General features: G+C 46.4%; 1 protein-coding gene and 1 long non-coding RNA gene across 4 annotated transcripts; one reads left to right on the forward strand and one right to left on the reverse strand.

Annotated features, from left to right (window-relative positions):
* Positions 1-26,003: 26,003 nt before the first annotated feature.
* CBX7 (chromobox 7) lies at positions 26,004-44,987 on the reverse strand. Of its 3 annotated transcripts, none has more exons than XM_077168864.1 (6): positions 44,876-44,987; positions 42,736-42,779; positions 36,200-36,265; positions 32,553-32,619; positions 29,635-29,707; positions 26,004-29,263 (listed from the first exon to the last, which is right to left on the reverse strand). In XM_077168864.1, the coding sequence occupies exons 1-6, from the start codon at positions 44,942-44,944 to the stop codon at positions 29,106-29,108; spliced, it is 477 nt and encodes a 158-aa protein (XP_077024979.1). In that variant the 5' UTR covers positions 44,945-44,987; the 3' UTR covers positions 26,004-29,105. The 3 variants fall into 3 exon arrangements, with proteins under 3 accessions (XP_077024979.1, XP_077024978.1, XP_077024977.1); XM_077168863.1 differs by having other exon boundaries at positions 26,004-29,260; positions 29,635-29,986; XM_077168862.1 differs by having other exon boundaries at positions 29,635-29,986.
* Positions 28,465-35,564, forward strand: LOC143690998 (uncharacterized). The gene is made up of 4 exons (XR_013179307.1): positions 28,465-29,788; positions 31,339-31,530; positions 33,525-33,724; positions 35,271-35,564. It is a non-coding gene; the product is annotated as an uncharacterized LOC143690998 (long non-coding RNA).
* Positions 44,988-71,931: the final 26,944 nt, after the last annotated feature.

Below are 71,931 nucleotides of genomic sequence, written 5' to 3' on the forward strand. Positions count from 1 at the left end.
CTTCTCTACCCCCATGCTCTCACAAATGTCTGGTAGAATTTTCTAGAAGCTACATGCCATGGGATGTTGCAACAGATTTAGTGCAAAAGCAAATATAAGAATGTAGCTGTCATATGTTGCCAGGTGTTAAAGAGATTTGGGGGAAAAGTTGAAAACTGCCACTTTCTCACTAAATTTTTTTGTTATGGAAAACACATTTTTTCATTGAAAATATGTTATCCATCTGAACATGTAACGGGTTTGTCATTTTTAAATGAACTAATAAATAAAAATTATGTAATTTCTCAGTTTTAATTGCTAACACAGTAAATATTGAGAGAGACAACCCACAGGAACAAACGCTGTTTGTGGTTCTCAATGACTTTAAAGAAAATAAATGGGTCCTGAGACCAAAAAATTTGAGAACTGCTGTATAAGAGATTAGTAGTGAGGTTTCTGGTGTCAAATCCCTGCTGCACTATGTCCTGGCTGTGTGGCCTTAGACACCTCACCATCACCTTGCTAACCATGTGTTCCCGCTCCTGGTGCAATAAGAGGACCTAGCTCAGAAACCTCAGTGCATACACGTGACTCTCCAGCCTGAACCTGATACACATGCGAACTTGCACCAGGTTGCTTATGGGGACCAAGAATTGGGGTCAGGACTCAAAGCTGAGCACAAAATATGCCAAATACTTCACTTTCTAAAAGGAGTTGTCGAGATGCTGTTCATGATTAGGGCTGGACTCCACCCCAACCCAGGGAGTTAAGAGGCAGCAGAATCAACCAACCCTTCCACACCAGCCATCCCCTTCACCCCACATTGCCTTCCTCTATCTTCTAGACCTTCTCCCTGGACACCTCCCACCACTCCTGTGGCTGTGATGCCACATAAGGCATGTAACTGCATCTTTAGCAAGTATGGGAATGCATTGCTGATTACCAAATTTGGATGAAAGTGTCTGGGTTCTTTACTCTGTTGCCTTGACTTGTGTGTGTGTTTGAAACTTTTCAAAATGAAAGTTGAAAAAATAAGAAACTATATCCAACATTTTTCTCCCCTAAGATTAAGAACCATACATGAACTGCCAGTGTGACTGCTCTATCTGAATACTCCCACAAGCACCTTAAACTCAGAATGTTAAAAACTGACATTATCATCTTCCTTTCTCTTGCAGATACTTTTGATTACCCAACTCACAGCCTCTTATCCTCATCTCTGAGTTTAGCCCTGACTAGGGAGGAGGATTCCAACTTCCCATTCTCTCCTGGGGGCTCCTCCAATCCAGTTAACCAATGGGAGCTCCCTAGGCCTCTGCAGTGCACAGCTGAGAACTGAGAGTGGGTAATGCCCCCAGACAACCCATGACCATGAAGGCTGGCAGCTTGTGGGGTTGAGTCCAGTAAGATAAAGCACTGGGATTGCAATAGCTCTAACCCTTTGTGGTGGATTGAATTAGTACCCCAATTTAGCCATGTTCTTAATCTTAATTAAGTGAATATGAACCCATTGTAAATAGCATTTTGGGCATGTTAATTTTAGTTAGGATATAGCCCAACAGGCTGAAAGTGGGTCTCAATTATTGAAGGCCTTTTTGAGAACAGGGAAGTCAAAGAAACTGGAAAGGAGAAGATATTGCCATGTGTCAAGAGGAAAAAATATACGCCAAGGAACTTCAAGGAATGCCAGAAGCTACCAACCCAAGGAGAAAGCAAGCCTGTTAGTCTCCAAAACCATGAGATGATTAATTCCCATTGTTTAAACCAACCCATTTTGTAGTATTTGCCATAATGGCCTGACAAACAAAGACACCCTTGAAGGGTGGATTTAGTTCCATGTGAAAGCATGCGGAAAGAAAATGGCACTCTCAGTTCAGCCCACTGTCAACTGAGGCCATGTTGTGAAAGCCAGAAGGCCTCCTGACAGTGGTTAAAGAGACCCTAATCTCCTAAGGGTGGCAGAGCAGCAAAGGAGGCTGAATACACAGCTGCAACAGGTTTCTTATGATGAAGTTAAGGGCCCCAATAGGGAAGAAGCAGAACCCTAAGCCCTGGGATGAAGATATTTTGGAGAAAAGGTCTTAGAAAATTTACCACCAGATTCCTCAGTCATCCAAGCTGGCTTAAGAATATCCCATTTCCAGGACCTCTCTTCTTGCTCAGATATGGCCTCACTCTCTCTAAGCCCAACTCTGTAAGTGAAATCATTGTCTTCCCTGCTACGCAGATGTGACATCCAGGGATGAGTCTGACTCAGGCACTGTGAGATAAACAATGCCATCCTGACCAAAAGGGGAAAAGAAGTGTAACAAATAAGGTATCAGTGGCTGAGAGAGGTCAGATAGTCAAGAGGCTACTCCAGAACTTTGTAGGTTTGTCCAGAGTGATGCCCTGATAAATCCCAGAGTGATTTAAACAGTGAATAAAAAAGTATTTGCAAAGTCCCCTTGGGGGAGTGGTGAGAAAGGGGGGAAATTCAACTTCCCCAAGTGGAGATTCTTGATATTCTCACAAGCAGTGGGGACAACCAAAGCAATAGGCTGAGCCCCTAATCTTGGGGTTTGTTCATAAGAAACTTAACCCCACAAAGAATAGGCTAAGCCCACTTAAAATTAGGCCTAAGAGTCACCCCCAAGAGAACTTCTTCTGTGCTCAGATGTGGCCTCTCTCTCTCTCTCAACCAACATAACAAGCAAACTCACTGCCCTCCCCCTGTCTACATGGGACATGACTCCCAGAGGTGTGAACCTTCCTGGCATCATGGGACAGAAATCCTAGATGAGCTGGAATTCAGCATCAAGGGATTGAGAAAACCTTCTTGACCAAAAGGGGGAAGAGTGAAATGAGAAAATAAATTATCAATGGCTGGGAGATTCCGAGCAGTCCAGAAGTTATCCTCGAGGTTAGTCTTACAAGTTAAATAGATATCACCTGTTTAGTTAAGGCGTAATAGAGAGGCTGGAGGGAACTGCCTGAAAATGTAGAGCTGTGTTCCAGTTGCCATGTTTCTTGAAGGTGATTGTATAATGATATAACTTTCGCAATGTGACTACATGATTGTGAAAACCTTGTGTCTGATGTTCCTTTTTATCTACCTTATTGACAGATGAGTAGAATGTATGGATCAAAAATAAATAAATAATAGGGGGAATGAAGTTAAAATAAATTTAGTAGATTGAAATTCTAGTGACCAATGAAAGGGAGGGGTAAGGGGTATGGTATGTGTGAGTTCTTTTCTGTTTTCTTTTTATTTCTTTTTCTGAATTGATGCAAATGTTCTGAGAAATGATCATGATGATGAATATACAACTATGTGATGATTTTGTGAGTTACTGATTATATAACAAGAACGGAGCGATCATATGGTAAGAATGTTTGTGTTTGTATGTGGTTATGTTTCATAAAAAAATGACTATGGTGAAGAATATACAACTATGTCATGATTTTGTGAGCCATTCTTTTAATCTCTAGTATCTTAGAGCAGCTAGAAGTAAAAACCTAAAATTGTGGAAATGTAACCCATACCAATTCTGAAATTTGTTCTACAACTAATTATTGTGCTGTGCTTTGAAATTGATTGCTTTTTTGAATATGTTATTTTTCACAAAAAAAGACAAAAGTCTATTGTGATGATAAAAAAATATCTATTCCTTCTAGCCTCCTATATTCTGGAGCAGCTAGAAGGAAAAATCTGAGAGGATCGTATGGTAACCCATGACAAGCTCTGGGATCTGTCCCGTAACCACTTGTTGAAGAGTGCTTTGAAAACTGTTGCTTTTTTTATCTCTTTGTTTTGTATATATATTATGTTATACAATTTTTAAAGTTTAAAAAAAAAAGAATATCCCGTTTCCCCTCCTAAAGCAGAGTAGCCACCCCATTCCTAGTAGCCACACAGAGGCCTCACCTGAGGCAGACTCCTCAGGGTTCTGCTTTTCCTTTGCATAGGAGGATTCACCTTTGCCTCTCCCCGTTATTTCAGCATAGACTAAGCAGGGAAGCCCAGTCCCTCTTCAGGAGGAAATACCACACTCACCAAAAGAGTTGCAAGCTGCGGCTAACACAGTTGCAGAAACCTGGAGAACACATATGGGAAGGGATTTTGAGGGTTTGGGGCTTAGAGGGTAAAAGATAAACTGGAAAGGGCAGGCAATGGGGGCTCAGTGGCAGAACTCTCACCTGCCATGCCGGATACCCGGGTTCATTTCCCAGTGCTGCCCATGCAAAAAAAAAAAACTGGAAAGGGAGAATTAACTGACATGAGAGCACTTTTCCGTGACTCAGGACTTAATAAACCGAGAAGGATACCTGGTGCCAGTCCCAACATTGCTGCCAGGACGACTCTTTGCCAAGTGGGCATGACAACGGCTGCAGATGGGGTGGCAATACTATAACGAGAACTCTGATTCCATTGTTTGACGTTTAACTGCTGACAGCTTTTAAGCCTCACTCTTCCCTTTTCTCCTTTGGCCCCACATCTAGGCAAACTGATAAGAAAACCTGTGTGATCCCTCCTTAGTTGCTGGCAGGTGGGAGATTCAAGCCACACAAGTGTCTGCCCACCTTTACCACACACACACACACACACACACACACACACACACACACACATTTAAAAACCCAGGTACAGTAGTTTGAAGTTGATATGTGCCCCAGAAAAGTATGCTCTTAAAATTAATCCATTCCTGTGGATGTAGACCTATTGTGGGTAGGACCTTTCAGTTAGGTTATATGAGGTAGATGTAACCTACCTCATTCGAGGTGGGGCTTAGTCCTCTTACCGGAGTCCCTTATAAGAGGATAAAACACATACAGAGGGCGGGCCATGGTGGCTCAGCAGGCAGAGTTCTCGGCTGCCATGCCGGAGACCTAGGGTCGATTCCCGGTGCCTCCCCATGTAATAAAACAAACAAAACACATAACAGAAGTTAAAAGACGAAGGTAAGAGAAGCCCCGACAGAGTCTGGGACTACCCTTTCCACCCGGAGACTATAGCAAGCACAGTCCTTATCACCTAACGTGTCGTCGATAAATAGTAAATTAATTTAAAGAATAAGTTTGTTTGTTCTAAATTATTCCAAAGTCCAGACAAAAATTGCATGTATTCGTGTGTGTAAATATATGAACTATTTCAAAAACATAGAGAAGCCTCCAGAAAAAGCCCCAGATGATCTGAGAGGAAGCCACTGAAGCCAGAAGCTAGAAGCAACGAAACCCAGGACAAAAAGAGCAGCAGATATTGCCATGTGCTTTTCTATATGAGAGAGGACCCCAAGCTCACTGGTAACTGGTCTTCAGAGAAGGTATCATCCTATTGATGCCTTAATTTGGATATTTTTCATGGCCTAGAAACTGTGAGCTTGTATGTAAATAAATTCCATCATAAAAAGCCAATCCAGGGAAGATGGCAGCTTAGTAAGACGCACGGATCTTAGTTTCTTCTCCAGGACACCTACTAGGGGAGTAGAAACGATACAGAAAGCGCCCAAAGCCACAACAGAGATAAAAAAGACAGCGTACCCCATCCTGGAACGGCTGGCTGGCTGAGAGAAGCAGCTCGGGTGAGATCGCCGAGGCGCGCGGGCCTTACCGGGCGGGGTGGCAAGCGGCCAGAGTTACTCCCTTCCCCCTTCCCGGGCCGGCTGGGAGAATTGGAGAGGTGGTCCCCTGAAACCAAGGCGACTGGCGCCCACACCACGCGCAGCCCCCGGACCAACTGAGAGAATTGGATCGGAAACCCCCAGGCCGCGGAGAACGGTGACGGGTGCGGGAGGCCCCTTCCAAACCCGTGACTCCCGGGGAACGTGCACTCTCTCCGGCGGGCCGCTGCCGCTGGCGCCCTCCCGCCACGCTTGTTGCCCAGGGCCGACTAGGAAATTCGGACAGGCTCTTTCCCTGGCTGCGGTGACCAGCAACCCTCCCTGCGTTCGGACCCCCGGCCGGCTCAAGCCGCTTCGGCTAGCGAACCCCCAGGACGGCGACAGTTTTCCAAAGTTTAAGGTCCCACAGCACCTTTTACTGGAGGGACCCGCAGACAAACGTGTGCCACGAGCGCCACCTACTGGGCAGGATAAGAAAAACAGAACCCAAAGATTTCACAGAAAAATCTTCCAAACTTTTGGATCCAATACCCAGGGAAATCTGTCTAAATGTGCAGACGCCAACAGAAGATAACGGATCACGCTCAAATAATTGAAAATATGGCCCAGTCAAAGGAACAAACCAATAGTTCAAATGAGATACAGGAGCTGAGACAACTAGTGCTAAATATACGAACAGAAATGGAAAACCTCTTCAAAAACGAAATCGATAAATTGAGGGAGGACATGAAGAAGACATGGGCTGAACATAAAGAAGAAATAGAAAAACTGAAAAAGCAAATCACAGAACTTATGGAAGTGAAGGACAAAGTAGAAAAGATAGAAAAAACAATGGATACCTACAATGATAGATTCAAAGAGACAGAAGATAGAATTAGTGATTTGGAGGATGGAACATCTGAATTCCAAAAAGAAACAGAAACTATCGGGAAAAGAATGGAAAAATTTGAACAGGGTATCAGGGAACTCAAGGACAATATGAACCGCACAAATATACGTGTTGTGGGTGTCCCAGAAGGAGAAGAGAAGGGAAAAGGAGGAGAAAAACTAATGGAAGAAATTTTCACTGAAAATTTCCCAACTCTTATGAAAGACCTAAAATTACAGATCCAAGAAGTGCAGCGCACCCCAAAGAGATTAGACCCAAATAGGCGTTCTCCAAGACACTTACTAGTTAGAATGTCAGAGGTCAAAGAGAAAGAGAGGATCTTGAAAGCAGCAAGAGAAAAACAATCCATCACATACAAGGGAAACCCAATAAGACTATGTGTAGATTTCTCAGCAGAAACCATGGAGGCTAGAAGACAGTGGGATGATATATTTAAATTACTAAAAGAGAAAAACTGCCAACCAAGACTCCTATATCCAGCAAAATTGTCCTTCAAAAATGAGGGAGAAATTAAAACATTCTCAGACAAAAAGTCACTGAGAGAATTTGTGACCAAGACACCAGCTCTGCAAGAAATACTAAAGGGAGCACTAGAGTCAGAACCAAAAAGACAGAAGAGAGAGGTATGGAGAAGAGTGTAGAAAGAAGGAAAGTCAGATATGATATATATATAATACAAAAGGCAAAATGGCAGAGGAAAATATTATCCAAACAGTAATAACACTAAATGTTAATGGACTGAATTCCCCAATCAAAAGACATAGATTGGCAGAATGGATTAAAAAACAGGATCCTTCTATATGCTGTCTACAGGAAACACATCTTAGACCCAAAGATAAACATAGGTTGAAAGTGAAAGGTTGGGAAAAGATATTTCATGCAAATAACAACCAGAAAAGAGCAGGAGTGGCTATACTAATATCCAACAAGTTAGACTTCAAATGTAAAACAGTTAAAAGAGACAAAGAAGGACACTATATACTAATAAAAAGAACAATTAAACAAGAAGACATAACAATCATAAATATTTATGCACCGAACCAGAATGCCCCAAAATATGTGAGGAATACACTGCAAACACTGAAAAGGGAAATAGACACAAATACCATAATAGTTGGAGACTTCAATTCCCCACTCTCATCAATGGACAGAACATCTAGACAGAGGATCAATAAAGAAATAGAGAATCTGAATATTACCATAAATGAGCTAGACTTAACAGACATTTATAGGACATTACATCCCACAACAGCAGGATACACCTTTTTCTCAAGTGCTCATGGATCATTCTCAAAGATAGACCATATGCTGGGTCACAAAGCAAGTCTTAACAAATTTAAAAAGATTGAAATCATACACAACACTTTCTCGGATCATAAAAGAATGAAGTTGGAAATCAATAATAGGCAGAATGCCAGAAAATTCACAAATACGTGGAGGCTCAACAGCACACTCTTAAACAACGAGTGGGTCAAAGAAGAAATTGCAAGAGAAATTAGTAAATACCTCGAGGCAAATGAAAATGAAAACACAACATATCAAAACTTATGGGATGCAGCAAAGGCAGTGCTAAGAGGGAAATTTATTGCCCTAAATGCCTATATCAGAAAAGAAGAAAAGGCAAAAATGCAGGAATTAACTGTTCAATTGGAAGAACTGGAGAAAGAACAGCAAACTAATCCCAAAGCAAGCAAAAGGAAAGAAATAACAAAGATCAGAGCAGAAATAAATGAAATTGAAAATATGAAAACAGTAGAGAAAATCAATAAGACCAGAAGTTGGTTCTATGAGAAAATCAATAAGATTGATGGGCCCCTATCAAGATTGACAAAAAGAAGAAGAGAGAGGATGCAAATAAATAAGATCAGAAATGGAAGAGGAGACATAACTACTGATCTCACAGAAATAAAGGAGGTAATAACAGGATACTATGAACAACTTTACGCTAATAAATACAACAATTTAGATGAAATGGACGGGTTCCTGGAAAGACATGAACAACCAACTTTGACTCAAGAAGACATAGATGACCTCAACAAACCAATCACAAGTAAAGAAATTGAATTAGTCATTCAAAAGCTTCCTAAAAAGAAAAGTCCAGGACCAGATGGCTTCACATGTGAATTCTACCAAACGTTCCAGAAAGAATTAGTACCAATTCTCTTCAAACTCTTCAAAAAAATCGAAGTGGAGGGAAAACTACCTAATTCATTCTATGAAGCCAACATCACCCTCATACCAAAACCAGGCAAAGATATTACAAAAAAAGAAAACTACAGACCAATCTCTCTAATGAATACAGATGCAAAAATCCTCAATAAAATTCTAGCAAATCGTATCCAACAACACATTAAGAGAATTATACATCATGACCAAGTAGGATTCATCCCAGGTATGCAAGGATGGTTCAACATAAGAAAATCAATTAATGTAATACACCATATCAACAAATCAAAGCAGAAAAATCACATGATCATCTCAATTGATGCAGAGAAGGCATTCGACAAGATTCAACATCCTTTCCTGTTGAAAACACTTCAAAAGATAGGAATACAAGGGAACTTCCTTAAAATGATAGAGGGAATATATGAAAAACCCACAGCTAATATCATCCTCAATGGGGAAAAATTGAAAACTTTCCCCCTAAGATCAGGAACAAGACAAGGATGTCCACTATCACCACTATTATTCAACATTGTGTTGGAGGTTCTAGCCAGAGCAATTAGACAAGAAAAAGAAATACAAGGCATCAAAATTGGAAAGGAAGAAGTAAAACTATCACTGTTTGCAGACGATATGATACTCTACGTCGAAAACCCGGAAAAATCCACAACAAAACTACTAGAGCTAATAAATGAGTACAGCAAAGTAGCAGGTTACAAGATCAACATTCAAAAATCTGTAGCATTTCTATACACTAGTAATGAACAAGCTGAGGGGGAAATCAAGAAACGAATCCCATTTACAATTGCAACTAAAAGAATAAAATACCTAGGAATAAATTTAACTAAAGAGACAAAAAACCTATATAAAGAAAACTACAAAAAACTGCTAAAAGAAATCACAGAAGACCTAAATAGATGGAAGGGCATACCGTGTTCATGGATTGGAAGACTAAATATAGTTAAGATGTCAATCCTACCTAAATTGATTTACAGATTCAATGCAATACCAATCAAAATCCCAACAACTTATTTTTCAGAAATAGAAAAACCAATAAGCAAATTTATCTGGAAGGGCAGGGTGCCCCGAATTGCTAAAAACATCTTGAGGAAAAAAAACGAAGCTGGAGGTCTCGCGCTGCCTGACTTTAAGGCATATTATGAAGCCACAGTGGTCAAAACAGCATGGTATTGGCATAAAGATAGATATATCGACCAATGGAATCGAATAGAGTGCTCAGATATAGACCCTCTCATCTATGGACATTTGATCTTTGATAAGGCAGTCAAGCCAACTCACCTGGGACAGAGCAGTCTCTTCAATAAATGGTGCCTAGAGAACTGGATATCCATATGCAAAAGAATGAACGAAGACCCTTCTCTCACACCCTATACAAAAGTTAACTCAAAATGGATCAAAGATCTAAACATTAGGTCTAAGACCATAAAACAGTTAGAGGAAAATGTAGGGAGATATCTTATGGATCTTACAACTGGAGGCGGTTTTATGGACCTTAAACCTAAAGCAAGAGCACTGAAGAAGGAAATAAATAAATGGGAACTCCTCAAAATTAAACACTTTTGTGCATCAAAGAACTTCATCAAGAAAGTAGAAAGACAGCCTTCACAATGGGAGACAATATTTGGAAATGATATATCAGGTAAAGGTCTAGTATCCAGAATTTATAAAGAGATTGTTCATCTCAACAACAAAAAGACAGCCAACCCAATTACAAAATGGGAAAAAGACTTGAACAGACACCTCTCAGAAGAGGAAATACGGATGGCCAAGAGGCACATGAAGAGATGCTCAATGTCCCTGGCCATTAGAGAAATGCAAATCAAAACCACAATGAGACATCATCTCACACCCACCAGAATGGCCATTATCAACAAAACAGAAAATGACAAGTGCTGGAGAGGATGCGGAGAAAGAGGCACACTTATCCACTGTTGGTGGGAATGTCAAAGGGTGCAACCACTGTGGAAGGCAGTTTGGCGGTTCCTCAAAAAGCTGAATATAGAATTGCCATATGACCCAGCAATACCATTGCTAGGTATCTACTCAAAGGACTTAAGGGCAAAGACACAAACGGACATTTGCACACCAATGTTTATAGCAGCATTATTTACAATTGCAAAGAGATGGAAACAGCCAAAATCTCCATCAACAGAAGAGTGGCTAAACAAACTGTGGTATATACATACGATGGAATATTATGCAGCTTTAAGACAAGATAAACTTATGAAGCATGTAATAACATGGATGGACCTAGAGAATATTATGCTGAGTGAATCCAGCCAAAAACTAAAGGACAAATACTGTATGGTCCCACTGATGTGAACGGACATTCGAGAATAAACTTGAAATATGTCATTGGTAACAGAGTTCAGCAGGAGTTAGAAACAGGGTAAGACAATGGGTAATTGAAGCTGAAGGGATACAGACTGTGCAACAGGACTAGATACAAAAACTCAAAAATGGACAGCACAATAATACCTAATTGTAAAGTAATCATGTTAAAACACTGAATGAAGCTGCATCTGAGCTATAGGTTTTTGTTTTGTTTTGTTTTGTTTTGTTTTGATTTTACTATTATTACTTTTATTTTTTCTCTATATTAACATTCTATATCTTTTTCGGTTATGTTGCTAGTTCTTCTAAACCAATGCAAATGTACTAAGAAATGATGATCATGCATCTATGTGATGATGTTAAGAATTAATGATTGCCTATGTAGAATGGTATGATCTCTAAATGTTGGGTTAATTTCTTTTTTTCCGTTAATTAAAAAAAAAAAAAAAGAGAAGGGATAATTGGAGCTGAAGGGATACAGACTGTACAACGGGACTGGATATAAAAACTCAGAAATGGACAGCACAATACTACCCAATTGTAATGCAATTATGTTAAAACACTGAATGAAGCTGCATGTGAGGTATAGGTTTTTTGTTTTTGTTTTTTTTGTTTTTTTTGTTTTTTTTTCTTTCTATTATTGTTTTAATTCTTATTCTGTTGTCTTTTTATTTCTTTTTCTAAATCGATGCAAATGTACTAAGAAATGATGAATCTACAACTATGTGATGTTATTAAGAATTACTGATTGTACATGTAGATTGGAATGATTTCTAATTGTTTTGTTAATTCTTTTTTTAATTAATTAAAAAAAAAAAAAAAGCCAATCCAGTGGAACTTCCAGGAAGATGGCCAAACAGAGTAGCTCAAAATCAGCTCTGCTCCACAGAAAAGTTAGAGAAGGGACAGGAGGGTAACTGAGGCAGTGATTTGGGAGTGCGGCTGACCTGGGAGAGCCTTCTGGACCACATAGGGCAGCCCTAGTTGCAGAGGCCGAGGAACTGAGAGGCAAAAAGATGAAGCCTGACACAGAGGCTCTGAGCCTGCAAGAGTGCGCAGACGGGAGCCAGGGACTAGGAAGTAAGCCAGGCAAATTTCCTTGGGTGCGCTACCCTCACCAGCGCAGCCCTGTGACCGGCGACTCACCCCACACCCCCCATCACCTGCTCCCATTCCCCATGCTCCCGGCACCCCACCAGCCCCCAGTGCACATACCTGCCCCCCACCCCCACCCTCAAGTACAGTGCAACCCACCTCTCCTGCACCCCTCCTGAGCACTACTGTCCCCTCCCTGTTCCCTGTAGGCTGTTGCCAGTGCATAAAGGCTGCGGGCACTAACCTCCACACCCAGGCTACCCCCACCCCTTGCCGATGATGATGCATAGCCTCACCCCACCCCACCCTGAGCTCAGCGCATCAGTTTATGGCCTCCTAGACCCACACATGCGCATGGGCCCTCAATCACATCATTCAGCTCTGGAAACCTCAATTTACAGCAGTCCTAGAACCACGCATGCACATGGCCCTCAGCCACACTTACCAGCTCTGAAAAAGTGCTGACCTGTGCAGCCAGATCACATCTGCCCCCAATCCATGAGGATGTAAGACCGACCTGCTGCCACAGCTCTATGCATGAGAACAAGGGTTCCCTTAGACCAATGTACACCAGAGTTATGCCCCCCAGACCGGTGCATCCACACAGCTTCATCCTCCGTGGCCACTGGGCACTGGCATTCACAAGCATCAGCTTAACATCCCCAACCTGTGCCGCCTGTACCTGCCCTGAAACAAATCACCACACCGAGTGCCCCACCCTGTATCCTGATCCCTGTTGTACATTCATCCCGCAAACCCAAGGCCTTAGACTACTGGAAGAAATCTACTCCCAAAGTAAATCAATCAACATATTTACATGCGATGAAAACAACAGAAGATCACTAAGCATATCACAAAGAAGACAGATATAGCCTGACCTAATGTCCAAATTAAAACACCAGAGAAGACACAGACATTGGAAAAACTAATCAAAGATGTTCATACAACTCTACTTAATAAAATAAGTGGGATAGCACATGACACATAAAGGAGATCAAGAAGACAGTAAAAGAGCATAAAGAGGAATTTGAAAGAGTAAATAGAAAAAACAGAGGATATCTCAGAGATTATAGACTCTTTTGACCAAATAAAAAACATACTAGAGGCACACAACACCAGATTTGAAGTGACAGAAGAAAGAATAAATGATATAGAGGACAAGATAATTGACTTCGAAGACTCAAAACAGCAAATGGTAAAAAAGATGAAAAAGTGAATTGGAACTCAGGGAACCGATAGACAAAACAAAGCACACAAATAAAATAATCACTGGTGTCCCAGAAGGAGAAGAGAGGAGTAAAGGGCTAGGAAGAATAGTTGAGGCTATAATGGGGGAAAACTTCCCAAGCTTCATAAAGGACAAAAATATACAAGTCAAGGAAGTCCAACAAACTCCAAACAGAATAAATCCAAATAGGCCTTCCCCATGGCACATACTGATCAGTCTGTCAAATGTTGAAGAGAAGCAGAAAATCCTGAAAGCGGCAAGAGAAAAACAATCCACTACATACATGAGAAACAAAATAAGACTGAGTTCAGACCACTCAGCTAGCACCTTGGAGGCAAGAAAGCAGTGGTATGATATATTCAAGATCCTGAAAGAAAAAGACTTCCAGACAAGAATTCTGTACCCAGCCAAATTTTCCTTCAAACCTGAGGGAGAGATTAAAGTTTTCACAGACAAAGAAGTCCTGAAACAATCTGTCAACAAGAGACTGGCTCTACAAGACATACTAAAAGGAGTTCTGCCAGCTGAAAAAAAAAGACAGGAGAGGGAGGTCTGGAGGAGGCACAAAACTGAAGAGTACCACTAAGGCCAATTTAAAGAATACAAAGAGAAAGAGGGAAAAGAATTTATAGATCTGTCAAAGAAAATTAAAAGATAAGATGATGGATTTAAGAAGCGCCTTTTCAGTAATAACTTTGAATGTTAACAGACTAAATTTACCAATTAATAGATACAGATTGGCAGAATGGATTAAGAAACATAATGCAGCTATATGCTGCTTACAAGAGATTCATTTTAGATACAAGGATACAAATAGACTGAAAATGAAAGGATGGAAAAAGATTCTCCACGCAAGTTGTAACCAAAAGAAAGCAGGAGAGGCTATGTGTGGTAGTTAAATTCAGGTGTCAACTTGGCCAGGTGAAGGTACCTAGTTATATTGCTATGGACATGAGCCGATAGCATGTGAGCCTCATCTGTTGCTGATTACATCTGCAGTAGGCTAGGAGGCGTGCCTGCTGCAATGAATGACGTTTGATTTAATTGGCTGGTGCTTAAATGAGAGAGCGCAACATAGCACAGCCAAAGCAGCTCAGCATACCTCATCTCAGCACTCACAGCTCAGCCCAGGCCTTTGGAGATGCAGAAAGGAATCACCCTGGGGAAAGTTGTTGGAACCCAGAGGCCTGGAGAGAAGGCCAGCACAGATCACCCTGTGCCTTCCCGTGTAAGAAAGAACCTCGTTTGAAAGTTAGCTGCCTTTCCTCTGAAGAACTATACGTTAACTAAATAAATCCCCTTTTATTGAAAGCCAGTTGCCTCTGGTGTGTTGCATTCCGACAGACAGCAAACTAGAACACTATACTACTATTGAACAAAATAGACTTCAAATGTAAAAACATCATTAGAGACAAAGAACATCATAAGAGACAAAGACATATTAATAAAAGGGTCAATTCGCCAAGAAGATATAACAATCATAAATGTTTATGCTCCCAAATCAAGGAGCTCCAAAGTACAGGGGACAGACATTGACAAAACTGAAGGGAGCAATAGATGTTTCAACAATAATAGTAGAAGACTTCAATAAACCACTCTCCTCTATAGATAGAACAACCAGAGAGAAGATCAACAAGGAAGTAGAGAAGATAAATAACTTAATAAGTTAATTAGACCTAACAGACAAATACAGACAAATTCCTTGTTGATCTTCTGTGGAGTTATACAGAGAAGACAGGATTTAACAAATGAATAAAGCTGAATCATTAAATTGATACCTCTTTTAGTCTCCAGTATTTTAGAGCAGCCAGAAGTAAAAACCTAAAATTGTGAAACTGTACCCTATGCCAATCTCTGAAATATCTCCTACAACTAATTGTGGTGCTGTGCTTTGAAATTTTTAGCTTTTTTTGTATATATGCTATTTTTCACAAAAAAAAAGAAGTAAAAAAGTCAATTGTGATGATAAAAAAAAAATATTTAAGCCCTCTAGCCTCCTATATTCTGGAGAAGCTAGAAAGAAAAATTTGAGAGGATGGTATGGTAGCCCATGACAAACTCTGGGATCTGTCCTGTAACTACCTGTTGAAGTGTGCTTTGAAAACTATAGCTTTTTTTATTTCTTTGTTTTGTATATATATTATACTATACAACAACAAACAGTTAAAAAAAAAAAAGCCAATCCATTTCTTGTTTACTGCATTTCATCAGCTTTACCAAACCGAAACACCAGGACAGTCTCCTCTTGCTCTTACAAGGCATTTTGGGCTTGTTTGAATTTTCTTCCCTTCTTTCCCCAGAGACCTCAATTATGTAAATAATAAGACTTTTCATGACTTCTTGTTTGTGTGTGGCATTATCGATCTAGACATCCAAACCAAATTTGGGGTAGGAGGGAGGGTCCATCTGCCTCTACAGGTGCTAAAACCGATACAAAAACAGGCTTGGCACAATTTTGAGAAATTTTGTTACATGGGATCAGAGACCCTACCCCTGACCATCACCTCTTGAAGGACAAAAAATGGGCAGATTTGAATGCTCATTAGAAGGCACTCAGCATAGAGGAGACTCTTAAACCACAGGAGGAGAGGATGATTCCTCACCACTCTGTTGGCCGACACAATAAGCCCACCCGTGACAGGCCACCATAGGACAGATGAAGGTTGTGTGTGTGCCCAAGAGCGTGGGCTTTTTCCAGCAAGTTGGTCCCAAGGCTAGTTGCAGCAGCTGAGGATTGCCCAGCCTGTCAGAGGCAGATCCCAATGTGAGCCCTTAATATTGTCTCTGCCGGTTTGAAAGCATTCCGTATCTCGGAAAAGCCATGCTTTAATCCTGATCCAATCTTGTGGAAGCAACCGTTTCTTTTAATCCTGATTCAATATTGTAGGGTAGAAATTTTGATTAAATGATCTCCATGGAGATGTGACATGCCCAATTACGGGTTTGACCTTTGATTAGATGGAGATGTGAGTCCACCCATTCCAGGTGGGTCTTGATTAGATTACTGGAATCCTTTAAAAGAGAAAACATTTTGGAGAGAGTCAGAAATGCCCAAAACCATAGAGCCTAAAGAAACCAGCAGAAGTCTCAGAGCCGACAGAAACTTCACAGCAGAGCTGACACAGATGCAGACACGTGGAGAACAGACACATGGATGTTTGAAGATGCTTGGAGCCCAGCAGACATTGCCATGAGATGTTAAGCAAACCAGAACCTGGAGAGAGCCAAGGGAAGCCAAGAGATGAAAGTCAGCCTCAGAGAAGCAAAATGAGGAACCCTGACAAGAACAGACACTGAAGGCATCAGAGCCCAGGAGCAAGGGACCAGCAGATGCCAGTCACATGACTAACCAGCTAACAGAGCTCTTCCTGACCCATGGGCCTTTCTTGAGTGAAGTAACCTCTTGCTGGTACCTTAATTTGGACACTTCTGCTTCCTTAGAGCTGTAAACTTGTAACTTATTAAATTCCCCTTTTTAAAAGCCGTTCCAGTTGTGGTATATTGCATTCTGGCAGCTAGCAAACTAACACATGGTCTCATCCCTAGAGGTAACCAGCTGGAAACTTTGTGACCAGCTGTTGACCTTGGACTTTTTCCCCTCTGAATAAGTCAGTGATTCATGCTTACCAAATCTGACACCTACTCAGAACATGGGTTTGCGCTCCCTGTCCACAGTGTCTATGCCACTGTCACCATTTGAAGGCTGTAAAACTTCTGATTTTCTAACAGGGTCCTTCCATAACATAGCTGCAGACCAAGGGACCCATTTTATAGTGAAGTAGGTGCAACAATATATGCGTAAGCCTACGATCCACTGATCCTACCATGTGCTACCCCTGCCAGAAGCAGCCAGCCTAGTGAGACAATGGAAGTGTCTATTGAAACTCAGCTAAGGCACCTATTCAGGACAACATCCTGCTGAGTTGGGCGCTGTTCTTCACGATTCAGTCCATGCCCTGAACGAATGGTGCCCCTCCCAGAAAGAACTGAGGGGTGAAAGTTGAACTCGCCTTTCCTCACCCTTCTCACTGTCACTACCGGTGATCTCCTTGCAGAATCTTTGCTCCTCACCTCTGTGACTTAGAGCCTGGTGGATTTGAGGTCCTAGTTTTCAGGAGAAGGAACATGTCTACCAGGCAACAGTGTAAAGCGTCCTCAGAAACTGAAGCTACCACCACTGTCTGTTTACCTTGGGCTCCTAGAGGCAGCGGATGAGTAGGCAAAAAGAAGTGGTCCTAGGGTGCTGACACCCCTACCGAGAAGCCCGAAGAACGCTTCCAGGAGACACAGGTGATTCATACAAGCGTTTATTGCAGGTAGATTGATAACATGTGGTTCAGGGTGGTAGTTGGACCCAGGCAGATCTCTGCCAGCAGGGGAGGTTTATAACATTATATATAGACAAAAAACAAAGCAGGCACAGAGCCAGTAAATCTAAGACTTGGGAGGTATCCAGAGGAAGGTATATTCATTTTTCCTGAAGTCCTTCCTTACAGTCTCTGCAAAAATCCTTCCATCAATGGTCACAAGACTGAATTTTGACCAGCGCTATCAATCTTTTTTTAAAAAACAATTTTAAATTTATTAATGTTTATATAGAATATATTTGAACATTTGCAAAATAAAGAAAAAAAGCAACACAAATTACAATCCTTGATACTACCCATGGCCACAATCATCCTTTTTTTTTTAACATTTAAAAATAACAGCATTTCATTGACTCTCTCCAATCAACATGAACTATGATAAGTTTCAAAGATACAAACATGAATGAACATATTTTTCATTTCAGCTCTCAGGATGCATGAAGTTTAGAACTGGAAATTCATGAATAAAGACACTGTCAATCTTCTTGGGTTCAGTGTAGTAAACAAACCAAATAGTTGGGTCTATTGTTGACTGCTTTCTAACACCTACATTTAGACAAATGATAATTGTCACATCTCTCTATAGGATGATGCCTATTATTAGTATATACTAATGACCAGTAATTCCAAATGTGAGCTTTCTTTTATCTTTTTAAAAAATTTTTATTAGTTTTCATTTTCTCATTCTTGAAAATGTGATCTTATTTGCCATATGTGCTTTTTTTAGAATTTTAACTTTTTTATTGTATAGTATAACATATATACAAAGCAAAGAAAGAAAAAGCAATAGTTTTCAAAGCACTCTTCAACAAGTAGTTACAGGACAGATCCCAGAGTTTGTCAATGGCTACCATATGATCCTCTCATATTTCTCCTTCTAGCTGCTTCGGAGTATAGGAGGCAAGAGGGCTTAAATATTTTTTCATCATCACAATTGACTTTGTTTTCTTCCTTTTTTGTGAAAAATAGCATATATATTTAAAAAGCTAAAAATTTCAAAGCACAGCACCACAATTAGTTGTAGAACATATTTCAGAGTTTGGGTTACAGTTTCACAATTTTAAGTTTTTACTTCTAGCTGCTCTAAAATACTGGAGACTAAAAGAGGTATCAATTTAATCATATTCATTTATTAAACCCTATCTTCTCTGTATAACTCCACCATCACCTTTGATCTTTCCGTTCCTCTCTTTAGGGGTGTTTGGGCTATGGTAATTATAAATTTTTTATATTGGAAGAGTCTGTCACTAATATGAGGTAGGAATATGGAACTATCTGATGTTCTGGAAAGGCTGGGCTAGGTTCAGGGCTTATCTGGACTGTGGACCCATCTGGAGGTTGTAGGTTTCTGGAAAGTTACTCTAGTGCATTGAACCCTTGTGGAATCTTATATATTGCCCTACGTGTTCTTTAGGATTGGCTGGAATGACGACCAACACTGTCAATCTTGTACACCAATCACAATCCATACCTCGGATACTTCCTGTTCCTAGAAGATTGATGATGGGCTAGGTATTTCATCATTCTCACAGGAACAAAGAAGAAACAAGTAAAAAGCAAGGGAGGCAAGGTTGCACCAGAAAAAGTATTTACCCTACTACACTCCACCCCAGCGAAACTTCATAATCCTTGCAGTCTTATCTGCCATTTTTCCAGGAGTAGCCTTGAGTCAGGTTTGCAGAGGTGCCCTGTATTAGCATTCCACAGCTGCAACAACTACATAAAATGTTACTAAATGTAGCTAAAATTCCTATAAGTGCATATGGCCAAGCAAGGGGAAGGGGCCTTAGCCATTTAAGGAAAGGATCATGGGTTAAAAGAAGCAATTGTTTTTGCTTGTTCTGACATGTCATTGAGTATATCGGTGATATTTTTGTTTGATCTGGGATATATACACAGCATTCTGTTTTAATAAGGGCACATATATCTCTTTGTGCAGTAGCTAGAATATCTAATATCATGAGACTTAGTAGTATGCCTTTGAGAATTTGTTGGGTTTCATCTGATAAACCTGGGTAGTTCATCTATTGTCATTGAAGGCTCTGGCTGTGTGGTTGGCAAGGACTTGCGCTTGATTTTCTACTGTAATGATACATCCTGAGGACTAAAAATGGCAAGAGGATAGAACCACCATGCTATAGCTCTAAGCTCTAACTGTGCCACGGGAGATGGTATAGTAATTGATGTTTAAGCACAGGTAGGTTGGGGGGACATCCTGGAGGGTGGTACAGATGGTGCCAAGCAGTAGGCTACTTCCCATGTCCAATTATGGGGTAGGTAAGGTCATAGGTGATAACTACACAACCATAGCCAACCAGCGGGTATTAGGTATGGTCTTTTCGTTATAAGCTTTTTCTGGTAGCTCCCATAAACTTAGGCTGTTAGCCTACAGGTAATATGATATACTTCTATAGGTAGCCATTCCATATTGGGTCCTACAGGGCTATTGAATCAGTTGTTAAATCTTTCTATGCACAAGGTTGCAGGAAAGCTTAGTTTTCCTTATTCAGCCCAAACCAAATATGCAAAACAAAAAAGCCTGATAGGGGTGCTAGTAATATTTCTTTCTCTTATTTTCGTTAAGATGTGTACTCGGGTTTGGTTCCAAAAAGGGAAACTAGGCTGAGATGGACTTATCAACAACCTCTATTTAGCCAATCATTGATGGCCCTTCCAGCTCTCCAGGATCCCAAAGCAGCTCAACCTGGAAGGGTCACAAGGTGCAATGTCCAAGGCCTGCTGTCTGCAGGTGGGTAATTTTTTGCATATTCAGTAATTTGAACAGTTCCATACAAGAGCAAAGATGCCTGCCCAGTTGAGGGAAGTGTTGGCAAAAGCAAAGCTAAGAAAACTAAGAATGAAAATTGAAATTTTTAAGCGGGGCGATTGTGGGCAAATCTTGACCACCTAAAAGAATACATGTGACCACATCAGTTTGACTTAGAATAGTCAAACCCCTTGAGGTTTCCTACCAGATTTACAGTACCAAACCCACTGACCATTGGGACAGGGTATGTGGGTACAGCACTGAGCAAGGGATCTATCTATACAAGTAACTCCTTACATGGACAAGATGATGGTACCCGTTTGAAAGGGCCTAGGATTTGTAATGTGACCATGTGTAGGTGGGGAGTGCAAGTCCCCGGGCTTAGAGCAACATCCTGTTCTAACCATTTTCCCCAGAGGATCCAAAACCCCAACCACCTAGTGGAATTTTCCGTAGGGTCAATGTTCATTCGTTGGCCCTGGCTATTGGTAGTGGACAACATCCAATTCACACGGCTGTCCCTGTATTAATACTCCTAGAATTTGTTTTATGGCTATTTTAGCTTGTGGAAATGTTTCTTCTTTTGGGGCACCCCAATCCATTTTTAACTTATTGGTATAAGGGTCTGAGAATTTGGGGTATAAACGGCTGTCAAAACCCTAAAAGTCCCACAAAACTCAGCAATTGCTTAGGGGATTGCAGCTGTGGAAACTGTTGGACCTTATCAAGTATAGCATCTGGGACTACACTAGTCTTACAAGACCAGACAACACCCAAACATTTGACTGAAAGTCCCGGTCCTTATAACTTGGAGTCATTTACAGCCCATCCTCTAGAGATAAGATGAGCTAGCAGGTGAGTTGCTGAGTTTCTCAATAACTGAAAGGAATCACAGAGGATCGCATAATATTGTCAACATAATAAAACAAAGCAACTTGATCAAAACAGGGCCGCTTAGGTAAGGCTGGTCATTCCAGGACAGATTGTGGACTGTTTAGGTATCCCTTGCCAGCCTCTCATCTGAAGGCAAATTGATCTTGGTTCTCTGGAGCTATGGAAATACTAAAGAAGGCATTAGCAAGATCTAGTACAAAATGATATGTGCCTGGGGCTTCACCTATTTGTTCCATCAATTGGGTAATAATGCAGAACAGCAGCGTGCAGAGGTGGTATTCCTTTGTTTACTTCCCTGTAGTCAACTATCATTCTCCAGGAGCCATTGATTTCATACTGGCCAAACTGGGCTATTGAAAGGGCTCTGCGCAGGTCTTAGTATTTCTACCTCCTATAGTTCTTATATAGTGTCACCGTTCTCCTTGTGCCCACTGGGTAACTTACATTGTTCTCCGTTAGTCATATGGTGGGGAGCCAGGAGCTTGCCTGGCTCACAGTGAGCATGTCCCCTTACAATCGTGAAAATGAGCCATACTCATGGGTGAAATTCCCTAGCCATGGTTGGTTGATAGGGTTAGTCTGGAGAGAATGTCAATACCTAAAATGTACTCTGGGATTAGGGCAATATATTCTGCATGTCTTTTTGGTAGTAGTTGTCCAATTTGCACTACTCAAGAGGTATGTCTGACTTTTACTGCCTCCCCACTATCCACACCACATCCATTGAGTGCAGAATCACTTTGAGAGCAGGGATATTTCCACTTAAAGTGACATAAGTGAGCATTCAGCTCCTCTAGCCACAAAAGCCAATACTCTTTGTTTACTGTGAGGGGACCGACTAATAGTTAACTATACATGAGGCCTCTCCGGTCACCTCTGACCTATCAGACCATCGGGTGACCTTGGCCTCCCTCCCTAATCAAGTGACACAGGGGACACCCATCCTGAGATTCTCGTGGTTTCAGTCCCCATTGGCTCAGGGGGATCCAAGGGGATGGGATGGAATTTTTGTTCAGGTTTAAGCTATTTCCATATGTCTGCTAACACTAGTTTGGGTTGTTTGTCTATTTTTTCTTTAAGACACTTGCCGCTATTAAATATGCCCACTTGTTTTCTGGTATCTCTTTTAGGGCCTTTCTTTGATTCATGTTTCCCTTTGTGCCCATTTCACCCAAAAGCCACCCCCAACCACTCTGGCTCCCTTCTTTCTGGTATGCTCTCTTCCCCCAGATCGGCTATAGCCTATGCTGCCCGAGAATCGGGGCCACCTGTCAATGTATTTGATATGGGTACCAGAGAGCAGAAGCTGCTTGGAAGGTGGCATCTCTCATCTTAGTAGTGAAAAGCTCATTATTTGGGACTCTGGAATTTTCTGCATAAATGGTGTATTTCATGCCCAATTCTCAAACTCTTATCTCGTAGCCCTTCCAGGGTTGACCAGCAGACAGGGCCACTGGTGTCTCTCTGCAGGCTTAAAATAACCACTTTAGCAGGGACATCATCCTGCTACCATTCGTAGCTGCATGGAGGTGCTGCCTTAGGGCAGGGCAGGAGGTAACACTAGCTAGTTTGGATATTTCATGACTTGATAATATTATACCCCCAGCGCCTTGGTCCCAGAGACATAGCAGCCATCCTGCTAGTTTCTCTTCCTTTCTGTCTGAATTTGGTTCAGCTGGTGTGTAATCCCTCATGGTCATATGCCATGTGGCAAGTATATCTGTGTTGGGATCTGGGTTTGGTGGGTGCTTAGTTTTTATTTTGGTATTCATTAAAGCTTTGGTCTTTACGGGTGTCTCAATCTCTTCTTCCCCATCAATGTCATCACGATTTAACTCCTCAACAGATGTGCTGTTCTCACAGGGGTCCCATTTTCATTGGTGTGCTGATTTGAAACTTTTATGTACCCCAGAAAAGCCATGTTCTTTTAGTCCTAATCCAATCTTGTAAGTGCAGCCATGTTCTTTTGGGGGGGTGTGGGGGGGTGCATGGTCCAGGAATCAAACCTGGTCTCCCACATAGAAGGCGAGCATTCTACCACTGAACCACCCATGCTCCCCCAGCCATGTTCTTTTAATCCTGATCCAAAATTGTTAGGTAGGACCTTTTGATTAGGTTGTTTCCATGGAGATACGACACACTCAATTGTGAGTGTGATCTTTTGATTAGGTGGAGATGTGACTCCACCCATTCAAGGTGGGTCTTGATTAATTCTTAAAAGGCCCGACACAGAGCTCACATGCAGACATTTGGAGGTGCAACAAAAAGTGCCAGAAGGACCTACAGGATCTGCAAGAGCCATTTGAAAGCAGAAGCTGGAAGAGGAGCCCAGGAGATATTGTGATGTGCCTTCCCATGAGTTCTAAGCAAGCTAGAACACAGAGTTTTACCCTGAGAAGCTAAGTGAGGGCTTACAGATACTCAGAGGAAGCTACTGGAATCAGAAGCACAAAGGAATGAACCAGGACCAAGGACCTCAGACACCAGCCATGTCCCTTTCCAGCTGACAGAGAAATCCGGGATGCCATTCGGTCTTTCTTCAGAGTCAAGGTATTTTTTTCTGGACGTCTTAGTTTGGATATTTTTAAAGTGTTAGAACTGTAAATTTCTAACTTAATAAATCACCTTTATAAAAGCCATTCCATTTCTGGTATATTGCATCCTGAAAGTTTTAGCAAATTAAAGCAGTGGATCCCACTGTAGTTAGGACATTAAAGCCCATATCTGATGTGGTGGCAGCTGGTGACCCTCAAGCTGCACTACCCAGAAATTTAAGGCTTCAATGCTAGAGTCTTGTTTTTTTTTTTTTTTTACCTTATTAGTCATTAATTCTATGTTATTGGCATATGCTATTTGTATATCCTTTTCTAGGCCTAATTCCTGAACTAATTGGTGGACTTTTACCCCACAACATGCTTTTGATCCGTGGCTATTTGCAGTGCAGTCACCCTACTGCAGCTGCAGCCTCCTGGCACTTTTCTCTCATTTGCAGGATTTCTAACACCTCAGATAGGCACTTGGTCATTTTTAGAGTGTGCCCATACTCACCCAACAGCCCCCAAGCATCCATGCAACTATGAGCCACATGGAAGTTTCAGGCCATCTAGAGATTTCTCCCATGGAATCTTCACTTCCTGACTTACCAATGCCTTGTTCAGCATACCTGGACTCCTGGCTGGCTTGCCAATTGGTGTGCTGTAGCCACAAGGCTACTGTATCTGGTTCTAGGGTGCTGACACCCCTACTGAGAAACCTGAAGAATGCTTCCAGGAAACACAGGTGGTTCATAAAAGCGTTTATTGCAAGAAGGTTGCTAACACAGACCTGGTCCAAGGTGGAAGTTGGACCTAGGCAGATCTCTGCTAGCAGGAGAAGTTTAGCAGCATTATATATAGGCAAAGAACAAAGTAGGCACAGAGCCAGCGGGAAAGTAAATCTAAGACTTGGGAGGCATCTGGAGGAAGGTATATTCTTTTCTCCTGAAGTCCTTTCTTATGGTCTCTGCACAAAGACCCTCCCCTCAACGGTCACAAGACTGAGTTTCAACAACAGCTATCAATCTTGGGCATGGATCACACTCTGTGCCTCAAATACTCCCTGTTCCCAGAAGATTGATGAGGGGTTGGGTATTTCATTGTTCCCATGGAACAAAGGAGAAACAAGTAACAAGCAAGAGAGGCAAGGTTTGTATCAGAAAAACTTTCTACCCTACATGGCTAAAATGGTGAGGCTAATAGATGAGCCTTTGATTACCATGAGCTGCTGCCACATAAAATGGGCAGAGCAGTTTGCCTGGAACTCGGTGTAGTCACTGAGGTGTCTCTTGGTGCTTCTGTGCCGAGTGTTAATTGTCAACAGGCAATTGCAGCAACCTCAGTCCAACCAATAAGGACAAGTCAACAAAGGCTCTGACTCTTCATGGATAGAAGTCCGGGTCACCCACCAGGCCTAGCCCAATGGAAATGCTGGTGGGAGGGGACAAGAGAATGGGTGGTGCAGGAGAGATGAGCATCAATTTACACCCTGGGACCAGATGCAGCACTGAGGATTGTGGTTTGTTCCCCTAACCATCAGTCTTTAGAGATTGGTCCTAGCCACCTTTTGTGAAGATTCAGTGAAATGGTGGATTTGTTGTACAGAATAAGCATAGTGGAGTACTCACTGCAAGGGGTGGATGTCTGACCCCCTCAGCTCCTCCCACTGCTGACCCCACCCCTCCCACCTGTCTCTGCACTACCAGTGAGGAACCCACATGCAGGTATGCCTGAAGGGCTCTCCTGTCTCCCACTCTTTCTGCTCCACCACTGAGGGGTTAAGAGCTGAGCTTGGCTGTACAAAACAGGAGGCAAAAGTTAGCCCCGGAGTGGTCCTGAGTTTCAGAACCTGGAACTGCAGAGACCACTCTCTGGGTTCTAGAGCAGAAGCCTCTGGGAGGAAGTGAATAGAAGGCTGAGAGATCAAAAGCATTGCCCAGCCTCCGACACTGCAAGGACCACAACAGTGAGCACCCATCTATTTACACTCTAGTTTCTAGTTCCAAAACCACTTTCCCGTTAATCCTCAGAAAACGCAATTGTCCAAGACCAGCCTGGGAGCTCAATCCCCTAGAGCTCTTTCCTCGACACAGCTATATAACTGTCAGAAGGAATGATCAAAGGCCAAAGAGTTGGGTTTTTTAATCATCTTTAATGTATTTTTAATAATTTTTTGCCTCATTTACCAGATAAGTCATCTAAATAAATAGATGCTATACAGTCTCTTACCAATATCAGTACAAAAATAAAACTGCGCTCTGCATCCACTCAAACTCTCCCCAGCACACACTCACTCAGAAAAGGCATGTGCTTGTAATCACCTCGTGCCCCCAACCCCTCCCCAAATACATTCATTTAGTCTGAACAAAGCCCAAAGCTCACTCTGTGCAAAGGAAGCGTTCTTGTGCTGAGACCCGGCAGCTGTGCCTGGCCACTTATAAAGCAAAAGCCAAACCACCTGACAGAAGCATAGTGCCTTCCCCTGGAGCAAGAGGGGAGGAGAAAATTGGCAATAAGACCATCACCCTAAGAGCAGTGACAATCATGAGGCCAGGTGGTACTTGGCCACGGCATGAGACTGCAGGAGCACTCTCCACATCCCATCCCACAGCACAAGAGAAAGTACCGGCTGGTCTCTACATTCGAAATTGGGGTGGGGGTGGCAGGAAGGAAAGGCCCCCCCATCCCCACAAGTACTGGCCTTCTGGGGTGGTGGTGGTGTGGGGGCAGGAGGTAAGCAACCCCCTTGCCTCCTCTCACCTCAGGCCACACTGAGCCCCTCAGCGGTCTCCTATCCTGGGCGGGGAAAGGTACTAAGGGCACACAGCCCCTGAGCGACATGGCTGCCCTGGGCAGGCTCCTCAGGCCCACCCTCCCAGAATCCAGCACCCTCAGCCCCAAGGTGCTGCGTGGGAGGCAAGGAGTGTTCTGCTGCTGTTGACAGAATTGCAGCTGCTCCCCCCACAAAAAAAGTCCCTCCAACCACAGACCCTCAGATTGCACAAACAGCTCTCTGAAAGTGCCCACAAGGCAGGAAGAGGTCCTGTGTCCCCTGGGGGGTGGGGATTGCCACTTCTTTGGAAGCTGCTGGCCATGTCCCAGCGCCATGAGTCACGACAGCTTCAAAACGTACAGGATTAGTGAGGAACCCAGAAGATGAACCTGGAGAGACCGCCACTCACCGACCCACCCTCAATCCAGGCATCAGCAGTCTGTGGGGCAGGGAGGGGTCAAAGAACCCTGCCCCGGAACTCCAGGTGTCCTCCCAGCCTCCTCAGCTCCCGAGCCGCCTCCACCTCTGCTGGGAGACTGTGCTCTGGAAGAGCCCCTCCCCCAATGCAAGTTTCTCTTTCCCTTCCCTGGGTCCTACAACTGGATGGGTGGGATTTCCTGCTGCCCCTTCCTTTCCCTGACCCACCCACATAAACTCCCTTGGATTGAACTCCCTAGGCTGGGGTGACATCAGGTCACCCTAAAGAGGATCATTCCCCAATGGAAGCACTGAATTGACCCTGGACAACTGAGGTTAAGGAAGAAAGGGAGAGAGAGACTCAGGATTTGGGGATCTTACCAACAGGACACCCCAAACAGAAATAGGGTACAGGCTGTCTTTGGCTTGGGAGCTCAAGAAGAGGGGGTATGGGTGGAAAGTCACCCTAATCTTGCCTCCAGAGGTTCTGCTGACTTCCTGAGGCTGAGAATAGAGCCAGGAGACGGTCTTGGGGAAGGTTAAGAAGGGCTTCCGACTCCTTCTCGGCTCCAGGCCACACCCTTGCTAGGTTCCGACAACAGGGCAGGGGGGTTGGGGGCCAATCTTTTACAATCTCTCCCATGCCCCTCCCCACCGGGCCCTCTCTCCCAGATGGGGCTGAGATGGGGGAGAAGCCGCTCCTCACTGGCAGGGAAGCTCCTAGCCCACAGGGCACCTTAGTGCAAATTAGAAAGCAAGTGCCCCCTCCTGGCAGACAGAACCCCTGACCTGCAAATCAGGCGTGTGCCCAGCCTGATCCACCACACACTGCAGCCCCGCCACAGGAAGACATGGCAGAACCCCCACCCCCACCCCTGGAAAACAAGGTCAGTCTCAGCTGTGGAAGTTAGGTAGGGTGGGGGAAGGGCGCCGGATGGAAGGAGTCAAGGGCTGCCCTGAGAAGGTGCAGGACACTCCCTCCCTGACTACCCACACCTGGGTGGGCTGAGTTAGGGGGAGAACACAAAAAGAGGGAAGCTGGGGGCTGGAAAGTCACCTGAGTCAGAAAGAATAAGAACCCCTCAGGAGGGGAGGGCCAGGGCATGAGGGCTTTAAGACCTGCACGGCTGTGCCAGCACACCTCTGTAGATGCCAGCCCGCCTACAGCCTGGTCCAGTGAAACCCCAGCACCCACCTGCAGGCTGGGGGCATCAGGGCATCCCACAGGCGGGCCCCTGCCCTCCGCTGACAGCTGTGCGCAGATCCTAGCATGTGATGGGCTGTGCAAGGAGTTTAGTGTGGTGAGTTCCTGTGAGTTGTGAGCCCACATTCACCTGGGCAAGGATTCTAAATGGTAGATTTAAGACCCACGTGGACATGTCTGTAGACATAAGTGAGGGGCAAGAAGTGCCCAGCTGTGCAGCTGGGGGTGTGCGTGGGCATTTCTGTGCAGGCGAGGTGGTGAGAGGGGGTGCTCTCAGAGAGAGGCTCCAGCCCGGGCCGCCATGGGGGTCTGAGTCAGAGCTGCCTCCCTCCAGCCCATTCCCTCTGACCCATCACTACTGGTTAAAGCCAGTCTCCACATCCCACCACAAAGCCCAAGTGAGAAGTTAAAAATAAAGATCCGATCAAAAAAAAAAGGAAAGGGAAAACCAACCAGAAGGCTGGGTGGGCTACTCAAGGCAGAGGGTTGGGCCTTCCATGTATCCTTTAATTCCGAGGACCCGTTGCTGTGTCTCCAGGGAAACATGATGACAAAGGTGTTCAGGGGAAGTGGCCCCGTCCCTGCTGCCCTGGCAACGACGTCCTGTCAGGCAACACTAGGCTGCCCTACCCACCCCAGACCTCTGTAAACACCACTCTCAGAGAAAGGGGCTGGGGGGTGGGATGGGGAGAGTGGTGGGGCTTAACCCCCTATTTCTGTTTTGGTATTTTTTTTAAATAAAATAATTACCCCATATCCACCCCCTCCCCATCTCTGAAAGTCCACCCCACCCCACCCCCGAAGCCCAGAAGAAAACAGTTTAAGAGTAAAAACGGTGATTCAGAACTTCCCACTGCGGTCTCGGAAGAAGCCCTCAGCTGCCTGGGCCTCGCGGAAGGTGACGGTGATGGAGTTGGCGGTGATATCAGTCACTGTCACCTCACTTGAGGGGAGCGCAGGGGTCCAGGGAGGGGGCCCATCGGTCAGGTCTGCATCTGCTGCAGCCAGGGGAGAAAGACGGACAGGGGGACAGCGTCAACAACAAGGTGTGGGGGGGAGCCAGTGGCAGTATGTAGGCCAACCCCCCTGCCCACTCCCCGCACCCACCCCCAGGTCTTCCTCGCTGTGTCTCCAGCCAGGTATGGCCTAGCTCAAGGCTAGGCACACAGAGGTCACTGCGTTTATTTTCCCTGGCTGGAGAAGGGCTCTACCAGAAGATCTAGGCTTGGGCTCAAGGCCCTGAGCTCTGCACGTGAGCATCCCCTGGGCCATAGGGGAGACACTACAGACTCTGTCTGCATGTGGGGCTGGTTGGACCTGATGACCCAAAAAAACTTTCCATCCTGAAGGGTCTCTGAGGGGACCTTACCCTCCTCTTCAGGGGGTTGCTCAGCGGGCTCCCACTCGCTGGCCGCCTGCAGGACATCCGGGGCCGGTGACTCCTGCAGGAAGAGCTCCCGTCGATGGCTGTGGCTCTCCAGGCTGGGCCCGCGGGGCGGGAACTTCTTGCGTGAGAGCCGCAGGTACTTGTGGGCCTTGCGCGGCTTGCGGAGCGGGAAGGGCAGGGTGGGCACCAAGGGGCCCTTGTCCACCAGCTCGGGCGCCCCTGCCTTGACCACCCCCTCAGGGCTCCCGCTGCCGAGTGGGCGTGTCAGGGAGAAGCAGAGCTTCTCCTTGCCCTTGGCCTGGTGGGCGCTCCGCAGATCCATGCCGTACAGCCGCTGCGGGGGCAAGCCAGGGCACGGCGGGTCAGCCCCACCCCCACCCCCACCCACTGTGCACATTTGCTCATGCTGCTCCCCCACCCCCCGGGTGCCCTTTCCACATCCGTCCAGCCAGTTCCTCCCTATATTTAACGGTCCAGAGCTGGCCATCTTCTCAACCCATCTTGCCCCACCCCAGAGGGCTGTCCCCAACCACCCCAGGAACAGCCCCAGGCCTGGCCCAGGTCAGCTCCTCATCTCGGTCCCTCCCCAGTTGGCTGTAAATGGCTCAGAGATGGTGGGCCTTTGGTACACAGCAGAGGAGTACACGAGAGGTATAAGTGGGAATTTCACCAAAAATTTTGGATTTCTGAAGCAGATTAAGGAATTAGTCTTCCTGTAGGAAAGGAATCTTTGCTTCCTGAAGGACCACCAAAGCTGACACAGTCAGCTTGCCAGAGTGACAGTGGGAAGCAGACAAAAAAGGCTGGACTTTGAAGTCTCTTGGGGCTGGGGGTCTCCCCCACGCACCCCCCAACGCAGTCCTCCAGTTCTCTGCTTGCTAAAACAGAGCTGGAGTGCATGTTCTTCCATCTTTCAAAGGGTTGTTTTTGTAATGTGGGGATCTGTCTTGTTGACTTGGGGGGAATTTATATGAATCCAAGAAAGATTCTTGAGGCTAAGCTGTGGGGAGCTCCTAGGTCCCTCTGGGATAGTACCTTCTACTGCCACCTGCCACCAAAGGCCAAGAGCTCACAAGCATAGAGAGAAGCTGTCAGATGGGACATTCGAAGTCAAATGTCTCCAAATTGGGGGCTGAAAACATATGTGCAGGCCCCATTCTCCAGGCTTGCCTGCTAATGCCCCATCACTTATCGTGGGGTGGGGTTGTTATGATGATGGGAGAGCATGTCAAAACACGGGAATGGCTAGGAAGGTGTACTCTATATGCAGTTGTACGGAAACCACTCCTCCCACCTGGCTCGCGGGCTCTCAGCAGCTCAATAAACTCTCCTAAGATTTGGCAAGGCAAAGTCATCTTTGTCCTTCCCTACCTCATCACGAGAGAACCATTGCTACTAAAAGAGAACCAGGAGTGGTATGAATCAAATCTGAGTTGTAATCCTGCTGTGAAACCCTAGGTGAACTCTGAGCCTCCCTGAGCCTCAGTTTCTTCATCAGCCAAATTTCACACAAACTGAAATCCCAGCCTCCAAGAGAGCCCCTGGGGATACCCACCTCCCAGCATTCACACCTTTGAGCAGCCCCTCCCACAATGAATGCCTGTGGTCGGTCTTCTTTCTGTCTCACTCTCCCTCTCCTCCCCTGCCCCCTCTCTTTCTCGCGATTGTCTGCTCTGGGGGAGTTAGAGGCCTATTAGGAGGTATGGCCAGAAGCCAGGCCTCCGGCCATGGTCCAGCACTAACTTGCCAGGCATCCAGAGCCCTCAGGGAAGCAGGTCCTCCAGCTTGTCAGTCCTGGCCAGCGCCCTGACAGCACCCCAAATGAGAACCACTAAAGAACCAGCCAAAGCCTTCCTGAATTTCCGAAACAGAAACCAGGTAATAAGTGCTTATTGCTCTAAGCACTTATTAAGGGGAAATTTATTACACAGCAACCACCTGCAGGCTTGGTGGGTGGATGGAATATGTTCATTTGTGAGGGGCATGAAGCCTCATGCGTAGAGACCCCGTAGAACCCAATACACACCAACCCTTGTGGAGCACACCTGCTGCATAAAACAAGGCCTACCTATTCTGGTGAAAGACGTGGGTGCAAGCAGGAGGCTTGGCAGAGTCCACACTGCATGAGGGCAAAGCATCCTTAGTTTGGGGGTTCAAATACCTGGTGGACCTTATTAAATTATGGATGGCAGGTGTTCTTATCATCCCATTGTACAGGTGAGAAAACTCAAGCTCAGAGAAGCTGAGACTTGCCTAGAATCATATAACTGCACCACGTGTAATTCCATCACTTTCTCACTGCAAACCTATGAAGGGTACCAGATCTCCACCTGACAGAGGTTAGACTAGGAGGCCTCTGAGGTTTCTTCTCACTCAAAAACAGTATATTAGATTTAAACAGTAGATTTAAGGGATCTAATATTCCAAGGCTATGGTTCCAGAATTCTAAGAAATCCCATTTCTGAGATTCTAAAATCCCAGTCTCCCATGTTTCCCCAATTCTAAAGTTTATGTTTCGCAGGCTCTCAAATATTACACTTTCATGTCTCGGAGACTCTTAGCATCAAAAAGCCTTATTTAAAAGATTCAAAGCTTTCAAAATTCTAGGATTCTATTAGCCATGTGCCCAGCCTCCCTCCCACCATGGCTCCTCCCCGCACCACCCCACCCCCATATCCAGGCTGTCTCCCTGAGCACCACCCACAAGTTTTGGCTTTTCCCAACTTTTTCCATCAAAACTTACCCACCCATTGCCCCACCCCTGCAGTTCCCTGGATGGTACTAGGGGCAGGTAAGTTCATCTGCTCAACTAGCCAATGCAAATGCACAGGTGGGGCAGGGGCTGGTGGGAAGGGCCAAGGCAGGCCCATGGAAAGAAGGCACAAAGCGGACCGGGTTACCTGCAGCAGAAGCCGCTTGGGTTTCGGACCTCTCTTCCTATACCCCGATGCTCGGTCTCTCTCCTCCCTGGGGTGTGAAGCAGATAGCAGAAGAAAAGGAAACACCAGTGACATTTAAGGGAAAGTAAGGCATCCACCTCACCCAGCCCTCTGCTGTCTGTGAAGGAGGGAGACACCCTCCACCGGCCAGCCCCCAATCCGGGGTAGAGGTTCCTCCCCATGGCTCCCTCGATGCCATAACAATTGGGTCAGCTGCCCCAAGGACGCAGCCTTCTCATCTGACAAATGGGGTCAGCACAGCCACTGGTCCCAATCACTGACGTGGGACTTAGGGAGGCTCTCCAAGAAGACCTGGGTCCTTGTTACTGAGCTGTGGGGTCATGCAGGGGTTCTGCTCCACAGGCCACTGGGGACCACCACCACCTCCACCAAAAGTACTTTCAGTCTCCACTCTCATCTTAGATGGGTTGTAGAAAAATCTCTCAATCAAATTCGCCTTTGAACTGCCCAGGGGATCTGATGAGAAGGCTGAGTTCCTTTGTAAGTGAAGCTCTGCCCAGATTTTCCCGGGTGTGGATCTTATGAACCTGGTAGAGTGTCATGCTCCTACTCTGTGGTATCATCTGCCTAGAGACCAGGGAGCTAAATCAGCCTGGATGAGTGCCTGATGGGTACCAGACTGTGTGCTGGGGGCCTTCTCCACATACCAAAACATACAAACACACAAGACACTTAAAAAGCCACATGCAACATACACAGAGCAAACCAACCAGAGTCTCCAAAGAAACGTTCAAAAGTGGGGTGAAAATGGAGTCATTCACCCCGCCTATTTTGGTTTGTTCTGTTCATACTTTCTACAAGAGGCCCCATGAAACACAGAGAGAGAGTTGGCCCCTTCCCCCTCACTGGTTGTGGCAAGTCTTTCGATCTATGCCCACGGTAAACCAGTGAGCCCTGTATCATCTTTTTCAGACATCTGACCACCCTCTAGGCAGCAGTTTCCACACCCCAGCGGACATGGGTCTCTTTGGGAGCCAGGGACTCGCATGCTGTGAAGGGCCCGGCAGGTCTGCAGTAGGGTCCTGGAACCAGCACTGTCAACAGGTACCCCAGGGCATTCTGAAACAATGGGGAGCCTGGGGGTCCCACGTTGAGACCCACTCCTGGCACAGGTGAGTCACCCCATTCTAGGCCCAGTCTACCCCAACCCGTGGGAGAACCCCTCTGGAACCCCTCGAGCCAGAGGATCACTTCGCAGCTGGGCACCAGCTCTTCCTCTTATGAGGAGCAAGAAAGGTGCCTCATGTTCATCAAAATGGGAAGTGGAAAGACTGAAATATTAAAGTGAGGAAGGAAGAGAGAGGGAAGGTAAAGAGAAGAAAAGAAAGAAAGAAGTAGAGAAGGGGACAGAAGGCAGGGGCCTTGGGGGAATACATAGTTATACCAAGAGTTTTAGGGTCTTTTATCATTATTATCACTACTGTTATTATTATCATCCCCACACGCTGGGCACTATGTGCAAGGCACTGCTCCAAATGCTCTAATCCTCACCTCCACCCAATGAGGGAGGTTCTGTTATTAGCCCCATTTTACAGTTGTGGAAACTGAGGCACAGAGAGGGTAATTCACTTGCCCTTTGCTGAAATTCTGATAGCTTCCACCACTGGTAACTGTGCTGAGCTTTGAGCTCCAGGCCTGGGCCTGGTCAGGGCCTTCCTCTTCGGCACTATGAGGCCAAGGCCAGACTCCAGGTCTCTGGGGTCCCATCAGGGGCCAGCGAGCAGTACTGGGGGCCAGGCCACAAGATGCCAGTTGCCAACCTGCAATGCCCTGCTCCTGCCTTGCAAATGGTGGTGGGCATACATGTGTGCATATGTGCATGTGTCAGGGTGGGGTGGGAAGTGAGGGTCTGTTCCATCACGCCCTTTCTTTCCTGGGGCCTAGTTTCTGTTCATACCGGACCCTCTGTCCTGGGTGTCCACGGATGCAGGGCAGCACCCCCTCAGGGTCTTGGCCCCAGCAAGCCCTCACAGCCCTCTCAAACACCCCCACCCACTCCCATGTTACAGCCCCCCTGCCAGACTCCTTCTAGTCTCAAAAACCCTGCAAGTAGGTGTTAAAATGGGCACCTTTTTACCCAAGCTGAGAGACAAGGGTTGAGCCAAAAGTCACATGGCTGGTCTGTAAGGGTCTCCAAGCTCCTAATTAATTCCTTAGCTATTGACTTTTGTGGCTCATTTAACATAAAATCTTTTACCAGTACTTACAAGGCCCTCTCTCAGTGGCCCTCCCTTTCCCGATGGGTCAGTTTTGTTCTCTGCTGTGTCTCTAGCACCTAGAACAATGCCTGGCCCATAGTAGGCCCTCAATAATATTTGAATGAAAATGAACGAATTAACCAGCTGACCCCAAATTACCATCAGGAAGATAATTCACACATGTGCCCACAGTTAATCATTTACAAAGTGCCTTCACCATATGTTTGTTCCCCAAGAGACCCCCTGAGGTGGTCAGCATTTCACAGATGGGGAAACTAAGGCTGGGGGGGGGGGAAGGCCAGCACCTCATGGCTGGTGAATGGCAGAGCCAGGCTGGAGCTCATCCAGGCCTCTGACCTTCCCAATCTTCTCCTTACCATATCCCAGGACATTCTGCAAGATTCTCCTAAGGGTCACAACCCTTTTGAGCAAGGCCCCTTTTCCTTTAAATCTGTACCAGGAAACCTCCTGGGGGAAAAGCAGTGAGAATGCAGCAGCAAGAGCAGCAGTGAATGTCAGACCTGGAGGCAGGAGCCCTACTTAAGTTCTCCTTGTGCTGGCTCCCAGCTGTGAGGCTGCTAGGCAAGTTCCCTGACCCCTCAGAGCCGCTGTTTCCTCAGCTGTCCAGTAACACTCTAGTCCCCATCTCAGGAGGTTGTTGTAAGTGGCTAAATAAAAAGGATTTTGTGAGACGGTCCCACACTGTGAGGGGTGGGTTGGTTGGGCAGTGGTAGAGGGTCTGAGGGCTGCGAGGGGGCTGATGCTGGTGTGGAAGGGAGTGGCTAGATCACCCACAGGAGGAACAACAACATTTGGACCCAAGGCTCTTCCCTACAATGTGCCATCACTGCCCACCTGTGGAGAGGTCAAGCACAGACTGACCCACAGAACCCTGTGTGGAAGTACAGACCCAGGAGGTGGGCTCTGCCTCAGGCCACTCCACTAGGAAGTGGCCACCAGTGATGCACCAGAATTCAGATACCCTCCCCTTCATCAGACTTTCCTTCTTTTGGTGACAGACTCTCCAAGGAGAATATACCTTTGCTCTGTCGTCATGGGCTTTATTGACATTGCTTACCCCTCACATGTAAGGCATTTTTCTGAAGGATTTTTACATTCTGCACTGCAAATGAAACCTCTACCTTATGGGGATATCAGAGCAGGTATTTTTAGGGGTGGCCCATTTTACAGCAGAGAGACAAGGCCTGGGGAGTAAAAGGAAGTAGCCAACATCACCCAGCCACAGGAAAGGGTCCCTGGCCTCAGTCACCCAGGGACCTGGTATCTATCACCTTCCCCCAGCTACAGGTGAGGTTGGGTTGCCCCTGCCAGAAGCTCCTCCCCAGTGATCCCTTGCTCAGACCCAACGGGAGGACGAAGCCCCCTTACTTCTCCTCATAGGCCATGACGAGGCGGGGGTCCAGGATGTGCTCCTCTGGCTCCCACGTACTGTACCTGGGCAGAAGAATGAGAGGTTAGAGCTGCCACACTCTTGCCTGGCAGTCGCTATCTGCTGGCCCCTACTCTGCTCCAGCATAACTGTTATCTATTCCAAGGAGCTGTGTCTGGCCACCCAAGTTGGGTCAGGGGACTCCCAAGGATTCCAATGACCCCAAAACGCCCCTCGATCTGAACACTGTTCACACCACACTGTAATCATGATGGTGCCTGACTCCCTATTACACTCAAGGTCACCACAGCCCCTTGGTGCCTGAAACAAAGTAGGCCCATGTGAGCTCTAGACACCCCTCTGAAGAGAGGCTAGAGAACATAGTAAAAAGCAGGGGCTCTGGAACCAGGTTGTTGGGTTCAAATCCTTGTTCTGCCCCCTTGCTAGCTGTGTGACATTGAACAGTTTACTGAACATCTCTGTGCTTCAATGGCCCCATCTGATTAGATGTGTTTAGACAAGAGCCTGCATGCAATGAGCACTTTGTAAGTGTTCACCCCTGTTGCTGTTTCTACCCCACCCATCAAGCCCCAGCCCCAGCTTACCTCCTCGGTCACACAGACATCTTCTGGCCAGTTCTGAGTTTTCCTTGTCTCTGGGCACCCAGAAGGTATTTGGTAAATGTCTAGTGACTGAACAGTTCAGCCATCCTACGGCAGGCCCCTGTTGGTATTTCCCCCAGAGGATCTTCTACCACCCCCTATACCAAACAGCATTCCCCTGCTGGGGCGGAGCCAGGCAGGGACTAAGCAGACCTGAAGCTCAGCTACTCGTGGCATCACCGTGGTGATGTCTGTACCAACCTGGCTCCACCTGCACTTTTATTTCCTTAGCCTTCAAAGCAGCTTATTTTTTTATTGTTTAAATAACCTTATCTTTAAAGCAAATTTATATGATCTCCAAAAACAGAAAAATAAGTATCACTCATAAATAGATGTTAGTATATAAAAATTAAAATACATAAACAAAACGAAGCAATGTTTTGTGATTTTGGTCAGAGGCTGTGCCAGGGAGGCTCAGGTTGGGATGAACAGGCATCAGGGACAGGTTAAGAGCAGAAAGAGGCTGAGCAGAGCTCCCTGCCCCTGCTGCCTCCTAATCACCTGAGCTAAAACCTTTGTCTTAGATGGTCCTGAGATATCTCATGTGATACTGAACACTAGTCCAATCTAGACTCAGACAACAAGCTACCCAAGAGCAGAATCCTTTCTTCCTTTCAACTAACACTTCTGCACACCTCTTTCCTGCCAGGGCTCTTTAGGGTTCTGTGAACTCAGCAACAAAGATCTACACCCCCCAAAGAACCTTGAAGCATCTATGTGCTGCATACGCAGCCCATGGAGGCATAGTCACACCTCCCTTCCTTTCTGCAGCTGTGCTGTCCCCCTAGAGTGCCCTGCCCCTCCAGGGAACTCCCAGTCATCCTTTTTGAGCCAGGTCTTTGGAGCTTTCCCAGACGCCCCCTTCTAAGCTGTCCAACAGACAGCTAGCCTCTGTTGCCCTCCCACAGCCTCTCCTCTTGCACTTGACACCTGCAATAAATACTGATGAATCCAGCTGACATCCTGGCAGTCAGTGAGCAACCCCTTGTCAGTCCCCCCGCCCAGGCACTGGCCCCCAGGTGCTCCAGGAATGGCTGCTGAAGCCACTTTCAGAGTTTCACTCACCCACGCAGAAATGCTGAAAGTGAAACAGCTGGGTGAAGCCTAAACGAGGAGCAACTAACCTACCTCTCTACCCAAAATAAATGGTAACTTTTCTCAACTGTAATAAGGAGGAATTTTATGTTCTCCCCTGAATAGCCTGCCTCTCTTTATCTCCTTTTTCTCTGTTGACATGTCTCTACAATTTTCTAGTCCTCTCTGCCCTGACCACTTCCCCCAAAGCCCTCCCATTTTTTGCTGATGTAACCGCTGTGTGATTTCTGGCAAGTCCCTAGCCTTCTCTGGACCTCAATTTCCTCATCTCAACCACCACCACCACCCCAATAACAGCCAGATGCATCAGCATGACTCCAGCCCAGAACCTCCATCCTACCAACAACCTTAGGAGGCAGGTCTCTTATTTCTACCATCTTATAATGAAGAAACCGAGGCACGGCGGTAAGCATCATGTCCAACGCATAGAGCCCGTACCCACCAGGCTGAGATCGGTACTTTGATTTTCAGCAACCCTCTCCTTCGGTTCCCTCACCTGTCACTGTCTAGTGCCCCACCCGGCTGGGAGGTCCCTCCTGACCCCCGCCTCAGTGTCTGGCACGGGGCTGGCACACAGTGGGTGCACAGAAAAGCTCGGTTGAGGAAGAGATTGTTCCTAGCCAGAGGCAGACGGTGGTCAGCTTTGGCAGCAGGAGGCCTGGCCCTGCTCCGTGCTCCAGAGAGGGTTGGACTAGTGTCTCAAGCTCTCGGACACCGCCCCACGTAAAGTGGGGGACCTCACTCGCCCCTCGGCAGTGGAGGCGGGGGAAGTTTAGGACCACAACGAGGGGAAGCGAGCTTCGCGAACAACCCAGCGGAGGCAAGACTGGAGCGCGCAGCTGGCTGAGTCTCAAGCCCGGGAGGCACCGGGAGCTGGGACTTGGGGCCAGCTGGGTTCCCGCCCACCACGACCTCTCTGGACCGGCCTGGTCCGCAGACGGGTGGCGCGTCCTCTGGGCGGGAAGAGAGCGCTCCAGGATGGGAACAGGGGCGGGTCCCCGGCTTTTCCCGCCCCTCCTCGCCTCCCGCAACAAGTCCGGCGCGCACGCGCACGCGCACGCACACGGGGGTACACGCCGAGGGTTACGGTGCAAGCCAATAGGGGGCAGGGGGCGGGGACAGCGCGCCGGCTCCGAGATAAACACCGACACGTGACCTCCAGCCCCGCCCCCCCCGCGGGTAAACAAGCGGCCGCTCTCTGCCTTAACCCCTTGCTGCTGGGGCTCCCCAACCGGGGAAGGGGCACGTAGTGAGGAAGGAGCGCCAGCGGAGGGCGTACGCCGCCACCTCCGCCGGCCCCTTCTCGGCAGGAGGCGCTGCAGAGTTGTGACGCAGGGGCGGGGGTGCTGAGCAGAACCACCTAAGGGTTCCCGCAGAGCCAGGCCAATACCTGCACCCCACCACCACCCAATTTAAAGCTTCCTCAAATGAGGAACACCGTAGCAGGCTCAGGTCCAGGCTGCCTGGGTGCGGCCTTGGGCAAGTGGCTCGGCACCTCGTTTCCTCATCCACAAAGTTGAGCTACTAATGGTCCCTAACCCTCGGGCGGTCGTGAGGTTTAGATGTATTAAACCGTGTAAATCACTTTGATAGGTGTGGTACATAATAACACCAACAAGCGTTAATTAAATCAATTTTAAAAGCCTAGAGAGCGCAAAAACCTGGCCCAGAGTCACACAGCAAAGGAGAGGCCACGTGCAGGCCAGAACTGAGCACAGAGGCTTGGTTATGTAGAATTACCAGCTGTGTGACCCACAACTAAGCCCTCAAGCTCTCTGAGCCTCCATGTTCCCTTCTGTAAAATTAGACCCTAACCTCACAGGGCTCTGCTGAAGACAGCCTGGGACAAGAAAAACTGAGTCTCCTAACAGTGCCAGGGCACAGGAGAAGCTTCCTCCACCACAGCTGGTAATTCTACATAACCAAGCTAGCCCAGCTCCAATGCCCGAGCACTACCCAATGAAGTGGCCTAAAGGCCAGCAGACAACAGACTCTGAGCCATCTTTTGCGTAGCTTTCTAGGCATCCCAGGGGATGGATCCCACACCTGGGATCAGGCAGCCCACAGTCCTAAATCCCAAACTGTATGACTCTGGACAAGTCCTCTTCTCTGCTGTGGGCTTCATTCTCTCCATCTGTAAAATGGGTCGCTATGAGGCAATTAAGCCAATGCCTGACTCATAATGGGAGCTTAATGACTGACAGCCTGATTCTTGCAGTTCCCACTAATACTATCATTACTAAACCTCCACAGAGGCAGGTGATGCTCCCTAAAAGCTGAGCCGGGATAGCATCTGCAAGTGGGAAAGGAAGGAAGGCATTCCTAAAGGGCATAGAGCAGGGTCCTAGGCAAGCTGAAATGAGGGTGTGTTCTCCCAAGGTCTCTGTGGCTTTAAGAGCACTAGCAGCTATTGATCGAACAGGCCCCTGGCCTTTCCCTGTGCCCATTGCTGAGCCTTCAGAACAAGCAATAAAATCCTGTGCCCTGCCACTGGGGAAGAAGAGCAGTCATTTGTTGTTGGGGGGAGATTATTGGCAAGGCTGGTAAAGGCTTAACAGGGGCCTGGCACAGAGCAAGTGCTCATTTAAATCATGGTGACTGCCATGTCACTGTTATGAGCCCCACTCCCCGCCTAGGTTCTCAGGCCTGGAGGAAGCAGCCTACCTGACCACCCACTCCCTACTTTTTCTTGGTTTCCCCTCCAAGCACAGGCCCCTGAGGAGGGAGGATTAAAGACAAAGCGGGCTACAATGGCACCCTGGCTCTCCTGACTTTCCCCTGACTAAAATTCTGGTTTTCCCCTGGTGAAGTAGGGATACCAAGAGTCATACCTGCCTTACACAGGCATCAAACAGGAACTACACTGCACGAGGGCAACAGTTATGTTCTTATAATGACCTCCCCTCTCAGGGTCTCAATTTGCCCATCTGAAAAAATGGAAGGACTGATCTAAGTAATTTCTAAGACTACTTTGAGTTCCTGTGAGGAATAAAGTCCCCCAGATGTCTTTCCTTGCTGGAGAAAAACAGACATAGAGGCCTATATATCTAGCTTTGTATTAACAGCCAACATTTACTAAGTGTTTGGTCTGGCCCAAAAGTACTTTATAGCATCATCTAATCCTCCAAACAATCCCTCAAAGGAGGATTTATTTTTCCAATTTGAAGATGATGGAGAGGTCCAGCCAGTTTGAGGCAAAGCTGTCAAGTGGGCAGCCAGGCCTGCACCTAGGACTAAAATAAATGGACTGCCGGGGAGTTCTCATCTTCTTCCTCCTGACTGAAATTCTGATGCCCAGATGTATTCATTTGCGATCAATAAGATGGGAGAAGTAACTTTTAATTAGCGGTGCCTCTGTTTAGAGAAGGAAATCTTTCAAAACATGGAGTCTTTAGAGAAGGAAAAGAAGCAAAAGTGTTTTAAAGGCTGGCATGCTGGTGACCACAGCTCCAGTGCAAAAGCTAAGAGGGGGAGTGGCCCAGGAGTCAGTGCCCCTGCCAATCATCCCACAACCTTCCTTCATTGCCCCTTGTGCTCCTCTTGTCCTGTCACTTCTTCCCTCCCTCAATACCCAAGCCTGAAATCCACCTTTGACCATCCCGGAGGAGGAGGGGATCCTTCTTCAGCCCCCAAGGGTGTTAGGGAAGGGAGATTAGAAGCAGCAGGTGGGGATGAATGAACATGTGCCCATTAGCCCAGCCTGTGAGAGGAGAGCATGGTGTACACTACTGAAGCTGTTTTATGGAGAGGGAAGCTGAGGCGCATGGACTGTCTTCCCCTTTGCTATTTACCACCTCCCCCACCCCCCAAACCCCCACCTTCCACCCCCCACCAGGCTGCTCTCAGGACCCAACACCAGGTTAAACCCAACACCAACACAACAGAAAGGCCCTCTTGGCCCAGTCAGTGGAGCCTCTGGGCAGAGGGGGTTTCCAGAAGTCAGTCTCAAGGAGGTGAAACAGGGGGTGTGGCACCTATAGGCCAATGGGGAGGCCTACAACTGGCTCATTCCCTCACACCTGAAACTCCCTGCTGGAAGGTGATTTGTTGGTGGGTGAGTTTCTGATTGGGCCTTGACAGGGAGCCACCCAGAGAGGTCTTAGACACGGTCCCCAACCCCTCAACTCTGGGATGGTGATACTAGGGAGGCACAGAGGAGATACCTGAAATAGGAAAGAATGGTTCAAGCCCCACCTCCACCTCCACTTGCTGTGTGACCTTAGATTTACCCTCTCTGAGCCTGTTTAATCTACAGAGATCACAGTTACACGAACCTCACAAGCTGTATGGGAGCCTGCTCTATCGACTGGAGAGAGCCATCCAAAGGCACAGCAGGCTCAGGCTCTGCCCCTGCATGGCACTGAGCAGTCTGGGGGACCACTGGATGAATTTCCTTTGTACTTGAAATACTTGCTGTGCCTTGGGGGCCACTCCACCTGGCCAGCAGCCATCTCTGAAGCCAAGATGCTGAGCCTCAACCTCCAGATACCCAGAGGGAAAGGAGTCAAAAGGCGCAGAGGGTCCAACCAGAAGATGGAACTCAACACTTGAAGGGCATGGGTTGAGAAGAGAAGCTGATGGCCCACCTTGACCTTCATGTGCTCCAAGCCCCTCAGCTGGCTGAAGAGAAACTGAGGCCCAAAGAAAGGGATGACTCGATCAAGGTCAGCTGGCCAATTATAAGAGCGACTGAAGCTAAAAAACCATCAGGGAAGAAAGCAAAATGCTGGTGGAGGGACGGACAGGCAAGCCGACAGACGCACACAAAGGATCCTTACTTTGGGGGCCATCCTTTCCACTTCACCAGATATTCGACTTTTCCCTGGGAAAAGAGAGAGAAGGGGATACAGTGAGGCATGACATCACCCCAACAATACCTGCAGGACAGTCAGGCCTGAAGGACCTCAGCTCCACATGCTCTCTGCAGATTGTTACTTCCCAATACACACACGCACACACACACACAGTCCAGGGACCCTCCACCAGAACCTTGTCAACCCTGAGCCCCAAATTTGGCTGCTGCATAACCACCCCAGACCACCATCCCTACAAGAGCACAGGAGCACATCTGGCTGCAAACACCTCTGGGACTTTCACAGCAGGAGCTTGAAGACCCAACCTCCTCATGTCACATGTGGGAAAACTGAGACCAGGAAGGGGGATGTGCACGGCCAGAGATCCATAGTATCCAGAGTCCCAGTGCCAAAACCAAAACTCTTTTGCTGTTGTTGTTTTAGATTGGAAGATTCTTCAAATCCTAGAAAATTCCTCCTTCCCCTCACCCATGGTCCAGCCCCATCAGTCCTGGGAGGGAATAACTCTAGTTCAGAGGCTTTAGAACTCTCAACTCAAAAGATCCTGGCCAGAGAAGGCTGACAAAGTCCCCACCTTCAGAAAGGATGATCATCCTTCCCACTGTTAGAAAATAAAGAAAATAAAGCTAGGCCTCCCCTTTCTCACAGCCAAGAGGAACTTGAAAGTTTCCAGCCCACCCCAATCTGAAGCTTGCAGCCCCTCCCCATCTAGACTTTAAGACCAGGCAATGTCTCTTGGCCACCTTCTTGCAGTTTTATTTCCTCAGTCATTGTCCGTCTCCCCTGCCAGAATATCAGCTCCCTGAGTGAAGGGATGTATCTCTGGAGCTTAGAGAGTGCCTGGTATGTAATATATCCTCAATAAGTAGGTTCTGAGTGAATGGCTGAAGAAATGAGACCCTCATTCTCCTGCACTACCCCTCAGGCCCCACTGGAGAAGGGGGCCCATCACTGTACCTGCTTCAGGTTACACTGCAAGTAAAGCACCAGGTTTTGTGGGCCAAACTAATTCTCCCTTAAATTGAGGAAACCCCAGGCAAAAGGAGAAGAGGCAAGCGCGCCCCAACCAGAAGACAGAGCTCAACCGTAAGTGCTACTGGGGGCAGAAAAGCTTGATTCACCTTCATCCTCACCTCTTACCCAAGACTCCAGGATTCAGTTTTCTGTCTGAAAATGGAGGTTGGCAGTTAGCCAACCCGAGCTGCTGCTCTACCTCTATCTCTAACTTGTGTGACCTTGAGCAGGTCACTTCCCCTGCCTGGGCCTCGGTTTCTGCCTCTGTCAAATGGGAGGAGGTGACCCCTCAGGCCTCCGGAGAGGTTGCACAAGGGAGATGAGGGATGCGCGCTGCTCGGCAAACACGTGCAGAAGAAACGTACTGCCAGACCAAGACAGCCAAGTCCGTTCCCCACGTGCGGGGCCCTGAACCCAGCAAAACAGCCCCCTGCTTAAATTGCAGGGTGTGTTTTGGAGACGAAAACAGAAGGGGTGGAGCTTCGAGGATGCCCAGCGACCCGTGGGCGGCTTCAAAGAATCCCGGGCGGGGCTAGAGTACCTGGAGTAGGAGGGTACTGGTGAAGGTGGTGTACACTGGTGAAGGGGGTAAAAGGAGGAATCGGAAAGGTCAAAGTCCAGCAGGAAAACCTCAAAGACAGTGGGGCGGGATCGCTCTGGGCTCCACTTTTCCAAAGCTCCGCCTCCAACTTCACAGGACTTGATACCAAGAGTACATAGTCCCGAGTTCGAGACCCAGTTCTGCCACTAACACCGGCTAGTCGTTTCCTCCACTTGGGCCTGAGTCTCTCCATATTTAGAATGAGGATGGATGAGGAGGACTGGCGCTCTGAATCCCTACATCCCTATCCTTCTCTCCAACTGTGAAGGGTTCAGCTGCCGCCAGTATCCCAAAGCGACAACTTTTCTTTAACTTGCCCTATGAGGCGGTAGGGGAAACTGAGGCACGTTGTGGGCAGGCAGCCCCAGCAAGGAGGGGCTGCCTGGACCCCCGCCCACTTTCCCCCTCACCTCCAGCGTGGAGGGGGCGGTGCTGGGGAAAGGAGGGGCCCCCAGAAGGGTACAGGGAGCCGCCCCCGGGCAGCCTCACCTTCCGCACGCGCTTCTTCCGGATGCTCTCCACGGCGAACACCTGCTCGCCGATGGCTGACAGCTCCATGCGGGGCGGCGGGCGAGCGGGCCCCGGGCCGGGCCGGGCCGGGGGCGGAGCTGCGGAGCCGCGGCTGCGGCGCGCGATGCTTGGGCCGGCGGGGTCCCAGTCACCCTCGCCCGGGCGCGCACGCGCACACGCACGCGCGCACACCCCCTCGCGCTCCCTCACGCTGCCGACGTTCCATTTTTGAACCTGCGCAACGTTTTCCCCGGCGCGCGCGCGTGCGCGCGCGGAGAGGGGGCGGGGAGCGCGCGCGCGCTCGCAGGGGCTCGGCTCGCGCCCTACTTGTCAACGCCCCGCCCCCTCACCTCCCGCTCCCCGCCCCTGGACCCGCCCTCGCGAGAGCCCCGCCCGAGAGTGAGATAAGAGGCGCCGCTTATCAGAGTCACCAGCTGGTGGGACTTATTTGGCGTGAGTACGGGCTGCTGCGCTTGGACGGCCCGCGCGTCTCGTCGCTCCGCCTCGCGCCAGGCCAGGGCGGGACGTGATAATTAACACCTAGACGCGTTACCTAAATTCCACGCGGTGACTCTGAGGTGCCGGAAAGGGCATTATTCCATGGGGTAGACTGAGGAAACAGAGGCACCGAGCGTGGAAGTTATCTGCCCCACCTCCCACAAAGGCGTAGGCGGGGCCGCGGGCGCCGACCCTCGAGCCGCTGGAGGTTGGATGGCAAAGGTTTCCCAACCCGTCGGGGCACCGCAGAACCGAGTTCTGTCTAGATCCTGGCCCCGGAGCCATTCTAGGCAGGTGCCTCTATCGGCCGTCCTCCAACCGCGGGCGGAGGCGCCGGGTTAGACGCGGTAGCTGTTTGGAAGGCCCCCAGACGACGCAGTAACTGGCGGCGGGTGTGGCGGCGGTGAATTGTAAAGTGCACGCGGAGATGGGTTTGGCTGCCGCGCTGTCCCAAGTTCCCCAACGCACGTGGCGCTTGCTACCATGTATTTGTGAAATAAATGGATCTTGAGGTCCAAGAAGACTCGATCTCCCCCGCCCACTGCCACCTCCTTCGTGTTCGCTACCTCGGAGAACAGCGTCGGCGCCAGGAACCAGACAGTCATCCCTGCCCCTCCCCTGCGCTGATTCCCATGCCCTGCCTTTCCGACCTTAACGCAGATCTGCCCCTCTCTCCTCACCTCTACACCTACCCTTCTCTCTCTCTCTCTCCTCAAGCGACGTCTCTCACCAAGCTGCCATTTCCTCCAATCCATTGTCCACGCAGTGCCAGAGTGTACTTTCTAAAATGCAGATCTAATTGAGTCGTCAGAGTGCTTAAAACCTTCCATATAGCTCCCTAATGCCCTTGGAACAAAATCCAAACACCTCCATATAGCACAATGAAAAGGACATTAAGGATTTTACGCCTGACTTTTTCTCTGGAGCAAAGAAAGCCAGAAGGCAGTGGAATGATATATTCAGTGTTCTGAGAGAAAATAACTCTCATCCTAGAATTATGTACCTGGTAAAAATATCTTCCAAGAATTGTTTACCAAATGAAAATACTTTTCCAGAATAAGGGTAAGATAATAACACTTAGAAATACAAAAACTGAGTTGCCACTAGCAGACCCTCCCTAAAGAAAATTCCAGAGGAAATTCAAACAGGAGGAAGATGACACAGACAGAAGTCTGAGGCAATAGGGCATAAAGAACAATGAAGAACATTGATACTATGAAACAATAAGAACAATGTCTTCTGGATAAAAATAGGTTTTAAATACACAACAACAATGACATATATCTTGGGTGAGTGGGGTTACTGTGTTCTAAGATCCTTGTATTCTTGTATTCCTCAGGAAGAACGTGAAGATGTCAAATAGACTTAGACTTTGATAAGAATGTAAGTTGTCATTTTTAGGAATCCACCATGAGGGTGGGAATGCAGTGCATAATATTCATCCAAATTAGTAGGAGGACAAAATAGAATGAGAAAGCAATCCTATCCTAAGCCTTGCCTAAGGTAGGCAAGAATAGAGAGAAAAAATACATGACAGGTGAGACAAATAGATGATAGATAAAAATTCAGATGTGCTATAATTCAATAAATGCAAGTAGACAATACAAAGTCTATCAGATGGATAAAAACCAACTAGATGCCTTTTACAAGGGACACCTTTTAAAATATAAGGATATTGGAAGATTGAAAGTAAAATAGACTATGCAAATGCTAACATAAAGGAAGTTAGTGCAAGCATATGAATATCAGATAAAAAGCATCACTAGCATTGAAAGAGGTCATTCCATAATGAAAAAGGTCCAATTTATCAGATAGAAAAATTTCAAAATTGTGTGCAAATGCCATAGTCTTAAAAATATGAGAAACACAAATGAGAGACTTGCATAGAGTTATAAGCAATTCCACAACTTGAGTGGGAGACTTAAAAACACATCCTTCTGTAATTGATAGAATAAGCAAAACAAACTCAAGGATATAGAAGATTTGAATAACATAATTAATAACTTGACTAATAAACTTTTATGAAACATTGCATCTACAACTACAGAATACTCACCTTTTTAAGACATATGGAATATTTACAAAAATAGTAAACCTCAAGAAATTTCCAAAAGCTGAAATCATGTAGGCTATGTTCTTTGACCTCAGTAAAAATAAGCTGGAATCATTAGCAAAAAGATAACTTCAAAAGCCCCATATGTTTGGTAAGTAAGAAGTGCATTTTTAAATAACTGATGGATCAAAAAGAAATCATAATGGAAATGAGAAATTGCAATTGTGGAATGCAGCTAAAGCAATATTTGTAGGGAAGTTTACAGCTTCAAATACTTATATTAGAGAAGAGGAAAGGCTGAAAGTAATGAGTAAGCAGCTATCTCAAGAAGCTAGGAAAAGAATAGCCAAATAAGCCAAAGAAAACAAGGAAGGAAGGAAAGAAGAGAGGAGACAGCAGCAAGTAATGAAGTAGTAAACAAATCTACAATAGAATGGATCAGCAAAAAACAGAAATTAGTTCTGTGAATAGTAACTTTACCAGCCTCTGTGAATAATAGCTTCACCAACCCTGGTGAAATTGGTGGAGAAAAAGAGAGAAAGCACAAATAACCAATGTCAGGAATGAAAACGACATAACTAAAGATTCTGCGGACATTACAAAAAAGAAGAAGTAAAGATAGAAGAGACTATTCTGAACAACTTGATTATAATAGCTTGAAAGTTTAAACGAAATGGGCAAATTCCTAGAAAAATAGAAAACGGACCGAAACTGACTTGAGATGAATAGAAAACCTGAATAAGCACTGTCCCTGATTATAGGACCAGAGTATTGAACGACTGGGCACTGATCATTCAGAACGGGTGCCGGCCTCAGCGCGGGCAGCCCCTAGCTGCGCGCTAGGTATTAACCCTTTAACGGATACGTTATGGGAAGCTCCGCGGGTGCTGGGACAGCCCTGGAGTGGGCGTTGCACTTGAGTGGATGAGGATGTGGCTCTGTACCATTTGTGTGAGACTATTTCAGTACTTTAACAACCTAAATGGCAGTCGCGGACGTCAGTCTGCCCCTTAACCATTAAAGGAACTGAATAGCTCAGGGGAAATGACCTCCGCTCCCCCCCAATCCCCGCAAAAAAAAAAAAAAAAAAAAAAGACCCGGAGGACTTAGCCTATGAGTTATAACAGATGTTTAAAGGAGAAGTAGTTCCGGTCTTATCCAGCTTTCCACATGATAGTAAAAGAGGAGATACTCCCCAAATCTTTTTATGACAAGGACAGTATAAGGAAAGAAAATTACAGGTCAATGTCACTCATGAGTGTAGGTTCAAAACTCCTAAACAAAACATCAGCAAAACAAACGGGCAGTATATAAAAATATTCAAACTGGGTCTACTACCGAGATTCAGGGTTGGTTTAACATTTGAAAATCAGTAATATACTTCAGCACGTTAAAAGATTAAAGGAGAAAAATATATAATTATCTCAGCAGATGCAGGAAAAGTTCAAGTTCAACATCTGTTTATGTTTAAAATCTCATAGCAAACTTGGAATACAAGGAATGTCTTTATACTGGCCAAGGCATCTACACGAAACCTATAGCAAATGGGCTAATTAACAGTGAAATATTAAAAGGATTCCTCTTGAGATTTGTAAGAAGGGAAGGAGGGCTGCTATGCTCATTTCTATTAAATAGAAATAGCACCAGATATTTTAGACCTCTGTTGTCTAATGTGGGAAACTACTAGCCACGTGTCTATTAAGCCTTTGAAATGTGACTAGTACGATTTGAAATGTAGTGTAAGAATAAAATACACACTGGATTTCAAAAACTTAGTACCAAGAAAAAATTGCTGTGGAATATTTTATTAATAATTTTATATTGATTGCATGTTGAAATAATATTTTAATATGTTAGGTTAAATACAATATATCATTAAAATTAATTTCACACACTTCTTTTAATTTTTTAATGTGGCTATTAGAAATTTTCAAATTGCATATGTGGCTTGTTTTATGACAGATTTCTATTAGATGGTGCTGCCCTAAGCAGTAAGTATGGCCACAAAATGAAATAAAAGGATTAGAAATAAAAGGGAAAAAACTGTCATTATTTTCAAATTTTATATAGAAAATCCACAAAACTCCTTCAGATTATTAGAATTAATGAGAGAATTTAGCAAAACTATTGGATTAAAAAATCAATATGCATAAATCTATCATCTTTTGTGTTTCCATATGATGTAAAAAATTATAAAATTAAATAAAGTGATATAATTTATAATAGAATAAAAATATACAAAGTACCTAGGAATAAATCTAATGAAAAATGTGCAAGGCCTGTCTGTAAAAAAATCATTCAAACAAATTTTACTGAGTGGCATCAAAGAAGATCTAAAAATTGGGAGTTAAACCATGTCCATGGACTGAAAGACTCTGTACTGACAATGTCAGTTCCCTCCAAATGGGTCTATAGAATCACACCAATCCTAATTAAAATCACCACAGGTACCTTATAAGTTAAATGTAAAACGTACATGGGAGAGCAAAGGGCTAAGGCTAACGAAGGCATTCCTGAAGAAGAAGCTGGGAGAGGAGATGATGGTGGTGAAATCATCCCAAGCAGATACCAAGGCATTATAAAGCTGCAGCCAATAAGTCAGAGTGCTACTGGCAGAAGAATAGACAAACAGTCCAATGGAACAAAAACAGAAATAAACTAATACACACACATACACACACACACACACATAGAGTGAGAGACTACAGATCAGTGGATAAAGGATTAACTTTTCAGTGACTGGCCCTGGGATTGTTTATTATCCATATGGGAAAAAATGAAATTAGATCGCCTCCCTCACAAAAATGAACTCCGTATGACTTCAAAGCCTAAATGTAGAAGGCAAATCTCTGAAACTTAAAGAAGATGATATTTTAAAATATCTTTATGATCATGAGGTGGAGAAAAGTTCTAAATTCGACTGCATTAAAATTGTGAACATTCTTTATCAAATGAATATATATAACATGAAGAGATAAAGAAAATACTTAAAACACTCATAATTTGACAAAGAAGGATATGCAGAGAATCCCTATGAATGAGTAAGGTAGGTGGACAACCAAACCGATCACGGGTGGAGACGAGGGGCAAAGACTTCAGCAGGCACTTCAGGAGGAGCTGGAAGGGACTGATAAACACTGGAAAAGTTGCTCAATCTCATGAATAATGCAAATTAAAACCCACACGGATACAACTTCACCCCCATCCAATTAGCAAAAATGTTAAAGTCTGACAATAGAAAGTGCTACCAAGAAGATGAGCTCTCATACTCCACTGATAAGAATATAAGTTGATTCAACTACTTTGGAACTCAGTTTGGCATTATTGAGTAAATTTAAACCTGTCATAATCTGTCACCCAGGAATTTGCCCCCTAGGTATATACTTTAGAGCAATTCTTGCACATGTGCACCAGAAAACATGTTTTAGAATGTTCATAGCCGTGGTGTTTGTAATAGCCTGAAACTGGAAACCATTTCCACATCCAGTGGACTGGGAGAGCAAGGTCTGAAATATTCATACATCGGATTTTTATCCAGCATTGAAAGTTGATACACATCAACTTGAATGACTCTTTCAAAATTATGTTGTGCAAAAGAAGTAAGAATATAAACCCTATGGTGCCACTTATGATACAGCTCAAAGCCAGGTAAAGCTAAACACTATTTTGTATAAGGATGCACAGTAAAAAACTAAAGACAGCACAAAGAAATGATTATTGCGGAGACAACAACCGTGATTTCCCCTTGGAGAAAGAGTGAGGTGAGCATGAATGCAGAGGAAAACACAGTCCTGGCCATGTGTCTTTTCTCAGTTTAGAAGTTGGTATATGGATGTTAGCTTTATTATTAATCTTTGAATATTCATATATCTTATGTGACCTCATGTATGCTTTTATCAGAATCAGGAGTTTTAAAATTTAATTAAAAAGAAATGGTTTTGAAAATGTAATTAGGGGCTAAGACTAGGAGGAGGCTTTAGACCATGTTAGGATTTTTTCTTTATCCTGAAAGTATCAGAAAGAGGAGGGAAAACTGCAGCTGAAAGAGAAATACTAAGATTAGAAGAAAAAAAAACTGACTCAAAAGAAAATGAATATAATTCAGGATATAGACAATAACTTTGGGGTGAAAGCTCCTTGGAGATATTTTAGGAGATAGCACATCCACAAGACAAGAATGAGATGCTTTGAGGAAGGAGCAATCAGAAAACAAAGAATTCTTGGACACTAAAAATAATGCTGACATTTTAAGAAATTAATAGAAGGCTTCTTAGTTTGTCAGGGCTGCTATGACAAATACCACCCACTGGTTGGCTTAAATGGCAGGAATTTATTGGCTCACTAAGTTTTGTAGCCTGTTTCCAAAATCATGATCTCAGTAGGCCATGCTTTCTTCCAGAGTCTGGTGCTGGATTGCCACAATCCTTGGGATTCCTTGGCTGGCATCTCTGCCTCTCACATGGCAGGCTTCTGCATTCTCTAGACTCTTCTGACTCTGGTTTCTTCTGACTGCTTCCGAATTTCCTCTGCCTAATAAGGACCCAGTCATATGGAGTAAAGCCCAATCCAATTTAATTTGGCCTCACCTTCGAAGATCCTATTTACACACCTTAACTCATAATAACATCTTCAAAGGACCTGCTTACCTGTGGGAACATGTATTAAGACCTGAATCCATCATTTGTGGGATGCATGATTCAATCCCCAACAGAAGAGTTAGTGGATCCTAAAACATAGAACAAAAAGATGAAAAATATGAAAGAAAAGATAAGAGATATAAAGGATCCATTCAAAAGGTCCAAAATCTGCATTAGGTATCCCAGAAAGAGAAGGCAGGAGGGGCAAAGGGTAGAAAATTATCAAACAGAAAAAAATTGAATTGAAGTGGTTCATCGATGGTAGTGAGGTGGATTTTTTAAAAACTGGCACCGACACACACTAAGAAACATCTGAGCATCATAGGTAAAAAGAATATTAGTTTTTTTAAGTAGAAAAAGAATATTAATTATAAAGCTTCCTGGTCTGGTTTGGTTTGGTTTTTTAAGATTACCAGATTTTTAAGATTTTGTTTTTTAAGATTACCAGAATGAATCTGGTATCAGCAATAATGGAGGCCAGAAGTCAGCAGAAAAGGTCTTCAAATTCTGGGAGAAAATTACTTGGAACTTAAAATCATATCACTTCTGAGCCAGTTGAAAATGTTCTAAGTAACAGACAATCCAATTTAACATCTAAGAAGAAATCTCTGAACAGCATTGCTTGCCCTTGTTCAATGGCTCAGAGGCATTAAGGGTAGCAGTTCTGTAACCCCACAGGCCTTTTTCTTGAATTTGTTGCCACATGGTAACAAGATAACAGCTATAGCTCCACACATCACATTCGTGTTCACTGCAGGAAGAGGAAGGCTTCCTACAAGATGTTTCTGTTCTCTTTTGTCAAGAAAGCAGAGCTACTTTACACAGGAAGCCAAGGCAAACTTCTACTATGGTTCAGTGGCCAGAAATGTGTCTCATAGCCCCTCCCGGTTGTCAAAGAGCCTGAGAAATCAAGTGCATTTCCCAGGCTCTTTGGGAATTGTACTGTCCCACACGTGGAAAACGGGTTCTGTTACATTCTCTGTTACATTCCTCCTTCTCTTTAAATAACATATATACATACAAGCAATAAATTTCAAAGAACACCGCAACAACAAAAAAGAAGTGGGGGAATAGATATTAGGTAAGGAACTAGCACATTGGCCTCACTAGCTAAACTCAAATGTGAGGACTAAAGTCATTTTTCAGACATGCAAGAACTCTGAAAATTTACCACCTGGACACCCTTTGTTAGGAATTTATTTGAGAATCTATTTCAAAAAGAATGGCATCATTCAGGATGTTTCAGTCCGGATAAGTAATGGTAGCTCTTACATTTCACACACACACAGAGTCTCAGCTAAATACACTACAGGTTCATTTCCTGATCACCTTATAGTCCAGTATGGTTCACAGTAGGGAGTGGAAAGGCGATGAGGCTGCTTCCTAAGAGGAAGATGCCAGAAATAAGAAACAAAGGGATTTATCCAGGAGTTCAATAGAAAGGAAATCTCGGCAGCTGCCAGTGCAGCAATTTTCTTGTCTGGTGAGTAGAAGCCCAGGAGTAGAATCACTGTGTTATATGCAAAGTGCATGTTTAACTTTTTAAGAAACTACCAGTCCTGAAGATGATTGTGTAAAAATATAACATTTATAATGCGGGGAAAAAAAACTATCACTTTTTCTTAAGTGGCTTTACTATCCTCTTACGCAGTTGGAGGGTTCTAGCTACTCCACATTCTCAGCCGACACTTGGTATGTCACATTTTTCAACTTAAGCTATTTACTGCATGTGTGCTGATAGAGTGGCAAATTGTATTTCTCTAATGACCAATGATATTGAGCATCTTTTCGTGTGCTTGTTGGCCATTCATCTACCATCTTTGGTGGATATTTGCCCAATTTTTATCACTTTGCTTTACATATTCTCGAGTTCTAAGAGTTCTCACATATTCTTTATATATTCCAAGTCCTTTATCAGATCTATCTTTTGCAAATATTTCCCCCCAAGCTGTGGTTTGCTTTTTCATTTTCTTAACGGTGTCTTTCAAAAAATAAAAGCTCTTACATTTAGGTATATGATTCATTTCAAGTTAATTTTTGTAAATGGTATAAGGATCAAGGGTCATTTTTGTTCATATATATATATATATATATATATATATATATATATATATATATATATTCAATTGTTTCAGCACCTTTTGTTGAAAAGACAATCCATTCCCCCATTGAATTGCCTTAGCGCCTTTGCCAAAAATCAATTTGACCCTATATATATATATATATATATATATATATATATATATATATATATATATATATGTATCTATTTCTGAACTCTCAATTCTGCTACATTGATCTAAATGTCTAACCTCATGCTAGTTTCACATTTTTAAAAATTTTAACATTTTTTAACTGTGAAATATAACATATACATACAAAAAACAATAAATTTCCAAGTACATTTTAACAAGTAGTTATAGAACAGATTTTCAAGTTTGGTATGGGTTACAGTTCCACAATTTTTCATTTTTTATTCTAGCTGCTCCAAATACTGGAGACCAACAGAAATATCAATATAATGATTCAGCAGTCACACTCATTTGCTAGATCCTATCTTCTCTGTTACATTTCTCCTTCTCTTTAAATAACATATATATACACAAGCAATAAATTTCAAAGTACACCGCAACAATTAGTTGCAGAACAGACTTCAGAGTTTGGTATGGGCTACAATTCCACAATTCTAGGTTTTTAGTTCTAGCTTCTCTGAGGTCCTGGAGGCTAAAAGACAGTTTCACACCATCTTGATTATCGTTGCTTTATAGTAAATCTTAGTGTAAGTCCTCTAACTTTGTTCTTTTTCAAAATTATGGGGTTTTTTTAGGTCCTTTGCATTTCCATATAAATTTTAGAATCAGCTTGTCAATATACGTCCCAAAAAGACTACTGGGATTTTTCATTAGGCGTTTGTTGAATCTATAGATCAATTTGGAAATAACTGACATCTTAACAATATTGAGTTTCCCAATCCATGAAAATTTTATATATCTCCACTTATTTAGATCTTGTTTAATTTTTCTGAGCAATATTTTGAGTTTGGGTGTTTAATTCTGTCTTTGTCAGTGTTAGCCCTAGCTGTTTCATTGCTACTGTAAATGGTATTTTAAAATTTCAATTTCCAATTGTGCATGACTAGTATATAGAAATAAAATTGCGTTTTATGTTGTCTTAGTATCCTAAAGTATTGCTACACTCACTTATTTGTCCTGTTCACTCTTTTGTAAATTCCATCCAATTTTCAACGTAGATCATCACGTTGCCTATGACTAGAGTTGTACTTCATTTCCGATCTGTATACCTCTCTTTTTCCTCTCTTATTGCACTGGCTGTTCTCCTAGAGCAATGATGAACAGAAACACTGAGAGTGTACATCTTGCCATTTGTCTGATCTTAGGGAGAAGCATTGAGACATTAAGTATATTGTCAGCTATAGATTTTTTGCAGATGCCTTTTATTTGATTGAGAAACTTCCCTTCTAATCCTAAATAGCTAAGAGTTTTCAATATGACTGAATGTTGAATTTTATCAAATGCTTTCTTTGTATCTATTGGGATGATCATATGGTTTTTCTTGTTTAGGTGATGAACATTTTATTTTTAAATCAATAATAAATTTAAATCTCTTATAAAGTTTGACTTTTAAATACTGTAAAAATTTAATAAATAATCAGGTTGAAAAGTTTCAGGAAATGGACGGACATAGCCCCACATCAGAAATATTGAACACTGAAAACAGAAAGAAAATGCTAAAATTTCAGGATACTGGGGGCATAGAGAAAATCCTACAAGCTTCCAAAAAGAATACAAAAAAAAATGGGCCATATACAAAAATTTTTAACCAGAATGGTTCCAAACTTTTCAATAGTAAGGTGGAAACAAGAAGACAATAAAGGAGTGCCTTTCAAGAATTTGAAAGAAAATTTATTGACAACCTAAAATTCTATACCCATCCAAACTACTAATCACATGTTGTAGTGTGCTAGCTGCTGGAATGCAATATACCAGGAACGGAATGGCTTTTATAAGGGGGAATTTAATCAGTTGCTAGTTTATAGTTCTAAGGCCAAGAAAATGTCCCAATTATAACAAGTCTATAGAAATGTCCAATCTAAGGCATCCAGGGAACGATACCTTGGTTCAAGAAGGCCAATGAAGTTCAGGATTTCTCTCTCAAGTGGAAAGGCACATGGCAAACACAGCATCTGCTAGCTTCCTCTCCAGTCCTCTTGTTTCATGAAGCTCCCCCAGGGTCATACTCCTTCTTCATCTCCAAAGGTCACTGACTGGTAGACTCCCTGCCTCGTGGTTCTGTGGCTTTCTCTACTCTCTCAGAATCTCGTGGCTTTCTCTCTTGTTGTTCTCTAGCTTTTTCCAAAAGCCTTCTTCTTTTAAACAATTTCAGAAAAACCAATCAAGACCCACCTGGAATGGGTGGAGACATCTCCACCTAATAAACTTAAATACCCACATTGATCGAGTCACCTCTCCATGGAGATAAGCTAATTAAAGTTTCCAACATACAGCACTGAATAGGGATTAGAAGAAACCGTTGCTCCCGCAAGGTTGATTAGCATTAAAATATGGCTTTTCTAGGGTACATAAACCTTTTCAGACTGGCACACATGTGAAGGGAAAAATAAAAACATTTTAGAGATACAAGATTTCCAAAAATGTACTTCCAAAAGCACCTTTCCATGAGACCACTGAAGGAGGAGGTGGATCAAAGAAGTGGAAGTCATGTGAAAAAGAAGGAAAAAAAAAAAGAGGGAGGTGAAAGAAATTTCCAGAACAACAGCTATACCCCTGGTGAGGGGAGTCGGTTCTCACAGGAGCAAGTTAGAAAGAACTAGGAGAGTTTTCTCCAAGAGGATGAAATTGACAGAATAGCTCAAGTGCCTGAAAGTGTTAAGAGATGATTTAGACAACTAATAGGGTGCTTAGGGTGCTTAAAAAACTTTTCTTTAATAAAGGAAAAAAAAAAGATAATATAAGCTCCAGAGGAAAAATAAAACAAAAAGAACTTTGAGAAAGTGAAAGTAATTATACTATACCACATGGCTCAGCTGAGAAGAACATGTACATGGTCTTCATAATATAATACTGGATATTGCTCTAACAGAAAGCAATTATTATTCTGGGAGGATGAAGGGAAGGAAGTAAAGTAGGCGTGAAAGAGAACCACCATACCCTCACCCTGCATAGGAATAATCTACAGATAAAGGCAAACACTGCAAGATCAAGAAGTAGCACATAAACATTATTAAAATAAAATATTAAATGAGATGTTATTAACAGGAGTTTATGAATCACAAATCAGGCAGCATGCAAACCATGGATGTGCAAAGGAGGTCCATGGACAGGGGCAGTAAGGGGGAGCTGAAATAGGGTAAGTGTGGAAGCAAGTAAGGAAATGTTCTGGTTGGCCAAGATAAGCTTCCTGTTTACATAGGGTAGTCTTAGAGTGGAAAGCAGATGCACTGACTAGTATGGTATGCTTGTCTGTTCTGATAAGCTGCCTCTACTGGACCGAAACTGGTTTATTACCAGGTGTTGTTTATCTGCAGTTCTGTAGGATGCATTCCATTGTTTCATTTTCTCAGAAAGTCCCTGCTGTTTGATTGTTTTATGTCTTCTGGAAACCATTTTATTTTACTTAACAGTATGTGATTTTCAGACATGGAGGTTTATACCAAAAGTGCTTGCCTCTGAAAAGGGAGAATTTGTGGTGTGAGGGAGGGAAGCTGCTATTTTCCTTAATGAACCTTGCAGAACTGTACAACTCTTTAAAATACATATGTGTATAACTTTGATTAAAAGTTTAGAGATAACAATGAAACTAATCAGATCGGGATTGAGGTAATTCAGAATACAGGAGTAAGAAAGATATTTCCTGTATTTTAAAACTTCACTTGCTCTTTGAGACCAAAGGAAGAAAGTTTCATTATGTCCAGAATCTAAGTTTTCTGTAGCATATAATCTAACTCAACCTGTCTGGATAGATCATTTAAACAATCCAAACTCAGGGATCCCAGAATAAGAATTAGAGCCTTTAATCCTACATATTTAATGTAATGCCTGGATACATCCAAGAGTGTATTAAGCAAATAATCAAAAAGTATTGGCAAAGTCCCTTGAGGGATGGTAGAAAAAATATGAAACTATTAAACTTTACCACTGGGAAACCCCGATACTGTGTCAAACACTAGGGACACCCAAATCAATAGGCCAAGCCCTTGATCCTGAGGTTTGCTCTTGTGAATCTTGTGTATGTGGTGGAGAAGCTTAGCCTACCTGTAGGTATGCCTAAGATTTACTTCTGGAGGACCTCTTTTGTTGCTCAGATGTGGCCTCTCTCTCTCTAAGCCCAACTCTGCAAGCAAAAGCATTGCCCTCCCCACTACATGGGACATGACATCCAGGGGTGAAAGTTTCCCTGGCAGCGTGGGAGATGACCCCCAGGGAAGAGCCTGACCCTGGCAATGTGGGATCACATTTGACATCCTGACAAAAAGGGAGGAAAGGAGTATAATAAATAAGGTATCAGTGGCTGAGAGAGTTCAAATAAAGTCAAGAGATTATGCTGTAGGTCACTCTTACGTGTGTTTCAGTTAGACACTGCTACCATCATAACTTACCAAACCCCCAAAAAACATTCCTGCCAATCCTAAAGAATACCGAGGGCATCATATAAGATTCTACCAAAGTTCCATGCACTAGGATAACTTTCCAAAACCTACAACTTCCAGATGGGTCCCTGGACCAGATAAATCCTGAAATGCTAAGGGACCAGCCTTACAAAACATCAATCAGTTCCATCCCCTATCCCATATTTTGACAGTCCCTTCCAACATGAAAAAGTTAGAATGGCCATAGCCCAAATACCCCTAAAGAGTGGGAGAAAGATCAAAGGAGATGGTGGAGTTGCACAGAGAGGGTATGGTTTGACAAATGACTATGAGTGCTGAATAATTGTATCGATATTTCTTTTAGCCTCCAGTACCTTAGAGCAGCTAGAAATAAAAACCTAAAATTATGGAATTGTAACCCATACTAAGCTCTTAAGTCTGTTCTATGACTAATTGTTGAGATATACTTTGAGATTTATTGCTTGTATGTATATATGTTATTTAAAGAGAAACAGGAGTATAACCGAGAAGATAGGATTTAACAAATGAGTATGACTGCTGAATCATTATATTGATATTTCTTTTGCTCTTCTTGGAGCAGCTAGAAGAAAAATTGAAAAATCGTGGAACTGTAACCCATACCAAACTTTAAAATCTATTCTATAACATGTTAAAATATGCTTGAAAATTTATTGCTTTTTTAAATATATTGTATATTTCACAATAAAACAAAGTAAATACCCAAAAACAAATGCCCTAGAAATAATCTATAAGAGGAGGAGGGGGTGGAGGGGAGGGCCCCTCCTCAGCTGGTGGAGGGGGCTGGCAGGGAGCAGGCCTGGGGTGGGGAGAGCCCTGCGGTGGCCCAGTTCAGAGAGCAGCGTGGCCCTGATGAGGACCTGGCCACGGAAAGAAGAGATGTGACCAGATTGGGACAGAGGAGGTGGGCGGATTACCCCGGGGTGGAGGGTAGGCAATTCGGAAGCCCGTATTTGGGAGAGGGTGGTGCTGTCCACCGAGCAAGGCTTCTCCTTTCAAAGGGAAACAGGCACCAGAGGAGAGCCCCACCCCAGGGCCAGCTTTGTGTGTGGGAGGGGGTGACCTGCACAGTCCCATAGGACCCCATACTCAGAAGGACCCTGCACTTGGTTTACTGGTCTGGTGCCTTGAAATCTTTAATCATTGTTGAGCGAGTATCCACGTTTTCATTTTCCGCCAGCCCTGCTGGTTCTATCACACCCCCAATATGGCTGTACTTCAGGATCACCTGGAGAGCTCCTAGGAAACTCAGATTCTTGAACTGCATCCCTTTTGGGGTTCTGATCTCAGAGACTACCACTAAGTGTCTCTTAGGGCTTCTCTCCTCAAATTGTGGTCCAGGACCCAGAGTGTCAGCTTCATCTGGGCGCTTGCTGGAAATACAGAATCTCAGGCCCCATCCCAGACCCTCTGAGTCACGATCTGCAGTTTCACAAGATCCCCACTCATGTGAAGATTAATTTGCGTAAAGCACTGTCTTAGGCTCTTCCATGGGAGGGGAGGGGAGATAGCACTCTAGAATCTTTTCTTTTTCCTGACTTAACGGGGCACCAGGTGCCGTGAATTCTACCCCTGCCCCCTGGATGACTCTACCTGGAAGTCCCTCAGCCTTCTCAGACTCAACACACTCAATTCCGAGACCCCTTTCTCCCTTCCCAGGCTACCACTGCTTCCTTCTTCTCCTCCCCTCCTTCTCAGGTACCTGGCCAGGTGAACAGAGCCAGCCAAGACAGATATCCAAGGGGTGTCCTAGACCTTCCTTCTGACTCACCTCCCATCCGCGGCTCAATTCCATCCGCTTCTCCCAATCCCTCTGGCCACCAACACCCCCAGACCAGATAACCAGCGCCTCTCATCCAGCCCCTGCCACCTCCTCCGCCCATTCTGGGATGGATGTTTTCCCAGAGGGGGTCTCCCCATGGGACCTGCATACTTTTCAAGTGCTGTTCCCTTTACACAATGTTCCTTCCCGCCCCCTCCTCTGCTGATTAAATGGCTTTACCAGTAGCTACTGTTTCCTTCTTTCAAAATGAAGCTCAAATGTCTCCCTGGCCACCCCTCTGCCTATTCCAACGCTCCAGCGAAATCCTCTGGTCTTCCTTCATTCAGAGCCCTGACGCTGCTGTCAGCCTGCATGGGCCTCCCCCATCAGCTCCTCAAGGGCAGACACTTGTGGACCCCAATACTCCTCCGGGGCCAGGCACCCCTTAGGGGCTCTGCGCTTGTTGAGTGAATAAATGAGTGTTCAGTGAGAGGCTGGCCCTTAACGAAAGCGTGGTGAGGGAGGGGTGAGGAGGCAGTGAGGAGAGGGCCAGAGATGGGTCAGTGTGACGGGGTGGGAGGGCTGTGAGAGGACCAGCCAGTAAGTAAAAATACTAGGGAGGAAGGGACAGCGGAACCGGGCCCCGCAGTGCTCTGACCACCAGGTGGCACCATGTTCCCAGGTGTCCAACCAGACGGCTGCTGCCCTCCCCCGACACACGCAGCTTCCTTGGTGCGCTGCGCCCAGTGGGATGGAGCCCCCCCCCGCCTCCCCCCCCACCAGGCCAGAGCCAGACCCTGCAGGACCCACAACCGCAACGCGGCAGGGTCTCTCCAGGCCAGTCTCCCGGTGGACCCTCGGGGCTTCAAGAGGTCTTGCCCCGACTGCTCACTGTGCCCAAGATTCCACCCTGGAGAAGCTATGCCTGCTCCACAGTCCAACCTCCGCAGGGAGGGTGCCCAGCTTTGGCTGTGCCACAGGGCACATGAAAGTGCTCAGGACCCAGCCAGGGGCCCTGGGTTCAAGTCCCACTCCGACATTTACTGGCTGGGTTGCTTGTGTCCTGACCTGGGGCTCCTTGTCAGCAAACACTGAACGTTTGCTAACTCAGGAAATCCTCCCACAGCCCTAGGGTGTGAGACCACAATTAGCCCATTTTCCCTCGGAGGGAACGGAGGCTCAGAAACGTTTAGTAGCTAGCTCACGGTTACATGGCTGGGAGCTGGGACCAGGCCCACTGAGGCCAAAAGCTCCTCCTCAGAGGCAGAGAGTTTAGCTGCACAGGCTTGGGGGCCCCAAAGAGGCCCATAATTGTGTTTGGAGAATGACCAGGACCTCCAGTGGGAAGGAGCTACTCCCTCAGGTTTTCCCCGGGCCAGTTCAGGGCACCCCCATCCACTACTGGGGGACCAGGAATGCAAGAGAGAGGTGATGGAGCAGGGAGGGTGAGCACAAGCAGTGGCCTGAGCATGGCGTCCAAGCAGATCTCCAAAGGGGAAGGGAGCGCTGGCTGGGGGAGCAGGGGCGCAAGGCAAGTGCTGGTCTGTGCTTTAAAGATGCTGTCCCCAGCACACAGAAGGCCCCTGTGTGCAGAGTGGTTGGAGGAGGGGTCAACACTGGGGCTGGGGCTGGGAGAGGGTACAATGTGGGGGCAGAGAAGAGGGGGAGGCCAGCGCTCCCAGGACCGCCAAGGGACCCAAGGGCAGGGGAAGCCAATGGGACTGAGACGGCCAGCAGGGAGTGAGCCCGTGGAGATAGGAGGCCTGGAGGAGATGGGGAGGAAAAGGAGGAGCAAAGACCAAGGGAAAGCTTTTGTTTGTTTTAGGGCAGACACCAGGTGGAGTCTAGGCTGATGGGGAGGACCAGTGGAGAGGGGAAGTGAAAGATCCATGTGCTCTGAGGGCTGAGTAGAGAAGGGGAGAGGCAGGAGTGGAAGGAGGAAGAATTGAGGGTCTACCAGCAGGGCTGTGGATTCTGGGAAGGGAGAGGCAGGCCCCACCATCACCACGCACAGTGTCATCAGGTCCTCGCGCCAATGAGGCAGCGGTTACTGCTCTCCTTTTACAGAGGGGGATACTGAGGCTTAAAAGGTTAGGTCATCCGACGGAAGTTACGCAGACAGCGAGCGCAGGGCCAGGGACATGCCTGGGCTGTGGACACTCCACCAGGACCTGCTGCCTCCCAGTGAGCCCCTGCTTCTGCACCAGCTGCTCACTCAGTGTGCAGCGTCCAGGCCGGGAGAGAACCCCATGAAGCTGGACCCAGTGGCTTGACCAGTGATGAGCACGGTCACGACCGCGAGACAGAGGCCAAGGGGCAGGCAGGGAGGCAGTCCGGCCTCTGCATCAGAGCAGGCGCCCACTTTCTCTTCCTCCTCCTGCCTGGTGGCCAGGGCGGAGCACAGGTCAGGAAGGGGTTCCGTCCACCAGGGCTTCTCTCCTGGCGCACTGAGAATGTGTTTGCTCTGAAGCCCCCCAGACCCCGGAGCTGAAGGCTGTTATGGCTGCCTTCCTGCAGCGGAGGAAACGGGCGCGGAACTTCTTGCCTACAGCCACGCAGCTAGTGAACGCCAGAGCCGGGATATTTCCAGACAGTGGACTACATGAAATATTAAAAAAAAAAAAAACTTATCTTGAAATAATTTCACGCTTATAGGACAGTTGCAAAAATAATACAAAACCCAGACAGAGAACTCCAACATACGTCTTGCTGGGATCACCAGGTCCACCAACTGTTAATATTCTGTCACACTGCTGTATCCATCTATTTATCCATCCATCTATCTATATATATATAATGAACGTATATATACCTATTCTTAAATAAATTTAAGAGTAGGTTTTATACATCATGCTTCTCAAACACACACTATTTCCATGTAAATTTCCTAAGAACAAAGATATTCCCTTATGAAACTACCTCAAGTGCAGTTATCCAATTCAAGAAATTTAACATTGATACAAAGCTTAGAGTTGATATTTCAATTTTTTCATATGTCCCAATAAGGTCCTGTTGGGGATTTTCTCCTCCATTATTAGATCCAGGCCAGGATCAAGCATTACATTTAATTGTCATTGTCTCTTTAGCCTCTCTTTCCTTTTTTTTTTTTCAATTGTGGAAACACATGCGACATGAACTTTACCATCTCAACTCCTCCCAAAAATACCATTAAATGGGATTAATCACACTCGCAATCACCACCATCCATTACCAGAACTTTCCCATCATCCCAAACAGAAACCTTAAACCTGTTGCGCATTAACTCTCCATCCCCCCGCCCTCTGCCCCTGGTAGCCTGTACCCTACTTTGTTTCTATGCAGTTGCATATTCTAGTTAGATCATATAGATGGACTCATACAATGTCCCTTTGTGTCTGGCTTATTTCGCTCAATGTGATGTCTTCAAGATTCATCCTTGCATGTGTCAGAACTCCTTTTAAAGGCGGAATAACATTCCATTGTATGAAAAGCCCACATTTCATTTATCCATTCATCTGTTGATGACACGGGTTGCCACCATATTTTGGCTATTGTGACTAATACTACTGTGAATATCAGTGTGCAAACATCTGTCCAAGTCCCTGCTTTCGGTTCTTTTGGGTTGTGTATCTAGGAGTAGGTTTGCCAGTTCATGTGGTAATTCTATGTTTAAGTTTCTGAGGAACTGCCAAACTCTTTTTCACAATGGCTGCAGCATTTTGCATCCCCACTATTTCTCCACATCATCATCACAACTTACGGTGGCTCCAAGTCCAGGGCTCCTTCCTCAGCCTGATGATGAGCCTTGGTCCCTCCTACCCAAGGAGACCCTCCCCCCGCCCTCTCCTGGGGCTTACACAACGCCCCCACGCCCACCCCCCAGCTACCCAGCGCCCTCCCTCACCTGCTCCAGACACAAACCACCCCCGTGCCATCCCCTTCCTGCAGTCCATTCCAGCAGCCTCCACAAGGATTTCCACCAGGGATTGGCAACGAGCCTCACCCCTCCCCACGCCCCGGACAGGATGGAGGTGGGAGGGGCAGGTGCTCGAGGGGCCCTGGACGGGAGGCAACACGTCCTCTCAGGGGCCCACCTGAGGTCCTCAAGGGCAGCCCCCACCCCATCCACCCACATTTGGGGCCTGGCTTCCGGCTGAGCAGGTCTGGGGCCCCAGGGCCCCAGGGCCAGGGCCCCGGCCAAGGTTGGTTCACTGGCAGCCCCTGTCTGCACCTGCTCTTGCCCCTCAGCACGTCTGACTCTCCCTGCCCCTCACCAAGCCCTGGTCTCTGCTGCTGTCCCGCGGGACTCCCCCACAGTTATCCAGTCTCTCCTCAAGGCACCCTCCTTCCCACCACTGTCTCACCCTCCCCTTCCCGCAGCTGGGCCTGGGGCAGCCTGTCCGCTGTCCATGGCACCCCCCGGCACCCACTTATACCGCCCATGGCCCCTCAGTCTGTGGCTGGGAAAACAGAAGCAACTAAACCAGGGCTCCTCAGAGGTATGACTGGGACTTGGTGATCTGTGTGTCCCCAAGACCTACCACTGAGCTGGTGCTGGGTAAACGCTGCACTGCAGCATTGGGAGGTGAGCTGGGCTGGAATTTAGTTTTACTATTTACAGGCTGTGCAAACTGGAACAAGTCCCTCAACTTCTCTGATCCTCCATTTCTCATTTGTGAAAACGGGAAGAATGAGGCCTACTTTGTAGGGTTGTAGTGAGAATTGATGAGAAAGTGTATGCAAAACAAAGAGCTCAGTATAAATTAGTTATCAGTCATTCATTTGATAAGTATCAATTGAGTTTTTAAAAAAAATCAAGTCACCAGACCCCAATTCCTTAATGTCCCATTCTGTGCTCTTTCCTGGTGTCCCAGTCCCCCTCCCCCATTCCTATAATCTGCGCAGAGAAATTGCCCTAAAGTATCCCCATGCACACATCACTTCCCTGCTCAAAAGCCATCAGTGGCTCTCTGGTGCCTGGAGTATCATGTCCAGACTTCTGGGTGTAGCATTCGAGACCCTCTGTGATCTGACTCCAGCTTTTCTTTCCCATCTGGTCTCCACTTATTCCATGCCACCAAATTCCACTGCAATCAATGGGTCCAGTCATCATGCCCAGAACATTCTGGTCTTTCTCATCTCTACAGTTTTACTCATGCTGTGCCCCTGAGAAGAACAGCCACCTCCTTTGCCACTGCCAAACAAGCTCCTATCAGCCTCTTCTGGTCCCTTTGCTCCATGTAGCCTCTCCAATTGCCCAGACCTGGCATGGAGCCTCAGTCTCTTTGTCTGAGCATCTGGTTCCCCACCCCAGCCCCTCAGCCCTGCACCACCTAGTTTATTGCTAACCATTGCAGACACTGAGAGTCTTTTCTCCCACCTCCCCTTGCTGCACCTACCACAGGGCTGGGTAAACAGCAGATACTGAATCAATCTACATTGCAGTGAATGGCCTGGGCATGGTGTGGTCAGCGTTCAACTCATCCACTTACTGCCTTCCAAGTCATTCATATACATCATGTATGTCTCTAAAAACAGAATTAAATGGATTCAAGTGTGGCCTCCTCTGCCCCAGGACCTGCTCAGCTTTTACCTTGGTCCTGCTCCCCTTCCAGTTAATAGGAGAAGACTGTTGGGGTCCCCTGTCTCCAGATGCCACTCCAGAGGTATAGGCTTTCTCACCACAGTCACAGTGCAGATTCCACCCAGATGCCAGCCTGGATTGCACTATCCGAGCAGAATCACCGGGTTGAATCTCTCAGCTGATGGGAGAAAGGGAGTGTCTCCTGCACCTCCTCCTCTCCAAGGCACCATCCCTGATACAACACCCACTGAGTCTGCCCTAGCCTGTGCTCCTTCCCTCACGGCTTCTTGTCCATCTCCGAGTTAGTTCATAATGAGCTGAAACTTCCCTCTGTGCAACTTCTGCCCAGTTCATTAATTCTTCCACTAGTTCATTCAACACACATTAAGCACTTAACTGTATGCCAATCAATGTGCAAATTATTTAAGTTCCATGACACCTCTATGAGGTGGGAGGACATTGATGATGGTGATAACAGTGATGATTATGGTGATGGTGATGATGCTGAGGACAGTGATGATGATGGTGATGGTGATGATGGTGGTGGTGATGATGATGATGGTGATGATAATGGTGGTGATGGTGATGGTGGTGATGGTGATGGTGGTTATGGTAAGGGCAGTGATGATGGTGATGGTGTTGATGGTGATGATGATGACGGTGGTAATGCTGCTGCTGATGACAGTGAGATGCTGAGACAGTAATGGTGGTGATGGTGTTTATGGCGATGCTGACTGTGATGATGGTGAAGACAGTGGTGATGGTGATGATGATGCTGATTGGTGATGATGGTGACAGTAGTAATCAATGAGGAAACTGAAGCTCAAGAGAGATTGTCATGGCACAGAATCTCACAGGCAGGCAGCAGCGGAGCCAGGTGTTGCATTTCCATGTGAGTGACCCCAAGCCCTGTGCTCTTTTCTTCCACTGAGTTGGATGCCCCCCGGCAGGAGGTGGAGAGTAACAATTCTTGGAGACAGGGCTAACCCATCTGGACTCTCAGAGTCCTCAGTAGAGGTTGCAGAGTCTGGTCTGGGAAAGGGTCACGAGGAGAAGCCAGCAGTAGCCAGGCAAGCCTAGGAGATCAGAAGTCAGGGGGCTTTGCACAGGAGCCCTGGGAAGGACTCGGTCACCCCCAGGAGCCTCCTTCTGAGAAGGAAGTATTATTTAACCTGCATTGTGTTGGGAGAGAAAACACAGGGTCCTTGGAACTCAGCCAGCCCCCTGCCTTCAGGCTGTTTGGCTTTGTTTGTTTTTTGGCCTTTTTTTTTTTTTTCCTTTTTCTTTGGGCTAATTGTTCTCATTAAATCTTTTTGTCCTGTTTTGTTTTTTACGGGGCTGACAATGCTGCCCAGTGCTCGGGGCTGCTTCCTGTGTTTCTGCCCCAACGCAGGCCTCCAAGGGACCTTGCTTCCTGTTGTGAGCCATCGCCATGGCAACTTGAGGCCCGGTGAGCCCCACCGGTGGTACAGAGGGGGTGACATCGGTGACATCACCCAATGAGTAGGCAAAGGGGTCTGGATGGGGGTGAAGGGGAGACTGGCAGACAGTGGCTGGAGCCGCTGGGCGCATTGCTGAGGGGTGACTCACAGCCCTGGAGTGGGGAGAGTGCCCTCACATTCTTTCGGGAGGTAAACAAGGTCAGGGAGTACGGCTGGGATCCTGTTTACCTGACCCCGACCCCCTCAAGGGACCCAGAGCCCGCGCAGGACAACACACTGGAACGGAACCGGCAGGACCTTGGAGGCTGGGGCCTAGGCGGGAAGGCAGGGGGCTCAGGTTCCAGCTCTGCTAGGTGATGGGTCTGTGACCTTGAGCAAGTTCTGCTGGCTTCCCTGAGCCTACTTCCCCCATTCCCTGGGGCCCGGTCTCTGGTAGGCCTGGGCAGCCCCTGCAGAACTGCCCACAGCTCTGGTTCTCTGCTCCCCACCCACCAATAAGGCCTGGGCCAGGGCTGGCCTTTCCCCCACTCTGCTTGGCTAGAGGCTGCCCCTGAACCAACCCAATCCATGCCCCCAGACACGCAGCACATCCCCAGGGCACGGGAGAGCCAGCCTCGGAAGGAAGGAGTCCAAGGGCCAGTAGCCTTTCAGGCTGATGAGGAGTGGAGGGAGGCAGGGACTGGGGGCACCTCTGGAATCACAGGGCTACAGGTTGGGGCAGCTCATCCTCTCGCCCCCATCCTGATCCCTGCCTCTCCCTTCAGCCTTTCCAGGGACACCTCCTGTCCCTGGGTCTTCCCAAAGTGACAGCTTCCCTACCCCACAGAGAAGGTCCAGAAGATCCCCTCCTGGCTCCCTCTGCCATTTTCACTGGCCCGTCCTGGAGCCTGTACCGTGACCAACTCTGGGATTGATTCCATGGTCCTGGGAGCCTGCAGGGACAGCTGGAGTTGGGGTTCCAATCCCAGGATCTCAGACACAAACCTCCCACATTGACCCTTTGCCAAATGCAAAAGAGACCAGCTGCCAACATCGGGGGGTGGGGAGGATGGGTCTGCTTCTCTGCACCATGCCCCCTCTTGCAAGGGCTATGTGGGGGGCACCTAGAGACGCACCCAGCCATCACAGCTGGGTCGAGGCTGCCTAAACACGGGTATTAGAATCAGACCAGCCTGGATTCAAGCCTGGCTCTGCCACTTGCCAGCTGGTACCCTTGTGCAAGTTTCTTAACTCCTCTGAGCCTCAGTTTCCTGATCTGTAAAACAGACTCTCTCAAGGTTGTGTTGGGATCAAGTTCATATTCATGAAGCACTTAGCACGTGGCAGACCCTCAGCCTGCGTTGAGCCCAAGCAGACCCTCCCCCCACCTCCCCAGCAGGGCCCAGTTCTCCAGGATCTCCCATCCGGAGCGCTGACCCCAGGACAGGAGCCTGCCTGCCAGATGCACGTGGTTTTCCCATAAGGGGGCTGGGGGCTGGGCTTGGGCTTCCCTGAACAGGGAATATCCTGTTCTCCGAGGGGGGCGGGGGAGGGGGGGGAGGAAGAGGAACGGGGAGGACACAGCCGCTCCGCATTCCTGACATTCTTGGCGGCTGTCCAGTCCAGCTGCCTCACGCTGCCAGGGGCATTGGCCCAGGGCCAGCCGGCATAGCGGCATCCCAGTTGGAGTTCCCCTTGGACTTGGGGTGAGAGTGGACCCCTGTCGTACCATCCCACCCGACCCAGGCTATTGCAGGAGCAGTTGGACTCCTACCCTGGAAGCAGAGATTTGAGGGCTCTGGGGGCAGTCATTCCACAGGGGAGGGGTTTCTGCTTTCGGATCAACCTCGTGGGGCTCCCAAGGAAGCTCTAGAGGGTGGATAGTTAGAAGGAAAGAGGCAGAGGGGTCCTGGGTTCTAGTCTTCGGTCCCTGGGGCAGTCGCTTTCCTCCCTGATCTCAGTTTCTCCATCTGTAAAACAAGACGCAGTCTCCTGCCTTGGTCCCTGCAGCACCCACTATTCTGTGGGCTCATGCTACTCCCCCCGCCCAGGGCAGGACCCAGCTTCTCTGCACTGGGCTCAGTGTAGCTCTGGTTATGGTGGTTTCCACGGTTTATCCAGGCCCAGCTTCGTGATGGGTTCTGATGCTGATAACAGCGTGATCTGGGGTAGTCGAGCTCTAGGAGTCCCTGCCTGGGTGTGTCTTGGGGGGTCCTGGGAATGCAATAACATGTCCACAATCCCGCAGTTAGCCAGGTTGAGCTGACTAGAAGCCCCGTGCTCGCTGCTCCAGCATAAGGCTGCCCAGGGCTAAGTTCATTCTTTTCAGCACTTTTTCTGCAAACAGCCCCTGACCCATGAGAGCAGAAAGCTGGTGGCCGGGAAGGTGCAGCTCCCAGGGGTCTGCCACAGGGGCCTGGCTCGGGCCTGCTGCAGACCAGGCCTGGGAGCAACTAGAGAGCCTCGAGGGGCAGTAGGGCCAGGAGGGGCTTCTCTGGAGTGGACATGGCAGGGGCCAAGGCTGGGGCATCTGTCTCTGGACTTCCTTCCTCTTTCTTCTCCTGCTGGCTCAAGGATCACCCCTCCCTCTTGGTCCGGCCCTGCCCTGGGCTTTCCCTACCCTCTACCCTTCTAGAGTGGTCTCCACTGAATGTGCCATTTCCCAGCTCTCCTTGGTTCTGGGAGAGACAACAGGAGAACCTGGCCCAGGCCACACGGGAAGACAGAACCAGTCCCCCACTCCCTATCCTCAAGCCAAGAGCCTTGAATGGTCCCAACACTGCTTGACTCTGTGTCTCCCCTCTTGGGACCTCAGCACCTCTATTTGTTAAGATGGTCTCTAGGGGCTGGATCAAGTCAGACCTGCTGCGGTCCCAGGATGCTGTGACTCAGGGTTTCGGTTCTGTGCTGTCCACCCCTTGCCTGGGCAAGGGGCCCTTGAGAGCACTGGGCCAGGATGCCCGCTCTGTTGTCTGCCCTCGTCAGGGCTCGCCCTGCAGAGCACGGCTCCCCAGCACCCCCTGATCTCGCCACCCGATCCCCACAAAAGGCCACCCCCAAAGCCACTCCTCTACCTTCCCCGGGGCCCCTCTGACTCCCGTCTTCCTGTCCTATCTGTCTGTCTCATCATCTGTCTGTCTCGTCATCTGTCTGCCCAAGAGACAGTAGGAGGAAAAGGCTGGGGCCGCGCCCTGTTGGACCACGTGTCCGGTGCATTGTTCAGCCCCTGCTGGGAAATCACCTAAATTGTCAGAATTGGGGGGCCGCGGAGGGTGTGGGTGTGTGTGCGTGTGCAGTGCGGGGCTGGGGGGTGGGGTGGGGGGAGAGTACGTGTGTGACGTCCATCCATGTGTGCAATGCCTAGTTAAATAAAGCACGATAAAATGATACAATGGAATATTATGTGGCCATTGAATATGGCGACTTTGAAGAACAGAGACAAAATGAATGGTCCACTAATCAAGATTTAGTAAAGGAAGAACAGTACGCCTAGAAGAAAAACTGGAAGTGAATATATCAAAAACGCTGCTGCTGATTATCTCTGGGTTGTGTGATTATGAACGATTTTGTCTTTCCCTTGTTCTCTTACATATTTGCTACATTTTCTACAATGAGCATGTGTTGGTTCTATAATCAGAAGGAGAATAAATGTAATAAAAACAAATTAAAGATGAACTAGAAGGGGGGGGGCGATGGTAATTCAGTGGCAGAATTCTCACCTGCCATGTGGGAGACCTGGGTTCGATTCCCAGCCCATGCACCTCCCCCAAAAATCAACAAATGGTGCTGCAATAATGGGATAATCATGTGGAAAAAGAATGAAATGTGACCCCCCACCATACAGCATACAGAAAAAGAAAAAAAAAAAGAAAGAAATTAAACTAGAAAACAAAGAAGCGTATATTTGAAAATAAAGGAAATTAAAAACGAATGGAGGTTCAGTGGCAGATTCTCGCTGGCCACGCCGGAGACCCAGGTTCGATTCCCCGAGCCTGCCCATGTCAAAAAAAAAAAAAAAAAAAAAAAAAAAAAAAAACCTAACGGAAAAGATTAAGCATAACTCTGAGCCAAATGTTCGAGTGGAATTACGAACATGGTGTGAGTCCCTCCAGCTCTGCTGGGCTTACAGGAACCACAGGACGCAGCCCTCCCCTCCCTGGGATGTCGCCGTGGGACAATCACCTGTCACAAACAACACAGACACGGATGGGATGGGATCCCCTCAGGAGCACCCCAGAGAAAGGGTTGGGGGGGAGGGTGGGACTCTTCGGGAGAGGAATTCAGAGAGGAGGTGACAACCGCAAGGAAGTTTAGATGCGAAGCAAAGCTAAGCGAAGCGAGATGGGGATTCGCTGGCCTGGCAAAGAATGCAGAGATTGATTAGCAATTCATTCATTCCTTCTACAAGTATTTCTTGAGTACCTGTGGGTGCCA

Source organism: Tamandua tetradactyla, chromosome 7 (assembly GCF_023851605.1).
Source record: "Tamandua tetradactyla isolate mTamTet1 chromosome 7, mTamTet1.pri, whole genome shotgun sequence".
Lineage (NCBI taxonomy): Eukaryota > Metazoa > Chordata > Mammalia > Pilosa > Myrmecophagidae > Tamandua > Tamandua tetradactyla.

Excerpts from the sequence above, each read along its gene's own strand:
- CBX7 (XM_077168862.1), bottom strand. The coding sequence starts at position 44,944 with ATGGAGCTGTCAGCCATCGGCGAGCAGGTGTTCGCCGTGGAGAGCATC. Across the intron at positions 32,620-36,199 it reads GTCATGGCCTATGAGGAGAA|GGAGGAGAGAGACCGAGCAT; the intron begins GTAAGGGGGCTT and ends TTCACACCCCAG. Across the intron at positions 29,264-29,634 it reads GCAACCCCCTGAAGAGGAGG|CAGATGCAGACCTGACCGAT; the intron begins GTAAGGTCCCCT and ends CCCTGGCTGCAG.